Below are 69,060 nucleotides of genomic sequence, written 5' to 3'. Positions count from 1 at the left end.
TTTCAAGCCCAGAAGGGCCGTTTACCCCCTCTCCCCACCGGGCTCACCCCCAGCCTGGCACCAGGGTATCGCCAGCACAGCAAAGGACAGCTTCAGAACCCCGACGTGGCTCATTTGCAGAGAACACTGTGGCTCTGCTGCCATCTCCCCCACCCTGGGAGCAATCCTGCAAGCAGAGGCTGTTGCCAGACCAGCCTGTAATTAAGACCAGCAGAGAAGATTAGCTGAGCCAGCCCTGGGGGGCTTCATCCCCCACACACCGACAGCACATGGCAACATCATGCTCCTGTCCCCAGCTCCCTTCCATTTACCTCGGCTGCAATATCGACTGCTCAAGCACTAATTACTCCCTGCAAGGAGATGCTGCCAGAGAAACGAGCCAAGCGGGACACCTCAGAACAGCAGAACACCCGGCAGGCACAGACAGTGACAGGTCACCTTGCTCCAGCTGAAAGGCAGGTGGGTGCAGCCATCACTACCCAAAGTCCCATTAAAAGCCTCTGCCCACAGACTGGGGATATAGCACAGCAGGAGAAGGTTTCCACATCAGCTTTTCCTCCCACTTTGGGACTCCTGGGCTGTCGCTCCTCACTCTCCCAACAAGAGAAAAGGTGCAGAGTAAGGCAGAGCTTGCAAAAGCCCTAAGCCAGGCTCTGGTGGGACCTTGAAGCACCAAGGGTGCCTTTGTGTCATCAGGGACCAAGACCACTCCAAGTGTGCAGGAGTCCACAAGAGACAGACTCTTCCTCACCTCAATATCAGATGCTGCCTTAGGTAGCACCCCCAGGGACATATTTGTTACCTGCCAGGGGGGGTCTTCAGTGCAAACCTAGGAGGGCACTGAGGGTTTGTGATGGCAGTGAAGCTGCAAAGTCCCTGTCACAGCATCGCTCAGGCAAAGAACAGGGACAAGCCACCAGGTAAGCCTCCCTCACACTGATGGTGCTGCCAGAAGAGATCCAGCTCTGGGCTGTGCCTGCTCAGGTCAAGCATTTCAGGTCACTTCAATGCATCTGGGAGTGCAGGGTTTCAACTCTGGGAGCACTCCAAAACACAACTGTGAATTTCCAAACTGAATAATCACCTTTTATTTGCCATCTGAGACAGCTGAGTGTTGAAGCACTGCAATTTTCTGATGGGGAAAACTGTTTTGTCAGCTGAAGGAAGACTAAATTGGTGCAGTCTGAATTTTCATCCACCTCCCCTAAACATGTGCTTCTCCCCAGCTCCTCCTGTGCCCACCATGAGGCAGTCTGCAAGCTTCCAGCACCTCAGGTGCTAAGCACAATAATTTCTGCCCTGATCCATAAACAGCTATGTCAAAAATATTCCCAACTTCTCAGTTACAAAGAGGGTTCATGCACAGCACCATTAAAAGAAGATCATGTCATAGCAGGCATCGCCTGCATCTTCAAGAAAGGTCCAAGTAACAACAGAACAGTTTCATTACAGCGACAAGAGCAGATTTAATCACAAAAGGAGGATTTTACAAGTCCCTGGGAGAACCCACAAGACACACCAATGCTTCTGCATTGGGAGTGCCTCCCCAAGCTGCAGGTGGCTTACAGGAAGAATTCCAAGAATCCCAGCTCCATGGGAGACAGGGAGGAGCAGACCAGGACATCAGGCCAATGGCTGACTGCAGAGCTCCCAGCCATGGTAAGAATGAAAAGAGCAGCAACAGGGTGAGAGGTAGGAGCTCTGCTGTCTCCATTGCAACAAACATCAACAAAAACAGCCCTGAATTCATACCCAAGGACAATGAAATTAGAACAGTGGACAGATCTTCTATGTTTTTTGTTTTAGGTACAGATGCAATTAAGCTGCGGGATTCATCACCACACAGCTAATTGAGAGCAAGGACTCGAGGGAGCTGCAAACAGAACAAGCTACACAGCAAAGAGCATCCATGCTGTCTGGGAGTGGGATAAATTGTCCCTGAGGGTGGTTTTCATGGGGGTGTCTGAGAGAGCTGCTGCCCAGGGACTCAGGCATCCCTGCCAAGGGCTTGGGCTGGGTGCTGTAATATCAGAACAGAGGGAAACCGGGAAGATGTTACTTATGGTTGGGGCCCTCCCAGCCAGGGAAGGTTATGCTGACATTTGAGACCAGAAAAGACCAAGCCTTTTCTTCACACCTGTTCTGATTTTGAGGCCATTTCCACCACTCTGCAGTGTAAGCAGACCTTATCCTACCTGCAAGCAGGAGCCTACATCCCAAAAGAGCCAGTGTCTCTCTCAGAGGAGCAGCTGCACTCTGGGCACTGGGTTTCCAGTCCAACACCAATGTTCCCAGTGGATGCACATGCAATTAGGTGCTGGAGACCCTGCCTAGCCCAGGGGTGCTCCCCTGGAAGGGGAAGGCCACCCTGGCAAATCCTTGCCTGGGATCTCTAAATATCAATGTATCAAGAAAAGCAACATTAGAAGAAAAGTACCTAAAATTGCCCTCATGGAGCAATCTGGTTTCTGCTCCAGCAGGGAGGTGTATTGCACAGGTGCCCTTCCCTCAGACTTCCCTTTGGGGGTCAGTGGATCCATTCAGCCCTTCTCAGCCCTCTCCTTTCTTTGCCCAGGGGTCATCAGGCAAATCCCAAACCTGCCACCTCTCAGCATTCCTGAGGAGCTCCACAAGCAAGACAGTCCCAGTCTCCTCAGCCCTATGTGGGCCATTGCCTCGCAGCTCTCAGAGCCTGCAAGCATGATGGCAGAGCACAAAGACAAGCTCATTTTTATTTATTACACCCCCCATAGTCTTCTCTTTCCGGACTTTTTCACCACCTGAGCTCAGAATTAGCTGGATTTTTTTTAAGCATCCACAGCACCCCACAGCAAGGATCACCACTGCTCCCCACAGCTCCATGTATATAGCCCCTGCTCCTTCCAGCTGAAGCCCCTTAGATCTCACATCAGAATCCAAAATCAATTCCCACCCCTCTCTCTGGGTCACTGGTATTATATAGCAAAGTAGCCTCAGTAACCCCCCCAGACCTCCCTCTCCTCAGAAAGTACCCAGCATGTAAGATGATGAAAGGAGGAACCTTCAGCAGCACGGTCCAGAGGGGAGAAGAGACATGTCCTCAACCTCCTCCACCTGCCAAAGAGAGTTAGGATGGGCTATACAGCCCTGCTGATCCCTCTCCAAGAGGATTTTCCAGGAGCAATTTCCAGGCAGTGCAGCAGCTAATAATGCTGATGACCATCTCCCAGCTGCCTGGCGGGCTAAATGTCCCAGGCCATTCCTCAAGGTGCCAAGTTCCTTGGAACAGAGCTCTCCCCAGGGATCTGCAGAGCAGAGAGAAGCCAGCAGTGACAGCGGCTGGAAGAGGCTGTTTTACAGCTTGAGCAAAGCAAGGAGAAAAATCATTCCTCTCAACCACCTCATTCTACACCCAGGAGATTTTTATTTTTATTACTTTGATCAATAAATTACACTCTGCCATCTCCAAAGATGTTGCTGAAAAATTAAAGTGAACACTGCATCTGGATGCTCACAGAGGTACAGCTCTCCAAGGTGGGAAAGTGCCAGGGTCTGGAAGGGGAGAGGCACAGGGAGACTGCGGAGCACCCGAGCTCCAGGATTGCAAAGAGACAGGTCTGAGAGCACAATGCCAGGAGGTGGCTTTGGGGACATTTATAGAAAGGAAAAAAAAAAGCAGGTGGGACATCCCATATGTCTGTGGGGTGCTCAGGCACAGCAGGAACAGGGGGGACACCATTACAGGGCATGAACATATATCCTGACCTAAACTTTGCACTGGTCCATCACAAATGCCTGGCTGCAGAGCACTTCTGTTTAGAAAAGGTCAAGGAGAAGATGACAAAAAGACAGCAAACCCATCCTCTGGTGTCAGCAGAGCAAAACCTTTACTCCAAAGCTCACCCTTCCCTGAGCTCAGCCCCAGCCCAGCAGAAAGGGCCAACAACACCCACCAACAACTGACAACTCACTGCATAAACCCTACATGGTGCAACTCCACCATAAGGACCCCTCCAAAGGGAAAGGGTTCCCCAGATCACACCGTGCTCCAGACCCTCCACACTGCATGGCCAGGAGCAGCTCAGAAGTGAGTTTGGGGCAGGTAATGTTGAGCAGAAGTCAAGGATTTCTTCACCCCAAGTGACCATGCATGTGATGAGGCTCAGCACAGCAAGGAAAGCCTCCAGGAAGTGTTGAGTTCAGCTGTTGTGAGATAACGATGAGGGGGAAAAAAAAAAAAAAAGCCTGTGCAATGGACCAAAAACCCTTTAGGAGGGACTGGGGCCAGCAAGTGTCCCTGGGTCACCGCCAGCACTGCCTGCCCAGGGATGCCCAGCTCTCCAGCCTCCTCTGGAGCAGCTCGCTGTGGGCAGGAGCCCCATCTGCTGGCTTGGCTACAGAGGATGATTTTCCAGCTCTGCAGGGTGAGAGGACATCACCAAGGCAAACGGCAGCCAGGGGCCATCGCTGCTGCGGGACTCCCCTAGCTCTGAGCAAAATGCCTGCAGTGGGTACAGGGGAAACAAAGGCACGTCCAGCCCTGCTCCCCCTCCACATCACACCAGAAACCAGCCTCACCTGGCCACTAAAGACTTACCCAACAACCCACCTGCAAACACTACCTGCTCTCAATCAGTCACAGCAAGGCTGCTGATTGCTTTGCTCCTCACACACACCAGCACAGAAACACATCCATTCTTCACCCAGCTACACAAGTAATATTGTACCCATCACCTCCAACAGGGTGTAAGTCAGCCCCCAGAGCCCAAGGAACAAGCCCCTGCTGACACCAGCAGAGAAGGTGGACTGGGAAAGCCAAGAGGCTGATATCAGGAGCATAAACTCTAAATATTTACACAGTCTGCCATCAGCCCTCAGGCAAGGAGGTGGCAACTCTACAATTTAAACGCAGCCAGAATAACAATTTTTGTGCAGCTAGAAGTACAAGGAAAATTACTTAAACATACCCAACGTGGGAAATTAAACTTGGTCAGGACAAAGGGAACTGAGTGCTTAAGCAGTGAACAGAAAAAGCCTGGCTCCTGAGGGTTCAGTGGAGTTTAGTGGTCATGAGGTGTTGATGCCCCCAAAACACAAGGGCACCCCTCACCTACTGCCATAACAGGGCCAGGATCAGAATGGGAGAGGATGGGAGAGTACCCAGCTCTGTCAGCAGCACCAAATGGGTTCCCTGGTGGAAAATACCTCCTTCCCTGGGTGCTGCAGGAGAGCAAGGAGGGGAGATGCTGAGGCAGAGGGAAGCATTTGATGGCAGCAGGATGCAATCACTCAGGCTGGAATTAAACCAGGACTCAGGGGCTCAGAAAAGAGCCATATGCACAAGGTGACCACTAAATGGTGCCTCAAAATAAAAGGTAAATAATGCCTTAAATCTACTTTCTTGCTGTCCCAGGCACTTAAACACTACATCTGACCAGGCAAAAGACACAGCTCCAGCAGCACAGCACAGAGAGAAACCCCCAGAGCTCAGCACAAAACCCACCAGCCCCATAACCTGTGCTTTCCAAGATCAAACCTTACCTTAGCTCCTCAGCAGATGCTGCTGCAGTCTGATCCATGCTCCCTGCTTCAACACACCAGGCAGCTCCTCCAAGGGACAACCTCAGGCGAGCAGGAAAGGACAGCCCAGTCCCCCCCCAAGAGCCAAACTAGGCACTGAGCTGAGCTTAAATATAGCCCTTGGCGTAGGGTGTGGGTGGAATGCCCAGCTGAGACTAGTTGGGACCCAGCTTTGCAGGTGAAGCAATAGCTCCTCTCTGCAGGACTAAAGAACCAAACAGGCTGCATTGCATTAGGGGAAAAGGTTTCCCTGAAGCAGGTGACTCGAGTTTGTGAGGGACCAGAGATGCTGAGTGATAGGACACTGCTCACACCTGCTGGGGGCAACCCAGCTGCCAACTGTTAACTTTGATGCTCCCGGGTGAGCCAAGCTACACTGCAGTAAATAACGTGTCACCTTGGACAGTGATGGCTCAAGGGACAGGACAGGAACCCTGCCAGGGCATGCAGAGTAACACAAAGCCACCCATCACCCCATCCATGCAGGAACCTTGCGCCTCTAGAAGGAATTGCACTGACTTCTGTAGGAAGGCAGGGAAGTTGCTGCAAAGCAGGGACTCATCCTGCTGTCTTCCCCTCTGCCACCCAGCACGTCTGCCCTATCAAGGCTGGGGTTTGCTGGTGTTTATGCAGTACCTTGGCTTGGCCTCTTTTATGTCAGGCCACCCCATGACAGGCTGACACCATCCACTGTTGGCCCCAAGGAATTATCCATGCCAAGGCTGCAATGATGTGCACAGGGTCTGGAGCAGGTCCAGGCAGCACCAGCCCTGGAGCAGGCACCTGCTGTCCCACCCCAGCATCACAGATCCCAGTGACAGATGCTACAGCCTGGGGGTGTGTTGTGGTGTCCTTACAAGTGGTGGCCCATAAGGAAAGCCAAAGTTGCAACCATTCCTTCTCATTTCGTTTTGAGGGATGGTGCCAAGCACCTCCTAACAGAGCCAGGAGAGCAGGTTCAGCAGCTCGCTGGGAAAACTGGGAATCCCCACAGGATAAAACACAGCCACACAGCACTGATGACCATATAGGGACTTCAGGGGTGCGATGGTACGTTTGGGTCTGTCCCACATCCTCTCAGGATGGGGCCATGGGACCCCAGGTGATCATGTCCCAGGGAGCGGACTGTGTCTCCCTGGGAAGCAGCAGCACATTGCAGCAGCCAGCATTTCCCTGGCAAGGTACTGCCGACTTCCACAAGAGGGCTTTGCTGTACAAGGAAACAAAACGAACAGAGCTCCATTTACAACCTGCTTCCAGTTAGGTCCTGACTTTTCCCCACATCTCACCCAGGGCTTAGCAGGACACAGTCACCAAGGATTACACTCAAAGGTGACATTCATATGCTAGTGACAGCACTGAAAAGTCACCTGTTGTGTTACTGAAGTCTCTCTTTCCCAGATGAGCTGTATCCAGGGTGGCCACAGCTGAGCCCAACTTTCCCAGGGGACTCTGGCACTAAACCTGGCCCCAACACACAGACACAGCCTTCAGCACCCACTTGCACAACAAGCTGGCCACTGGGTTTTGGGAGGCTCCAGGCTGTCACCCACAATTCCTCCCACCAGAGCCGAGCGCTTTGAAGCACGTCTGATGATGGATGGGCAGTGCCCTTGTTCCCACGCACAGGTCCCTGGAGATAAGTGCTGCTGGGCTGCCACCGTGGGAACTGCAGGGCAGAGGAGGAGCAGGAGAGAGGTGAGAGAAAGATGAGTCTTCTGCCCCTGGCATGGCCAGAGGAACTCACCTTGGTTTCCATGCGCACTCACGCTGGTCTTTAGCAGGAGACATGAATCACGGTGCAGGTACGTGTAGGGACAAGTCGCAGGCCACTGGCTCCAGGAAATGACAGCAGCATGTTGCACCTGGCCTGGCCAGCCCTGAGCATGTCCTTACAGACACAAACCCTTTATCTGAACAGATGCATCGATGCATCGTTTTGGGTAGCAGCGCCTTAGCTGAAGACCTCCCGGATCGCTGAACGTCAAACACGTCCCCAAAACAGTGGGGTTTGGGGGAGGGCAGCCCCTTAATCCCCTGGGGGTTGAATCCCGTGAGGGCGAAGCCTGGCTCATCCCTCGCCAGGCGATCTCTGGGCTGCCTTGGGGGCCAGAGCCACACACCATCTCTCAAGGTCACTTCCAGCCTCCTACACTCCTGATGTAACGAAAAGCGACGCGTGGCCGGGCAGGCCGGGAGCCGCGGGGGGACGCGGAGGATGCTTGTGCCAATGCTTGTGCCAACCGGCTGCTTCCCCCCAAGGCTGTGCTCCGAAAAGAGCAGGGAGTGAGCCACAGCTGAGCACACAGCCACACTCCCCACTGCCTCCCGGCACTTGAGAGCTTCCCCACCCAGGGAAGACACAGCCAGCTCTGCATGGCTGTGCCAGCGGGACTTCTGCAGCTCCAGAGGCTGCCACAGGCACAAAACTGGGAGTGCCAGGCCTCCACTCCGCTGTGAGCAGAGAGGGAAGGAGCAGTCTGTGACCGGGAGTGTGAGGCAGTGCAGTGATCTGGGATGGGACTGACCTTGCCACCATGGCAGGCTTGGGATCAGAGCCCCTCTCCACGCTCAGCTCACTGGGTGGCACACGCTGCCTTACAGCCATTCTCCCTTCCCCGGGACGGCTGTGGGGACATGAGAGATGGCTCCTTCCTCCTGCCACTTGTCACCCTGTTTATTTTTAACAGCCCTCCCTCCTGCCTGGATATGACCCCCTTGAGGAGTGTCTGCTGGTGCTCTCCCAGCACCAGCCAGCCCCGTGCCACCACTGTGAGCCCAGAGTGGCTGGTCCCTCCCCACCTGGCCACTGACCAGGGACATCACGTCACACTCTCCTGAGCTGAAGGCAAACGCTCACTCCTTTGCTGTTTCCAGGAAGGGAATTTCAGTGCAGGGAGCACTGCCAGGGCCAAAGGGAGACAAGGTCACGCGGGAGGCATGCGTCACCCCAGCCACCTCCTTGCAGATTGGCCCAACACAAAATTCCCCCTGGAAAACCTCAACAAGGATAAGGGTGGGAGAAATGCACCCTTCAGTGGGCTCACTAGTGCTGTCCTTTAGAGACAGCCACACTCCGAGAAGGGATGGGAGAACAGTGCCATGAATATCCAATAGAGCTCCCTCTGGCCAGTGTTTACATCCCTCTGACTTTAATTCCATTAATAGAAAAGCCACAGGGCAAGGCCCAGCGTAGAAGGAAGTGGCACAGGCTGTCTGGCAATGGGTGCTGTCACCAGACCTTGGCAAGTGCCAGAGCTGGGAAGGGCAGTGCGGCCCCAACAGCCACTCAGAGGGTAAATCCCAGCTTGAAAACACCAGTGAGTGTTTTGCAACACTCTCTGGCCAGCCATGCCACACCACAGAGGAGGGAATCACAGAATCATAGAACAGTTTGGGTTGGAAGGGACCTTGACCCCCCTTGACACCTTCCACGAGACCAGGTTGCAAGTCCCATCTGATGTGGCCTTGAACACTTCCAGGGATGGGGCAGCCACAGCTTCTCTAGGCAACTTTTTCCAAAGAACAGGAAGGAAAGTCCAGGTTCCCTCCCCTGTCTGTCCTTCCGTCCCCCCTTGCCTTCCCACGGGAGTTGTGCCTTCCTCCGGATGTGACTCCTCCCAGCCTCTCTGCCATGTCAGGGACTCAAGGGGTCAAATATTCCCACTGGAGCACATGAGACTGCAAAGGGGCAGTGGCCAGCTCTACCCTCCTGGGGTTTGTCAATGTGCTCAGCCCTGGGTTTGGGGCAATATTGGGGTCCAGGGGTTTTGCTCTCACCCCAGAGAGGAGAGGATATCCCATTGCCCCTTGTATGTTCCCCATCACCACAGGACTGCGAGTGCTTGTTGATGTTGCACTCTGACTCCTGTAATACACTGCCCTGGGCCAATTCTGGGTGAAAAACCACATGAATTCCTCCTGTCTTGAAAAACAGCAGCCCCATTGCCATGGAGACATAACACTGCTCTGCTCCCATAGCCCCCTTCACCCAGTCGAGGAAAGGCAGGGATGCCTGGTAGCCCCAGCACTGCACCACAGGGCAAACCTGCCTCCTGCCCTGGCTCCTGGCTTGGCACTTCCATCACCACACACTCCCACCACTGGATGGAGGAAACTGGGATGGAGCACCATGTGTGCTGGCAAAGCCCACCTGCCTGCACTGCTCCGTGCCCAGGTTTGTGGGAGTAAATATGAGGAACTGAGTGGGACACGGCTGGAACAGCCACTTCCTCCCTTTTTTTCCTAGTGATGCTCCAGCCACACTCCAGCTGGGACCCCAGCTCCACAAGGGTTAGCCCAGGGGAAACCTCTGCTGCTGTGCCACACTGCCAGCATATCCTCCTATTTGTTCCAGAAAGGGAGCAGGGCACCATGTCATGCCAGACCCCCCAGCCCAGGGCTGAAGGGAGCAGGCATCCACATGACTCCCATAGACCAAGTCTGGGGCAGTACTGGGACTCTCCCCTCTGCATCCCACTCTGGATGAGGCTCCCACTCTGCATCCCACATGCTCCCTGCTTCCTGCCCTCGTTCCCCTTTCCTGCCTCTCCCAGCCCACCCTCCAGATTTCCGAGCCAGCCGTGTCCTTCCTGCCCTTAGCAGGGCAGGGTCGGCGTGTCCCATCCGCCCAGCCGGCCGTCTGCTTCTCCATTTCCCTCCCTGTTCTCCATTCCCCGCGCCTCCCTCTGGCTTCCCCCCGCTCCGCCTGACCCAGGACCGCAGGACTCCACTGGCAGGGTGAAGCCTCGGGCTTGCCAAAGCAAACAGCGCAGGAGGAGGAGGACGAGGGCGGCTGAGGCCGGAGCAGGCAAAGGGCAGAGTCCACCAGCAAACCCTGTGGCTGCTCCGGCGTGGGGAGGTTCCTTCCCCTCGCTTTCTAAACGCTCTGGGTTGGCTCTGTGCACCCTGGAGCTCGGCAGGCAGCGGGTGCCGGAGGCAATGTCTTGCCTGAGCAGAGCCCGGGGATGCTGAGTGGCACCTTGGGCAGCTGAGCACCCTTTGTGCCGTCCCTCGGTGGGTCTGGGGTGGGGGCTGAGTTTCACGGGCTGCTGGAAGCTTAAAGGCAAAGCAGCCCCAGGGCTGGAGTCTCCTGCAAGCAATTTATAGTGAGGTCTTTTCCTCCCGCTCTGCTCGCTGCCAGGAAAAGCAGCAGGAAAATATTTCCCTGGGAATTGTTTTTGTTCCTTCCTCTGTGTCTGTGCGCATGAAGCTCTCCTCCGCCTTGGACATGCCTCAACCTGTCCCGAGGCTCAGATTAATCCCCTGCACCACCAGGGACGACAGCTGAGGTCAGACACTGTCAGCAGAGGCAAAGAGGAGGAGGAGGAGGAGGAGGAGGAGACCTTCCCCCTAGGAAACCACATACACTCCCAGCTAGAGCAGCGAGCAGGAACAACAGGCAGCCCTGCCTGTTTCTCCCGAGCAGGAGGTCACCCTGCAACACAGCAGCACACTGGAGCATCCCACAGGAGAAGGAGAGCTTGCTGCTGGCAGTGCCAGAGCAGCACATCAGAGCCTAAAGCCTGGCCTAAGTGTAAGGCTGTTCTGAGCTAGGGTAGCTGCAGGCAGCAAATGTAGCTGTAGCCAGGCAGGTCACAGCATGTCAGTGCCTTTTTGGGCATGCAGGTGCCCAAAAACAGGTCAGTGCCAACCAGTACCTCCATTTCTCCACGGGCCTGGGAACGGTCTGGATAGCATCCTTGGGAAAGAGAAAATGGATGAGCTGTCTCCTTTGGCTGCACCAGAGGACCGAGTGCTGCAAGCTGGGCTGGGCCAGAAGAGCCAGTCCAGCTGCCTTGCAGGCAGGTCTCAGCACCCCACTGCCCATAGGAAGGTGGGGAAATTGGGATGGAGGGAGAGGGCATCCACCACAAAGCCAGTCATTTGGTGTGCAAAGCACTCAACACTACCTCAGAGCAACTGGGAGCTCAGGAGAGCTCAGCTCCAGTAAATGATGCTCCTCAGCCCCTGCCCGGGCAGTTTACCTCCCTTTCCTCCTCTTTTTCCCTTTGCCTCGCCTGAGTGCTTGGGAAATACAGGATGACTATTTGCCTGCAGCTCTAAGCCCTTCCCTCCCCCTCTCCCCAGGCTCCATCACCAATAAATCACCCCGCTGAGAGAGAGGGCCAGAGGAAACCAGAGGCACAAAACCTCAAACAGAGCCCTTTTTTCCCCCCTGCTCTCCCAAGCAGCTCTGCATTTCATTAGGCAGCCAGGCCAGCCCTCGCCCAGCTGGGGAGAAGGAGGGGAGGGGAGGGGGGCCCCGCAGGGTTTGCATGTCGGGAGCAGAAATCACAACCAGAAGACCAGGAGAAGGGAGTTGTTTGTGTTTGTCGCCGCATCCCAGCGCCTGCCTGGCCCCTGACCCTGCCTCCGGGAAAAGTGCTGGCTTGGAATAGCTCTCCCCCATTGAGGTCCCTCCGTGCCAAGGCAGCTCTGGGCACCTTCCAGCCAGCTTCTCCACACTCCAGTCACCCTCTCACGGTGCCGACCCCACTCTCTGCCCCACTCCAGCCTCACAAAGGCTTGGATACTCTTTGGAAGAAGCCCTGGGATTTTCTGCAAGCCTCAGCCCTGCCAGGAAGCTTCACCGCCTTCCCTCGCTCCCTGGGCTGGAGCACCCTGCCCAGGAAAACACAGAGCCTCTTCCTGCCCAGGGAGAGCAGCAAGGACAAGCCCCTGCTCTGCTGCAAGAAGCCCCCAGCCCTCTGGGGACTGGGGTCCCTCCACCCACCCTAAATATATTATGGCAGTGTGTCACCAGCGAGCACAGTACATTGGAGACAGATGCGAGTCCCACGGCGGCACGAAGGTTTGGGGGATCCAGGCATGCCTCCCCTCAGCCTTTGGAGCTATCATTTAAGCACACAGTACTGTGCCATAGTACTCCTGCACCCCTCCTTGCCCAAAAAAAACCCCTGTCCTGAGAATTAGCCTTTGGCAAAGCATCCCTCCGGGGCTTCCCTGGCAGGGAGAAGTTCCAGCAGGCACACAGCCCCCAGGGATGCTCCAGTACCCCCGGGCTGCCCATGGCTCCCCAGGCAGGGAGAGGCCCCAGCAGGCACTCAGCCCCGCTGCTGGCCTGCCTCCCACCTCCCTCCCAGCAGCCTGCCAGATTCCTGAGCACTGACACAGGATGCTGCAGCAATGAGTGTGCACGGCCTTCCTCCCCTTCCCCTGCCCCAGGAGAGGAGGGATGGGCGGGTGATGCCGGGTTGCATCAGGCCAGGAGGGAGCAAAAGCAGAGGGAGTGAAACACGGAGCCTCCTGCAAGCCCCTCGCTGCTGTCACCTCCCAGCCCCGCGGGCTTCCCCCAGCCTCTGCCGGCACCTGGCCCGGGCCAGACACCTTTACAGGTCGGGATGATTCACACCCTTAGCACTTCCTTATTGGCGAGAGCAGGTTTTAAATGATTCCCGCTCCCCAGAAGATATCCCTGGTGAGAGCCACAGCTCACCCGCCCAGAGCTGCAACCAGGGATCACTCCTGGATGATTACAGCAGGAGAAAAGTGAAAGCCTGCTGTTTGCCCTCCTTCCCAAGCATCACCCTGGCAGCACAGCTGCCACGGTCCCGTCTCTCTCTGCCCCTCCCACGGCTTCTATCCCACCCTCCGGCTGTGCTAAGGGATTTTCCCAGCACCTCTGCTCTCCCACGGGATCTGACCTGAACTGGGGGAAGGGCAGCAGCCCGGGAGAGCGCTTCCAACAGCTCGTCTATTCTGGGAAGGTGAGGATCCTGCCATCTTCCCATTAAGTCATATCCTCCTCGACCCCGTGAGGCAGTTTCCATAGGAGTCACTCTCTCTTCCAAGTGATGGAAGTTTTTATTTTTATCTGGCTTATTTATGCACTTCTCTTCCCTCCTTCAGCACTGGCCTGGGCAGTGAGTTTGGGTCATTAGCCTCCCCTGGAGCTCATTCCCCAGTCCTTGCTCAGCTGTCCCATCTGTCACCCTCACCTCTGCAGCGTGAGCAGAAGGAACAGTCTAGGGATTGAGGCAGCATGATGGAACAGATGAAATAAGGAGAACAGACCCCATTTAGGTGCAAGTGATTATGGGAATTTAAAAAAAAAAAAGACACTGGGTGAGGAAAAAGAACAAAACAGAGCAGAATAATTGATTTCAGAAGTAACACAGTGCTGTTATTATAGGTCTTTTTTGATTTGAGGCTCATTTGCTGCAGACCCCTCTGTAACGAGCCAATGGCAGCATTCTGTGTCCATTATTTTTTTCCAGCCCCCTCGGCCACAGCAGCCTGAAGCTCCCCAGGGACATGCACGTCCCAGGGAGCAAACCCCACATGTCATAAAAACACAGCCACGGGAGCAAGCGAGGCGTGTGTCGGCACAGCAGATGGAGCTGGGCCAGGTCTTTCGGGGACATCAGCCCAGGAGTGAGAACTCACTCACCTCAGGTAGCTCCACAGGAGGTCACACCAGCCTGAGGGAAATGCGTGGGCATCTCTGGGCAGTCTCTGCCCTGCTTTCAGAGGCCAGCAGCAATTAAGCTGTTGCACAACTCTTCTCTGGAAGATCGAATAGATAGGAGCGCTGATGGTGTTCTGTGCCAGAGGGAGGTTGGGTCTTGTCTGCGCAGGGACACCACGGACACACAAACCAACAGGATCAGATGATCTTCCAGGGGTTGGATGCCCAGAAAACCTTTAGAAATGCCAAGATCAGGAGTCTCCCCATCCCATTTCAGGACTTGGGAGCTGGGCAAAACCATCCACTTCCATGGAGATGCTGTTGGTGGACAAGGAGCAGGACTGAAACCTGCTCCCCCTGGCCTCGGAAGGAAACTGTGCTGGTACAGAACCAGGAAGTCCTTTCCATCCTCCAGCCCAGCTTCTGACTCTCAAAGCAGGGTGTTTCATGAGGGAGCAGGAGAGCTGGGGGTATAATTCTCTGTAGCCACACTCCTTCTCCTCATGCTCTCCTTTTACTGGAGAGATCCTGAGGTGACCTCCTTTCCCTTGGTGGGGGTCTTTGACTGTGAGGTTCTCCTAGAGAGCACCTGCACAAGTGAAGCAGGGACAGTCCCTTCCCATCACCTCCAAAAGGTCACCAAGTGAAAACAAATGTCTCATCACACACCATTTCCTTGTGTTGTCTACCAAACTAAAATTGTGTGTCACCATTAAGTGCAATTATCAAGAAAATTAAGATAGTACGACTTTTGCTTTTACCTAAGAATTGAGAGCTACTAAATTGTACACAAAGTAATAGAGCTCTCTCTCAAAGCCACCCCACACCAGGCAGCTTCTCCACTATCACAGATTCTCCCCCCACTACCCAAGCACCAAGCCCTATGTCTCCAGTTTTCACAGAAACAAGGTCTAAAACCCCCACCCTACAAGCCCAGTGCCCCCCATTTGGGACAGCACTGCTCCCCACATGCCTATTCCAGCATAGAGAGAGCTGGGACCAGAGACCTTCATGCTGGTCATCCCTCATTTCCCATCCAAGGCAGGCTCCCAAGGTTCAGTCAAATGTCCCAGGCTGCATTTCACAGCACACAAACATCTTTGACTTGCTAGAGATGCAATCCTCAGTTGAAGAGTTCATTAATTAGGAGCAGAGAAGCCTCTAGTGAATCTCTCAGCAAGAAGCAGGGGAAAAAAAAAAATCCCCCACAATTCAGTCTAATTACAACACCTTGAGGCGCTCCAGTCACTGTGAAGCTGAGGCCAAACTTTTCTCCCCACCCCTAAGAGTAGGAACTTTAACCCAGTTATAGTTTTACTGATAATGAAAGAGGAAAAAAAACCAACCCTCCTGGTATTTATCATTTGAACTATTCTGCAAGTAACAGCAGGGAGGAGGCACTGAAAAATGTTTCTGGCAAAGCAGCAGCTGTGTCCAACCGGGACAAATCCACTCAAACAACCCCAATCCAGACCTTTGAGCAGGCAACACTGGAGGCCAGTCCTCAGCCCAGCAGTGCCACAGGCCTGGTCAGACTGCACCCAGCTGCTCCTCGGGGATTTAGCAACCGCTTTCCACCCACAGACAGTGACTTCACACATTAGGTACTTTCAGAGCAAGACCTCAAATGCCATGGCAGCTCCAGCCCCGGGAAGAGACTGTAGCTGGAAGTAGTGGGGGCACCTCAAAGACCCTGGGAAGGACTCCAGGCGCCCTGACAGAAGTTCCCTTTCTTTCCCAGCTCCCAGAGGATCTGGACTCCAACCCACCCCAAGCCTCTGGCGAGGCAGGGTGGATCCAGCCACAGACATGCAAAACCACACCCCGGCTGCTGCCTGCCCTCCTCCCCCCCCGAGCCAGCGGGACACAAACAGGAACTAGGCTTATACAGTTGAAAATATTTAATACGTGTTGTACACGTAGAATTACATTTTATACAAAACATGATACATCACTGAAGGAGAACACTGTACAAAAATCCCTACGGGAGCCCCAAGCCTTTATACAACAAAGACCGGGAGTTACCAAGCCTAACAAACAGGCTCAAGGACTTTCCGTCAGAGCGTCTGTAAACTTCGTTTCTCTCAATAAAACACTTTTAAAAAGCACCATGTAATAGTTCTGACCTAAAACCTTTCCAAAATAGAGACTTTTATTTAATAAACTTAACACTTTCCAAGCTTAAAATACCACCCGGCGGGGGCGCCCCCGGGGTCGGCGGCAGCCAAGGAGCCTCCCCCGGGCGCCGCGGAGGGCGGCGGCCCGGCCGGGAAGGGGAATTCCGGGAGGGCAGGGCCGGGGGCGCTCCCAGGGCGGGTGCCGGCAGCCAAGACCCGGCGGGGAACGGGGAAGTGCTGCCGCCGCTGCCCCGCGGTCCTTCCCGTGCGGCGGGGCAGGGCGCCGGAGCTCCCGGGCGCTGGGTGGATTTCACCTCCGGGCCCCCCGTCCCGCGGCGGAGGGCCAAGTCTCTGCGGCCGGAACATCAGAAGGCCACGATGGCCGTGCTCCAGGGGTTGAGGGTCCGCAGCACCGGCTCATCGCAGCAGATCTGTCCCGTCTCGGCCGCCGCCTCGGCGGGCGCCGTGCCCGCCGCCGCCTCGCCGCCGTCCAGGGGCGGCCGCCGTCGGCCCTTGGGCTCCTTGCTGAGCAGTCCGGAGAAGCTGGAGCCGAAGATGCTGATGAGGCTGGCCACGTTGCCCGTCTCCATGTCCTCCTGCTCGCCCGGCGGCGAGGGCGGCGGCGGTGGCGGCTCCTCTTCCTCGCGGCGGGGCTTCTTCACCGGGGATCCCGCCTGGCCGCGCTCGCCGGCGCTCCGCTTGCGGGGGCAGTGCGGCGGCGGGGGGGCCCCGGCGCAGCCCCCGCGGTTCTCCTCGCCGCAGCAACAGCGCCGCGGCCGCGGGCCCTGGCAGTCCCTGCCCGCCTCGTCCTGCGGGGGCGGCGGCGGCGGCTCGGCCGCCCAGGCAGCGGTGCGGGGCGCCGGCTCCTCCTCGGGGGGCCCCGCGGCGGCGGGGGGCGGCTCGGGCGGGCAGCCCGGCTCGCTCAGGTAGACCTGCCGGGCGCTGCGCAGCACCAGCGACACCAGGAGGTTCTTGTGCAGCTTGAGGCCGCCGCGCTGGCCCCGCGCGCTGTAGATCTTGCCCAGCGAGATGCTGACGATGCGGTGCGCCTCCAGCTTGAACTCCATGGGGGAAACCGGGTGGGCGATGGGGAGGGTGGGTGGTTTCCGCGCCGGGCCGAGGTGGTCGGGGGTTGGTCCGCAGCACACCCGAGCTCCGCTCGCCGCCCCTTCGCGCCGCAGACTGAGCGAGCCCACGCGCCCGCGTGCCTTTTATACCGCCCCCGCCTCGGCCAATCAGGGCGCGCCGCCGGCCGCTCCAACCGCCGGCTGGCCCCCGCGCGCGCGCGCCGGCCAATGGCAGCGCGGGGCAGCGCGTTCGAAAGCTCGCCCCGCGGAGAGGGCGCTTAAAGCGGCAACGCCGGCGGGCGGTGGGGCCCACACCCGCGGCGGCACCCCCAGCTTTCGCTGAACCCCGCACGGGCTCGGCCAGGGCGACCGGCGGCCGTGGGGGTTTCGGCCGCAACGACTGAGACGCTCCTGCGGAAAAAAAAAAAGAAAAAAGAAAAACAAACCAAGAGCAACCCCTGTTTTGTCGGGTTAGAAAGGTTTCCCGCAATTTCAGCCCGTCTCTGACATCTTGTTGTGTTAGGGAATGAACTGGTGTTGGTGTTGGCTGGAGGGGGAAATGTGTCTTTTAGTATTTCAAGGAAAATCTGCCCTGACATGGAGCAGAAAGCCATCCCTGCCCAGCTGCCAGGCAGAATTCTGCTCCAGGGGTCTGGCAGCGAAGCTTGCAGAAAGCCCAGGGTAGAAGAGATTGATTCACAAAGTGGCTACAAGGGAGGATGGGGGAGGATAACAGGCCATCAGCATCTCCAGGGGTGATGGGGATCATGACAGACTGGAGCACTTTATTTGGGAACTGAAACCTCACTTGGTTGTAGCTGTGAGGGCTGGTGGCAGGACCAGCCTGGTGGCTGGGGAACACAGGGAACAACACAGTTACCCCCAGACACAGCTCCAAGCACCAGAGAATCCTCTAAAAAAGCCTGGAGGGTATTTCAGGGCTTGGAGTGGGGACCCCCCTTCATCCACTGGGAGTAACCACCACTTGCAAGAAGAGAAGTGAAAAGGCCTGAAATTAAGGAAGTTCAATGTGCTGCCCCTGAGAATCAGTTTCTGTTCCCAGTGACACATGACAACTCACTTTGATCCCTTTTTTCCCAGGGGATTAAACCACAGACTCCCCCAAAGGAAAGCCACTGCCTGTCATGGTGTTTTACCAGCAGGATCAGCCACCATGTCCTGGTTTGCTGGAAGGACAAGAGGCTGGCTGTCACAGTGGTAACAAAAAACAGGTGAAGATTCAGGCACACCAAAACAGAGTTGACATAACAAGAGCCTTCTCCCCAGAAAAAAATCCCACACTCAGACCAAATGCATGTTTTCCTCCTGCTCAAGCATAGCTTGAGGAAAACCTCAAATGACACTCTCTGGGTGTTGGACACAACAGCAGGTCAACCTGGGGTTTGACATCTCAAAATGCCCACCTCCTCCACCAAACCTGCCACGCTGTCTGAAACGACTAGACCAGAGCATGCCCAACCACACAGCCAAAACACTGTCCAAAACAGCTGGTCCCAGCTTTCCCCCTGCCCACACCAGGGCGAGCCTCTCCCGACCGCAGGGAGCAGGGCTGTCCCCTCCACACCCGGCGTGGGAGGCCCGAGGGATGCGAGTCCCAGTGGTGGGAACCAAGGGATCCCAGACCCGCCAAACCTGCTCCCCGCACCTCGGAGGGCCGGCAACACCCTGGCCTAAGCCCTCGGGTCAGTCTAACCAGCCAGGGCAGGTCTGGGCTCAGATGTTTGGGACTGCAGTCACGGCTCCTGGCCTGCAGCCGGCACGTCTGCTTGCCACCCATGTCCCCTCAGTGACACAATGTTCTGCTGTGCTGCTGGAAAGAGGCTTGTACATCAGCAAGTGTGTTGCCCTGGGACTGCTGTTTGCAGGATCTGGGCACCTGCATCCTCAAGCAGAGGTGATCTGGGTCAGAAGGATAAAGTCAGGTTTGATCCGTCTCAGCCACGTATATCCCAGCTCAGATGCCGGATGAAGAGCAGCAGTGCAAAGTCATCACACCGGCTGGAAAAAGCCGCGTGCAGGTGGAGGAGACGTAGCGTGGGAGCTCTGCTGGGTGAAGGTGCCTGGATCCGAGTGGATTGACCTGTTCTGCTGCTCACCACCTCACCCCGATGGCATGAGGCACCATTTCTCTCCAGTCACTGCACTTTGGCTACCTACTCTGCCTAGGAACAGGCGGGCTGGCATCCTCTCCCTGCTCTGGCCCTGGGTTAGCAGGATGGGGATGGGTCCTGAGCGGTCCCTCATTCCCCTCAGTGCTCATACAGAGAGCCAGCAGGGAGGAGCAGAGGTGCAGGATGTCAGACAACAGAGCTTGTACCCAGTACCACCAGTTTCACCCACCAGCACCGTGCCTGTCTGTCAGGCACAACCCCCAGCAAATAATTCCTAGGGCACCAAAGCCTTGACATCTGCCCTGACCCTGCCTGCTCTTCCTGCCCTTTGCAAAGAGATGGAGTGGTGATTTTCTTTCCCTGGAGGAGAACCAAGGAAGGGAAAGGGGGGAAAGGACAAGCAGCAGCGCAGGCAGAGGCAGCCCTGGCAGTGAGCAGGCAGCCGGTTGAAGCCTGGCGGTATTTTGGTGGCAGCCCTGCCGCTCCCTCCCAGGCTGATGTCATGCTTTAGTAAGTTTAAGGGAGTCACATGGCTGCTTCTGAGGTCAGTGCCTGGGGTGGCTTTGTCTGCCTGCCTGCCCTGAGCTCCTGCCTGCCCTGGGCTCATGCCTGCCCTGGGCTCCTGCCTGCACCCGGAGTGGCCTCGCTGGCAGGTGATCCCGCTGGGGTTGCCCTCCGAACAGGGCACCTCTGTGATACCCACGGCTTGGCATCCCCGTGATTCCCACAGCTGGGCACGGCGTGGGAGCCGTTGCCTCGGTGGGACCAGCATCCCGGGAGGTTGGATGCACCTCGTGTCCATCCATCTGCCCGCAGGAGGGGCACTGCCCCCCATCCTGCCGGGTCAGGGGGGGATACGGGAGAAGGAGGCGGAGGGAAGGGTGTGACGGGCGCTCTAATCTCCTCATGTGATCCAAGCGGGCTGGAAAGGGGTTTGACGAACAATTAACAATCCTCCGGCTCAGCTGCTGTTTCCCGAAATAGCTCTGGCAGGAGGAGGAGGAGGAGGAGGGCGGACGGGCTGGCTGGCAGACAAAGGTGGCCTCTCCGCCAGCAAGCTGCGGCCGGCAGAGCCTGCAGAGGAGGCAGCCCCGGAGGCCGAGCAGCGGGGAGCCCACGGCCCCACCTGGAAAGGAAAACAAAGCGAGATAAAAGCAGCTCGAGGGAGGAAGCAGCTTGTGGTACAAATAATAATTGCAGAGGGCTGCGCGCACACCACCGGGTGTTTTTGGAGGCGTTTAAAGTCGCCTTCGACGGCGAGCAGAGGAGGTCGGCGCCGGGAAGCTCGCTGGGGGTTCGTGCGGTTGCATCTTGGCCGGGAGCAGCGTGGGATGCCGGGGCTGCATCCCCAGCCGGCTGCCTGCATCCCCGGCTCTGGCGGCACCGTGGTTCTCCCCCCCACACCCCCCAGCCCCATCCCACGCGGCTGGAGACCGTCCTGGCACGGCCATCTGGTGCACAGCACGGCCACCCCGACCTGCAGCCGTGGGATGCGGATGTGGTTAGCAAGATCCTGTTCCGACAGCGGTGCCTGTCCCCCTCCCCACACACCCCCCGCCAGCCCCTCCCTGTCACCAAATGTGTGGCCCAGGCCCCAGGGGGAAGCCATATGCAGTAAAGAGGTGGAAAACCCTCCTGGTAGGATGGATGGTTAAATTGAGGTCTCCTCAAAGCACAGGTTGAACTCATCCATCACTTGCCTTGGCTGTCCCAGCACCACTGCAGTGCATCGGCCCCTCTCTCAATTCAGACCAGGATTTTGTGCGTTAGACCCTTTCTGGGAAGAGGTTGGGAACAAATCAACCAGATATCCCTCACTAAAAGTAGGGTTGGGGCAACAGCCTTTGCACCAGCAGCTGCCTGCAGCAAAAACAGAGCTTCAGGACAGCCAAAGCCCCAGGGAGATCCAGGCACATCCCCAGCGATTGCTGACGTAAACGAAACAGGACAGGGAGGAACATTTCCAAATGGGAATCCATCCACAGCTTGAGTTCATTTCTGGATGGGAATAAACATCTGAATTGTGAGGGACCCATGCAGCGCTCAGGAGGTGGAGGAGGAGGGTTGTTGTGGTTGGGTTTTTTTCCAGAAATATCGATGGTTCGCATGGATGCGGTCTGGACCTGCCGCAATTGGATATCGGTAACTAAACCCCCAGGGCTCCCAACTGCTCTGGTTTATCCGTGCTTGGAGATAAGGTCAGAAGAGCTGGGAAACATCCCAAAACACAGCCAAGAGTACCGACCACTATCGCTGTTGAATGAAAACCAAACACAAGCGAAACAAACACAAACAAATCAATACAGACCTAAACCCAAAGGAGAGGAAGCAGCTCTGTCACCTACCCCGAAACCACTGTGAAGTGTGAGCCTGCAGCACAGCCATGTACTAGAAAGCAAAGGGTTTTTCCAGAGTTAAAAACCCCTTCCCATTGACAGAGATTATAGTGTTGATACCCCAGGCAGGCAGGCAGGACTCTCTGTGGTTTTTTTCCCGGTGACCTGGGATTCCCCCTTTTCCCCCTACATTAATGATTTAAAATTTCCCCTGCCTCACTCTGAGACACAGGCTTGGGATTTCCCTCCCGTCCTCTGGAGACTTGTGACCCAGAGCCCTTGCCCATCAGATATCCTGCTACTCCTCCTGCAACCTCTACAAACACAAAGGGGGAAAAAAAAACCCACTCCCAGCTATCAGCTTCTTCAGGCAGCCGTTTCCCTTGGAAAAATATGGCCCCATATCTTTCAGCGGCTTATGGAACTGGTTTGGGTTTCCTGGGGAAAAAAATGCATTTATTTGTCCGGGGTTTCCTATCAGACAACCCTTCTATTGTAGTCCACCTTCCTGTATGTTTTTTTCCCTCTCTGATACGCCTGCAATGGGTCCTGTCCCGTTTCCAAAGGCTGCCTTGTGTCCAGGGGGAAAAGAAGCAGGACAGCTCTGGGATGCAGCCCAGCAGACGATCCTCTGGCTTCCCAGCCCAGCCGGTGTTTTTCACTGGAGTGATTTGCTCCCAAGCAAACTCTGTGCTGGAGAAGGCAGCAGCCTCGGCTGCTGGGGTTAAACATCCCCAATTAATCACGAGAACTCCGCGCAGAGCCAGCTGCAGTCACAGTTCAGCAATCCACAGGGTACATCCTCTGCCCAGAGGAGTCTCAGCCTAATTATTTTTTTTCCCTCTCCCTGTATCTCAATGTCACCTTCCTTGTAGCCATCGGGCAAATGACAGCCACAGCCCTCTGCACGCCCCAGAGTGCAGATGTGTCCTCTGTGCGACTGCTTCCCGCTTGGGCCTGATGGGGAGGTTGCACAATGATGCTCTGGAGCCATGGAGCTGTTTGTTATCCTAGGAGAGGCTGCCTGCTCCGCTTCCTGCTTCCTTCAAGGACCCCCAGGGGGATCAGGGTCTTTGGGACTTGCCAGAAAATCACACCACAGAACAGCAACCACCACGGAGAGCAGCAAGGGCAGAGTAGATCCTCTCCAAGGGCAGAGCAGATCCTCTCTGTCGAATCCCTCCTCCCACCATCAAGGAGAACTGCAAAATAAAACATCTGTGTCTGCCAGCAGGCACTGACTGCCTCTGTTCCTGCTGATCTGTGCCCCTTCCCTCTTGTAAGGACCTTCCTCCAGCCGCCTCGTCCTTCACCTGGTTTGTGGGGAGCCTGGAGTCCTGGAGAGGTCATCCATGGACGCAGGGATTACAAGAAAGATTATAGGGAAAGGCTGCTGGAGAAAAGTTCCTTCCAATTTCACTCACCTGAATAAGTAACAAGCACTCCAGCAGTCCAGCACCTCACTAGTCCTGCAATTTAACAACCCTTTTTTGGATCCAGGTACGGTCTCAGCATCCCTGGCATCCCATGGCAGGCAAGGATTCACCCTGTAGAAAGCAATGCCACCTTTCCCCAATTTCATTTCCCGTTTTCACCTTCATTAAATAACTGATTGCTCATGCACTGCAAAGAGGAAAATTAATTTTTCTCCAAAACAACCCTTATTCTGAACAGTCTCCCTGCATCCTAACATGAATTATCACATTGCATTTGCTCATTTATGCCATATTTGATGGCATTTTTACCATTTTTGTCCAGATGCCCTGTCACTCTGTGCTGCACACAGGCCTGGCACTGTTAGGAACCCAGCTGAGAGTATGGCTGTGGCATGGAACCAGCTCTGCTAGACAGCAAGAGCCCACGAGAGACAGCCACAGCCCCCAGGAGAAGCTTTGGTCAGGCTTCTCTCCTTCCTAGATAACTGCAAGGCTAAGGAGACCTGCTCTATCAGCTCCACCTGGAGCATCCAGCATCCAAGCCTTCTTGGCAAGGAGCAGTCACCTCTCATCATCTTGTTTTTTCTTTTAACACCTTGGAGCTGCCCCCGTAGGTCACTGTGTCACAGGCTGAGCCTCGTGTCATCTGCTCCCTTTATGCCTCTCAGTGAAACATCCAAGGATTTGCGAAAAATTAGGTTCAGGACAAACACAGAGAGGCCATGGGTGGGTAGGATTTGATGAAAACCCTCAGGATTTGATGTAAACCCTCACTGTCTACCACACCCCTGAATATTTAGCTACAGACCAGTGTTTTGTATCATTATCACTGTCTTAATCCTCTTAAAATCACCACTGAAAATTTTCAATTTTCACTGAAAATGCAAGCAAGGAGGAAAAACACCAAAGTGTCTGAAACTCTTTATCACTTCTTCTTTTAGCTGTAAAACTTTTTCAGGGGGGAGGGGGGAAGTCCCCTCTACTTTCATAAATCCAAATTCAAACCAATGCAGCTTTTCCCCAAGAGGAAAAGCCATCAAACACATATTCTTCGCACCAGGCTGGTATGGGATCACACACACACACACCCCTGTGCATGTACACACACGCCACAAAGATTTTCCTGATAAAAGTTCCAGGGAGCCCAGTTCTTTCCTGCAGACAGCTGGGATTTTGATGAGTTGGCACTTTTTGGTGCAGAAGTGTTTCATCAGATCTTTCCTGACCAGTTCTGCAGCTGTGTGCCGTGCACCCAGCGCTCCTCTCCCAGGAGGAATAGGTTAGCTGAGCATTCCAAAATGCTCCTGAAACTCTCCTCGCTGCTTCCAAGCCCAAAATCAGAGCTTCCCACAAGGAACATGCCCTCCTTCTAAAAAATACATAGCTGCACAGTTGAAGTGGCTTTCAGGTGAAAATCTAAATAATTTACTACATCACATAAATTAATTTCCAGCATCAAGGACCAGGTTGTCTTTTTTTATTCCTGGAAAGTTTGCAACTTCCCTAAATTTCAGTAAATAAACCACCTTACCTTCAGCCCTCAACAGCTCTGTGAAGCTTTACACTTTTTCACAAATGGACTCGATGATCTTAGAGGTCTTTTCCAACCTAAATGACTCTGTAAGAAAAGAAATCATTTTCAATTAAGTGAATGAAGTGCTCCCATAATTTATTAAAGGATTTCTGAAATTCCTAGCTACTAACTCTAAGAGGCTATGGGAGCTTTTCCCTTTTTCATTTCCAATGCAATGAATGTTTCAGGTGATGCACATGCAGAAGTCATGGGAGGATCATGAGGCTTTGGGGAGTGTAAGGCCTTTGGGGGACAGGGACAGACAAACTGGCCCAGTGACTCCTTGGCACTCTGTTCCTGGAGGGAACCTCCCATGCTCAGCACACGTTTGGCAGGGACATCCCAAAACCTGCCAGCGTGGGAAAACCATCCAAGATGAGGCAAGGAAGGGCCAGCAAACACCAGCCCTAAAGCTGCCACCTATTGCACCACACCTGGTGTGGGGCTGGCCGGAGCAGGAGGAGTATTTCTCACCCCCTAAAACTGCAGAAACCGGTTCAACATGTGCCACAGCCTTCCCACCCCACACTGGTGAGGAAAGCTGCTGGGATTGCAAAAGCCAGGTATCCAGTTCCCATGCTGAGGAGGCACCTCTGCCAGTGGGGTTTGTGCCCATTCCCTCAGTGAACTGGCACTGCCTTTGCTCACCATGCTGGACCACTGCCATGTTTGGGAAGCGCAGGCAGGGGTGTGCACTTTGGTCAAAATTCGGGGCAATCCTCCTGGCCAAGCCTCTGCAAAATCAATCGTTGTGCCAGACTGTCCCATGGGAGCGAGGCAGGGACATCCCTTTGCAGAGGGATCTCTGCTGTGTGGATGTGGATGGGCACACCCCTCAGCACTCCACAGGCTCCATTCCCCTCCTGCCAGCTGCTCCAAGCCCAGGCCTACCTGTGCTCGCAGCTGTCAGAGCCCAGAGATTTAGGAGAGGTGGGAATGAGGGAGGGAGGGATCCTCACCCTGAGATGGACAAAAGCCAAGTGGTACAGGGCTGTACTCACCCTGAACAAGGCAGGAGGAAGGAAGCAGTGCCTGTGCCTTCCCAGGGAAGGAAGGGCAGTAGGAGCCAAGCAGACTGCCTGTAGCTCCCTCCTTTTTCCTCCCACACTGGCTGGGAACACAGCCTGGATGAGCTGCTCCTCCTGGGAACCTTGGTGGGGACCCCAGCCCGGGGCAGGATGGGACCCCACAGTGCCAAGACTCTGGCACGTAGGGTGAGAGGGATGTGGGGCCTCAGAGTGCTGCAGGGAGAGCTGATGGAGCTTCCCTGTGGCTGGAAGTTTCCCCTCCTTCTTGGCAAGTGCATAGTACCCATTTTATCAAGTAGGATCACAAATAAGCAAGGAGTGAGAAAGGTACCTCCAGTACCTTTTCTATTCTGTAGGGTGCAGAATAGAAATGAGCAGTAGGTGGAGAAAACCCTTTCAGCAGGAGATCCCTGTGCCTATGCAGAGCAGGCAAACGGTTGGGAACCCTTCTTTTTCTGGATTATCTCCACGCTTTGGCAGAGGTTTTTGTGTCGTGACCAATGAACCTGGGTGAAGAGGCTGGCTGGCTGGCTTGTATGAGGTTTGTAAGACTGCAGATCCTGTGAGGGAGAAAAAAGTTACTGTCCTGGCTTTGGCATAAAGCACAAAATGTCCTCCACACAAAATAGTCTGGCATGGACAATACTGCTGCCAACTCCAGGTGTGTGAGGAGATGGTGGTTGAACTCCTTACCTCACTTCCTCTCTTCACTAAGAAGGCTGCTTTTTGTTTTTTTTTTTTTAATTAACATTATAAATCCACATAACACAAGGAATAGGACATACACCACCTTCTGCACTGTCTTGCTGGTGGCACAGTGATGCCAGTGATTCAGTCTGGGCACTGTTGTGGGAAGGCATTAGGTAGGAATATGGAACCACCTCTGTCATGATAGGGCTGCTGAGACTCGGGCATCGAGGGAAGTGATCCCACCCCTCTACTCAGCCCTGGCAAGGCCACATTTGGAGTACTGTGAGCAGTTCTGGACTCCACAGTGTAAGAGAGACATGGAGCTCCTGGAGCAGGTCCAGTGGAGAGCTACTGAGTTGGTCAAGGGTCTGGAAAATTTCACTTAGGAGGAAAGGCTGAGGGAGCTGGGCCTGTTCAGCCCCGAGAAGAGGTGATCGAGAGAGGACCTCATCAATGACTGTATCTGAAGGGAGGGGTCAGAGGATGGACCGGGCTCTGCTCAGTGGTGCTGATCCGTAGGGCAAGAGGCCACGGGCAGACACTGATCCACAAGAAATTCCACCTCGACACGAGGAAGAACTTCTTTACTGTGCACTGGAACAGAGACTACGGAGGGTGTGGAGTCTCCCCCACCGAAGATATGCCAGAACCGCCTGGACACAATCCTGTGCCATGTGCTCTTGGATGACCCTGCTTGAGCAGGGAGGTGGGACCAGATGACCCGGAGTGGTCCCTTCCCGCCTGACCGATTGTGTATGTGATCATGCGGGTGTGAGGGACTCCGGGACGAACTGCGGGAGCTTCCCTGGCAGAGCCGGGACCGCTCCACGATCCCGCCGGGACCGACCTCCGCACGCCATGGCGGGGTGACGTCACCAGACCACGCCCCCATAGGCGGTGCTACGGGAGGCGGGGCCTGACGGGGGCGTGGCGGGGGCGGGGCCTGTGGGCGGCCGTGGCGTGAGGCGGCGGCAGCGCCATGTCGATGGAGGACCCCTTCTTCGTGGTGAAGGGGTGAGTGCCGCCCGCGGGGGGCTCCGGGGTACGGCCGGAGCGACGGGGAAGGGGCCGCGGGCGCTCCCGGGCGCGGAGCGGGCAGGCGCGGCCGCCCCGCAGCGCGGGAGGCCCGCGGAAAGGGGAGCGATCGGCGGGCGGGGGTCTCTGTGTGTGGGGGGGAAAATGGCGGCCGGGGTTCCCCCCCGCGCTGCCGAGGGGCTGAGTGTGGGCACCGCGGGGTCCGGCGGTGGCGGCCGGGCACGGGAGGCGCCGGGGGCAGGCGGGCAGGGGTCGGGCCGCGGCTGGGCCTCCCCGCGCTCCGCAGGGGCGCCCCGGCCCTGGCTGCAGGTGCGGCCCCGCGGGCAGTGGGCACCGCGGGCTGGCGGCTCGGGGCTGGGAGCCCTGGGGGGCCGCGGTGTCCCTGGGGGAAGGGGGAGAGGAGCGGGGACCGGGCTGTGGGACGGACAATGGCCGTGAGAGGAAGCGATGGGAGAGGAGACGGAACACAGGCAAACACAAAGGTGGTCAAGGGAAAATTATTCTTAATAGGGTGAAAGTAGCTCCGCTGGAGCTGCTGGAGAGAGTCCAGCAGAGGCCACAAAGATGATTTGGGGTCTGGGGCATCCCTCTAATGAGGAGAGACTGCAGGAGCTGGGCCTGTTTAGTCTGGAGAAGAGAAGACTGGGAGGGGATCTCATCGATTCACATAAATATCTCAAAGGTGGGTGCCAAGAGGCTGGTGCCAGACTGTTCAGTGGTGCCCAGCAGCAGGATGAGGAGCAATGGCCATGAACTCAAACACAGTAAGTTCCACCTCAGTATAAGGAAGAACTTCTTTATGTTGAGGGTGGCAGAGCCCTGGAATAGGCTGCCCAGGGAGGTCGTGGAGTCTCCTTCTCTGGAGACATTGCAAACCCACCTGGACACATCCTGTGTCACCTGCTTCGGGTGATCTCCAGAGGTCCCAACTCCAGCTATTCTGTGATTCTGGGAAAGCACTGCAGTCTCAAAACACAGCCCGGGGCCACCTTCAGCTTTGGCTGGGGGATGGTCTTTCGCTCCATGTCACACTGTAACAGCGCTGAGGAGCAGCAGAGAGGCTCATAGGGGGGTGATGGGGGAAGCCACGGGAGTGCAGGAGATGTGGGAAGGGATGCTGGTGCAGCCAGGGAAAGTCAGTCCCTCTGCCAGCTTGAAACTGTGCTAAGGGGAAAAAATAGGAGTTGCCATGGGTGGGGAGCAAATGTCCTGTCAGACTTTCCAGAGAGATTCCTGCATTTGGGGAAGGGCAGGGAGGGGAGAGGGGATGTGCTGCCGCTCCCAGAGTTAATTATTACCTGGCAGATCTGAGGGGCTGGTGGTTGTGGAGCCAGCTAGAGTTGCATTTAGCTTGCTTTCCTGGTGTCTGTAACTCTTCCCGTCAGAGGGCATCCAGCTCTGCTTTACATTCCTGCTTCTGGGTACTTCCACAAGTGTGTTCAGATGAAAAAAAAAAAAAAACAAACCCAACACAAAACCAAAAGCACTGCTGGCAAGTAGAGTAGGGAATGAAGTTTTCCAGCTCCTCAGTGTGGGTTGCTGACTTTAGGGCACTAGATGTGGCAGACTCGGAGCCGTGGGCGTGTGGGAAGAGGAGGGGCACGCGCTGGGGCGCTGAGAGCTGCAGCTCAGATAGGAGTTTGAGGACTTCAGGCCCTGGTGTAACAGTGAGAGCTGCAGTCCTGGCACCCCTGCAGGGTGTGGGCTCATCTCATCTGTCCTGAGCTTCTCCTGGTGTTAGCCTGCTTTCCTTCACTGGGGTGAAACACCTGCATCTGACATGGATGCTGTGTGCAAGCTCATGGTGGCCACCGTTCACACCAGCACAGTCTGGTCTCGACTTCATCCCAACTCCCTGTGAACCTGGGGGAGCAGTTCACAGCGCAGGATCCCAGAGTTTGTAAATACAGATAACCACACTGAGGGCCCACCACCCAAATTTACAAACCTGCTTGCCCCAGAGCAGTGCTGTCAGCAAAGTCTTCCCCTGCTGTGAATGTCTCCAAAAGAGCTTAGAGCAGCAGAAAAAACTTGTGTTCCCTAAGCCAGCGTAGTAGGGCTGTGTATTTTTTTAAATGCTGAATTAAAATAAACAGTGCTGCACTCAACAGTCTGCTGCCTGGCTGTGTTGTGGGGACAGTTCCTGTAACTCTGTGTGCCCTTGGGGTATCTTACATGGGTAGTCAAGAGCCTTCAGAGGAAAACTGTTGAGAGGAATGCAAAACATGGATTGCCAAAGAGCTGCCTCTTTCAGACCCTCTGCCCGGGCTTGCCTGTGTGACACGTCCCCTGAAGAAATAGGTCCCTTCATTAATAGCTGTAAGTTGTTGCTGCTCAGCACCTTGTGCTGCAGCAAGAGACAGGATTGTCCAGGAGGTAGGGCAAATCCTTATTTTACAAACCAAACTAGTTGTTTGAAGGAAAGATGTTTGGGAGGAAGCCGTAGCTTCCCTGCTCAGCTGGACACGGGGCTGTCCCAGTGTCGCTGCTGCGGGGCAGCTGGTGATAATTCCTTGGCTTCTCTTCACTCACCCCGGCTGCAGGGAGGTGCAGAAAGCCGTGAACACTGCCCAGGGGCTCTTCCAGAGGTGGACAGAGCTCTTGCAGGATCCCTCCATCGCCACGAGAGAAGAAATCGACTGGACCACAAATGAGCTCAGGAACAACCTGCGGAGCATCGAGTGGGACCTGGAAGACCTGGATGAAACCATTAATATCCTTTCTGTGGTCCTTTGGAGGGAGGGGCTTGTGGTTCCCAAGTTGTACTAAATCCCCAAGTACCAGTGCTTGCCATTTTTTGCAGAAATCAAGACTGTTTGGGATTGAATTTAACATTTACATTGGCTCTTCTCAAACTGCAGATTAGAAATTAAGGGAAGGATTTTCCCTTTGCCTTTTTGTTTACAAGGTATATTCTAAGATGCTTTGTTCTAGAAAGCCCATTGTGTTGTATGAATCTGGATTTCTGCGGAGTCAGTCATACTCTAGGCTGGCTTCCAGAAATACTCCTTTTCCCTTGTGTTCATCCGAGCGCTCCTGAAAGCGCTGCACAGCATCACAGAACCAAAAAAAAACATGGAAAGGAGGAACCTACCGCTGCTGCACGGTACATTCCTGCCATGCCTGTTCTTCCGTCCAGTGTTCTGTACTTCGCTAATCAAATTTTGGGAACAGGCACAGAACAATGGCCACTTGGCTTGGGGCACTGTGTGTCCGTGTGTGCACCCAACACCACTTTCCGGGGACTCCTTGACTCGCTGCCCACGCATTGTTGAGGCAAACCCGCGGAAATTCAACCTCGATGCGACGGAGCTGGGCATCAGGAAAGCCTTCATCACCAGCACACGGCAGGTGGTCAGGGTAAGGAATGTGGGCTTGGGGTCAGAGCCTGGGGAAGGCAGGGGGGGGTTAAAAAAAGGCAAGCTTGGGAGCAGAGAATAAGCCTGCTACCTGCTCTGTCCCAGACTTCCTCCTCTTCCCCGTGCGCTCCCGCCTGGGGCTGCCCAGGTGGGTTTGGGAGTGCGGGTGTCTCATGGCATTCCCTCCTTTTCTGCTGCTGTCCCTGGAAGTCTTCACACCTCTCTTACAACAGTGAGCCTGGGAACATGTAGTAACTGGGGGCAAGAGTAAAGACCCCGCTGTGACGCAGGGGAGGCTGGAGCCTCCCTTCAGAGTTTAGGGAAATCACAGCTCTCCTGACCACTTGTAGCACTGGTTTTCAAAAATAGGGAGACCACTTTAAACACTGGCAGATGGTTAAAGCCTGGTGTTATTGACATGGTGACTTCGACTTCCTACCCCTGAAAAATAGTCCAAGCAACCACTAGATTTATTTTTAACTCAAGGAGGATTTTTTTTTTTTTAGTTTAAGATCACACTTCAGAAGCAAAAAGGGGATTTTAACAACTTGGTAGCAATAAAAAGAGAAGAAATGTCTTCCCCAAAGCCTCACTGCCTGGTAACAAGGTGCTAGTTAGGAAGTTTTCTCTCTATTAATAGCTGCACTGAGTTTCTGCTGCCCCTCATGACTCTGATGTTCCTACTCCACAGAAGGCACTGCTGTGGCTGGCAGCAGGCTTGTAACCCCACCTGCAGTCCTGCAGTCTGGGTGCAGTTCCTAAGGCTTACCTGGGAACTGATCCCAAAACCTCGCTGGCCCCAGGTGGCAGGCATGTGCTCGCTGCCTTGCCCCTGCTGTGGTCCACTCCCAAACAGGCAGGATCAGGCAAGTCTGCTCTCTGGTCCTCTTTACCTGGCTGAAAACTGCTGGCTAATGGCTTTTGGAGCAATGTCTCCTACTGGTAAATGAAACTGGTTAGTGGCAATGTGCAGCTGACTTCCAGTTTTCGGGGAGGAATTCATGGTGTGGAGCAGCACATGCATTATTAGCCAGTGAGAAGTAACCAATGGGATCTGGTGCCTCTTGAGTGATGAGTTGCACATCTCTGAACAGTAAAACACACCTGAATGCTCTGATGACATCAGAATTGTGCTGGTGGATCATCCTCTGCCAGATCATGTTGGCTACTTGCTAATCTATAAAAACTAGACCATGTTATGTTTAGATGGGGAGCCTTCTGTGGTTAGTGACCTTCTGCAGGAATTCCACAGCAAAAATTAATTGGTAAGGAGAAAACCTAGGCACAGACAGAGAGGATGGCCACACGACAGGAAACCTACCTCACCTATGCAATATAAAACCTGGGAAAAAAGCAGAGGGGTTTACAGGCTTTCAAGGCCTTAACAAACATTACTCTTCCTTATGCTCTGTTAATGGGAATATTAGTTTATTATACAAATCAAAGTGTTTCTGGTTGTAGTAGAGCAAAATGAGTCGTAAATAAGGAATATTATCAAAATATCCCATTGCCATTGGTTTTAGCATTAGTAGAACAATATGAACTGCAATGAAACTTTCTACGATATCTTTCCAGACTCTTCAAAACTGTACATTCTCAAAGAAAACCTCCCTTCCCTTGCTGGGTATAGACAGCCCTGTAACACGCTGGAACTGCCTGTCACCTCAAATCCAGTGCTCACATGCTGCTTCTTTTGTTGAACAAACAGGATATGAAGGATCAGATGTCGAACTCCTCCATGCAAGCGCTGGCTGAAAGAAAAAACAGGCAGGTGAGAGCCAGAAACAGGCAATATATATCTGTTACAATGTATATCCTGTCTGTAGTTGATTCCCTTGCAAACCTTTGTTCTGGGAAGTGGTTTGCACGTGGGGGCCGGGCTGTGTGTTTGAGCCGTGTCTGTTTGGCTGACCTGGGAGAGCTGGTTCTCGCAGGCACGTTGCTGCCACCCTTTTCCAAGCCTGTCTCTCAAAGCAGTAAGTCAGCACTCGCCATCTGTCTGTGTCTTCAGATCTGCTTGTGTACAACTGTCACCGTTGCATCATCCCTTGGAAAGGGAAATCTCCCTCCTCCTCCTCGGGGGGAACCGCCTCAGAATCCATGTCAGTGAAAATGTAATCCTGCTCTCTGCTGGATTTAGGAGCCGAGATGGTGCAATATCCTTTTGCACAGCTGCCTCCCATAATAGCCATGTGAGAAGATGGAAGAAGCTCAAGGAATCTCGAGTTGTCTGTGCTTGTAATCTAAGGCATAGAAGTAGATGCAGCTTGTGCTCCTTCCTGGCTGACAGGGAGGCTGTAAGGAGATCCTGGAGCTGACTTCCAGAGCCATCTCAGTAAAGCTGGTGTGCACAGTTCACTTGTCTGTTCTGCATCAGCCTTACCACCTGTGGCAAAAACAACAAACTGCAACAAGCCACTGAGAAGCAGAGAGCTGGTTCCTGAGCTTGTCACGGGGCTAATTGATGTGCTTGGCAAACACTCGAGGCAGCAAAGTCCCTGACACCCTTGCTCAAACAAGCCTGTAGCTTTCCCTGGGATTTGTTGCTTCCCTTTGCACAAGGTTCCTGCTGGCTGTGGGAGACCATATGGCCCAGCTCACATGGCGACATCTGGTCAGGAAAACTGACTTCCCCTTGCTGCCTTCCTCTCCCTTCCCAGCCCCTCGCCTTCCCTCCAGCCCACAAGGCTCATGCTGGGCTGCAGAGGCTGCTGGACTCCATGTCTGAGAACATAGAGACCATCTAGTTTTCAACCTGACAGAGCAACCTGGTTGTTGTCTTGCTTTTCTTCACAAATACTCAGTCATCCCCTCCTGCCCACGAGCAGGGGCTGCGGGATGGTCTTGTTACAAGTCAGCCTTGCCTCCACACAGGTGGGCACAGCTCCCTAACTCATCCCTACTGCTGCAGGGTGCAGCTCCTTGCCTGCAGGTCATGTGCATTGTCCAGCATCCGTTGCTCGTGTTACTCCACTTCCAGGGACCAGACATACTCAGCTGGCTCTGCACAGGTCGTAGGGCAGGGAGCAAGTGTAACCTTGTAAGCTGGCAGCTGAAGCGCCTGCTGGAGGGGCAGGCAGCCTGGATCATAGAACATAAGCATACAGCACTGTTTTGGTTATATTGCACTATCTTACTGTCAGCTCAACTGGTTAAGTACTTTATCCAGACCCTCTTAAGCCCCTGTCATTAGCAGCACAGCGCTCAGTTCAAGCTGTACATCTGTTAACACAATATATCTGGATACTTCCCAGCTCACATGTCCCAGCACACAGTGCTGTGCCTTTTGAGCAGGCCTTTGCTCATCCTTTGTGCTGTGCAGACCTCCTGCCATACTCCAGCTCTCCTGCTGCTGGAGAGGCATATCTGCAATACGAGGCTGCAGAGACTTCCCAGGCTGGCATTTTGGCATTGTATTGGTTTAGTCCATGACAGCAGTTTGGCTGAGTAGCAACAGAGCAGGAAGAAAGGGATGCTCTGTGTGTGTGTGTGTGTGTGTGTACAGGAGTGTTGCCTTGTCTGCCTTCCCACTACACCCTGCAGATGGGCTGTGAGCAGACACAAGGGTGTTGCTAAGGGCTCTCTGCATCTGTTTAGGCACTCCTGGGAGACAGTGGGAGTCAGAGTTGGAGCTCTGGACCTGACAAATACAGCCGTCTGGACCGGGAGCTGCAATTAGCAAATTCACACTTCATCGAGGAGCAGCAAGCACAACAACAGGTAAGGCAGCTGGCACCATGTGGAATAAATAGCTTTGCTGCCAAATGGGTGCCGGGGGATGAGGTACAGGCAGTGAGAGCCAAAAAAAAATCCAGTCCTTGGCTGGTCTGGATCCAGGAGCCTGACAGTCGTCTTCTTTGCCTGTGGCATGTATCTTTGCCTGTATTTCCTGTACAGCACAGCTTTGGATGCATCTTGGCACTGAGCTTTTAACCTTCGAGGCATGAGGCTTCTGCTCTGTTTAGAAGGCAATCAGCATGATCTGGAATATGTAGCATGCTGAGCTGTAATAGTACAAGGATTGCTGAAATCCTTGGAAGAGTAGAAATGTTGCAAACAGAAAAGAACCCGTTTCTCTTATGCAACTTCCCCTGGTTAAAAAGTGTTTGCTGTTGTTGTTGTTGTGCATCTCCCTCGGAACAGGCTGGGAGCAGGAGCACGCGCCTGCTTCCTTTTCCTGCCTTTGTCACCGTGAGATTAGTGAGAAAGCCTGAGCTTTGGGAGAACCCCTGGCGAGGCACTTCCCAGCTGACACTTCCCAGCTGACAGGGGAGTTTGCCTGGAGAAGTGCCCGGGCCGGGCACAGACCGTGTGCAGCAGCCCAGCCAACTACAGGCCTTTACTCAGGCAGCCTCTCAGAGGTGGCAAACTCTGCTAAATCTCCTGACCTGTGACGCCTCCCCAGCTTCCAGAAGTGTTTTACCTACTGACTCTAGGAAGATAAATAGATTCAGAAATAGGTAACTAGGGTAAATCTAATCCTTAGCATGACTCTGTCCTGAAAATGACTTAAAACATCAGCAGACTTATTCCTTTGGCACATGGAGCCGGGCTGGCTATTTTTAGCTGTAGAAGCTGCAACAGCCTCTTACTTGCATTAACCCCTTGTTAGCTGCAGCATGTTCCAGGTTGCATTTCCCAGGCACAGCATCAGCATGGCTCCCAGATGTCCCCTGCCGTACTTGCTTACCTTGCCAAGGTTTTGATGACCAGTTCCTGTGGCTTCCCACAGTCGCTTTAGCTGTGGGTGCGTTGTGGCTGAGCTGAGGCTGGATTTGCTGGGATGTCTGGAGGCTGCAGCCTGCTGTGCCATGGGGGTGCCATGCCACGGAGGCTTTCCTGTGGCTGTCACCTCTCCGGCATTTCTTAGGAACGCGCTCCTCATTCCTGGTGGCTTAAGTCTGAGCCCAGGCCTCACAGCTGATGTTGGCTGAGCAGCAAGTGCCTGTCCTCTGGATCAGCTGGTTCCAGCCCAGCTGCAGGAGGCAGACCTGTAACTGCCCGTTTCCCTTCTCTCTGGCCCCAGCTGATTGTGGAGCAGCAAGATGAGCAGTTGGAGCTGGTCTCTGGCAGCATCGGGGTGCTGAAGAACATGTCCCAGCGCATTGGCGGGGAGCTGGAGGAGCAAGCAGTGTAAGTGTGGGATGTGGCAACAAAAACCTGGTAAGGGGTTGTCTGCAACACAGCTGGAGGTCCTCAAGCGCCTCTCTCTGCCCCTGTTAGGGCCTTGAATTTACTGGTCCCTCAGGCAGCCTTTGGAAAGCATTTTGTACTGTAATCTGCAAGGATCCAGCTGCAGCCTCCTTCATTTGAAAGCCTGCACCTAGGGCAGGCTTAGCTGCCAGCTTACCTTTCCTCCTCTTTTCTTTCCACATGCTCCCCCTCAGGCAGCCAGCAGACAAATAAGAGAGGGAAGTGCTGTGTAAGGGGGGATACTGAGCACTTCCCACTTCACAGGGTTTTGTGCTGATAACTGCTGGAGCTGGGAGCTCTCAGCTCTGCCTTGCTGCCCTGAAACACTCAACACAGAGGTGCTCTTCATCATTAAAGCTAAAAATAGCCCTCACCCACGCAAAGGGTTAAAGGGCAGCTCACAAAGTCATTTGCATCCACCCATTTACATATAAATTAGATTTCTCTCCCAGTTCTTGTCCTTTGCAAACAAGTTCCCAGTTGTGCAGGCTAACAGCAGTGCTTCCAGAGAGGCTTGAAGGGTTCATACCTAAAAACCCTCCTTGTTTGGCTGGTAGGAGTCTGGAGGGCCATGTCACTTGTGACATGGTGTCGTCTTTGATGGAGAGGGGGGACTTTAAACCCACCCCCTGTGTGAAGTCCTGCAGTGTGAGAGTCCTCTGCTCTCACAGAAGAGGTCAGTGTGGTATGTCTGTTTTCAGATAATCACACAAGCCATCGGTGCTTCCTAGACTAGCACACAACTACCACAGTGAGGTTTTTACAGCTCTTCCTTTCTCCCCACTGAATGAAGGTTTAACAAGTGTCCTAGAGCTCCAGATGAAGGAAGCTGGCCTTTTAAACACATTAAGCTTTAAAGTCCCACTGGCTGGAGACAATTGGATTTGTACCTTGATTCTGGATGTGCAGTGGCATTGATAAAGCATAGATTCAGGAAGGCTTTCAGATTCATTGCAGTTGCTGGGTGGAAGAAGTAGAGAGGTAACTTCCACACAGAGCTTAAAAAGCACCTTCAAAGCAATTGCAGATCTCATTCCCGCTTGATACATGACTGAAACAAGATTTTAGCTTCCAATGCAAGCCTTGAACAAGAAAAGAGATTTAAAGTCCAAGCTGCCACCTAGATCTAACTAGTCCCTGCTAATCACAGATTATAAATGAGACTTTCCTCTTGTAAGGAGGAAAGCCCCCCCCCCCCTCACCTTGCAGATGCGTGAGAGCTCAGCCGCAAACACTCAGCAGGGATCGGTCTGACAGGAGTCCCAAATTACTTCCTGCTTCCCACCAAAGCAGAGCTGCTGCTTCAGCAGGTTTTTTCTCCCCTTGGGTGCTTCCAGGAGATTGAGGCATGCTCATTTTCTCTGCCAAAGTGTGATACTCTGATCCCATCAGTGTTTTGATCAGTGTGTGTGAGCGCACTGCGAAATCCCAAAGGGCTGTGCCACCTGCTGACCAGTGTCCTGCTTCTGTGTCCCCAGGATGTTGGATGACTTCTCCCACGAGTTAGACAGCACTCAGTCGCGGCTTGATAACGTCATGAAGAAGCTCGCCAAAGTGTCTCACATGACGAGTGGTAGGTCCTGGGAAGTGGGATCCAGTCCTGGAAAGGCAGGGATAAGCCCTCAGATCTTCAGGCTGGGACACTGTGTGCTCCCACCCACCCAGCAGAGGGGAGGGAGCAGCTCTCAGTGCTTGAACAAGGGGGAAGACTTCCAAGCCCGGCAGCTGCCTTTGTTTTATTTACAGATGCCTTTCTATTTATGCCGCTACTGCTGGGAAAATCCCCCTCTGGCTGGTAGGAGGGGAAGCTCTGCAGCCTCCTGCTCTGCTGCAGTTTCCCGTGCTGCCAGTGGAACAAAAGCTGTGGAGGTGCCATTAACCCTGGTCACTGTGTGTAGCTTCCCCCACACCGGAATGCCTGCGGCAAGCCCCTTCCCAAATCCCACCTGCCCTCGGGCTGCTGGCGCCTGCAGGCCTGTGGTTGATCAGATCAGCTGGTGGAGGAAAGGGCTGAATTCTGTGCTGAACCCAGAGAAAAGTCCTTATAAGGCTGTGCCTGAAGCCGGTGGGCTGGCGGGGCGCCATGGGCAGAGCAAACAGGAAGCCCGGCGTGCCTGCCGGGAAGTCCCCCGCCGCCAGCTCGCCTCTCCCAGCACTGGCAGAGTGCCCGGCGTCACCTCCTCCAGTACCCCTCTCCTGTGGGTGCTCAGGTACCTTGTGGAGGCAGCAGCCAACCAGGAGGAAAAGCATTCCTGCTGTGCAGGGGGATTTATGAGGTGGTGGGAATACAGCCCTAGAGAGACCACTTGGAGTGCTGACAGTGCACTTTGGGTCACCAGTAGCCCAGCAGCAGCACAACTGCTGGCAAACCTTTATGTATCTGCCCTTTCCTCTGGGAAAACCCATGAATCATCGCAGAATGTTTCCGAGTGTTGTGAAAAGAGCATTTCTGCTGGCATCTCATACCAGGGCTGACTAGGAGGGCTCTTCCCAGGGTAGCTGCTGAGCCCAGGAGTTGGGGGGTGCCAGCACCCTGTTCCCACTGCTGCACCATTGTCTCACAGGGGCAGACAGCAGCTCTCAGAGGCCATGCAGTGTTGAGCCAATGAAGTGTAAAGATGTCCAGGGAAACCTTATTATTCCTGGCCTTCTCCTAAGGGGAGCTGCCACAAGCTCTTCCTGGCAGAGCTCTTCAGGGCAGCTTTCACCAGATCCCTTCTTGTTCCTCTAGCAAACAGATTACTCCATGAATGAACAGTGAACATGGCAGCTCTCTGCTTGTTCTTTCCAATTGTTTTTGAACCAGCTTATCAAATCTGTTTGAACTTAGCTGGGGAGAAACCTCAGAATTCCCACAGCTGTTCCTGAAACCCGATGTATCCTGGAGGAGAAAGGCTGTGGCGTTTGTATCTTGCAGTAAGGCATGCTCCCACAGGAACTGCTGTTTTGGCTTGTTATGGCTTTAAGCTTCTTATGGCTTTGAGCTCCTAGCAGTACAACAAAGGAAAGTGCTCCCCCAATTTTCCTTCCCCACTATAGCAGGAAGACCGATGCTTCCTTTTCCTTCCAGATCGACGGCAGTGGTGTGCAATTATCGTCCTCTTCATCATCTTGCTGGTGGTGCTCATCCTGTTCCTTGTCCTGTGATGGACTGAACTTCCTCGGACGCCCCCTCCCCGCCCCCTCGCCCCGGCAGCACGGGGGAATGAAACTCTCACTGTTTCCGTCCGCCCACAGAGATCCCCGGCAAGAAAACCCGCACCCAGCTCTCACCATCCTCCTCCGAGGACTGCGGCTCGGCTTTGCCGGCGTCTCACCTGGCCCCGGGGAGAGGGGCTGGAGGACTGGAGCTGCCTACTCCCCTGGTGCAGTGTGATCTGGACCTGAGCTCCAGGTCTGGACCCGGGGAGCTGGAGGGGGACTCGAGCCGCGCGTTTCCACCCGGTGCAGGTAGGAGCTGGTCGCGGCGGTCCCGAGCCGCCTGCGGTGGAATGCGGACACAGAGCAGCGAGCCCTGGGGAGGACGGGACAGGGAGGAGGAATTAATGAATTCACTGAGCATTACAAACCGCGCTGCCGCCGCCAGCCACAAGCATTACCGGGCAGCGGGAGGCCCGGCCACACTCCCCCTGCCCCACGCCTCCTCCCCCCTGCCGCGGGCCGGCTCTGTGCCGCCGACTCACTGCTCAGAGAGAGCACGTTGAGTCCGCAGCAGAGCCTTCCCACCCTCCACACCTGGGCAGAAGGCAGAGCCGGAGGGTCTCGTGTCCTGCCATCGGCCACCCGGTCACCGTTAGACACTCCAGAGCTTTAAACTTGGGTTGCTGCACGCCAAGCACTGGCAATCAGCGGTGAGCTGGAGAGGGAGTGTCTTAAAGCTTTTAAAATTGCCTCCCTCATTATGCAGCCTCTGAAGCTCGTTGACTGATGCTTTCCTTGCCTTGTATAACTGAGTCACTGCTTCTGTTTAACAGCTGCTTCCCTTTGGCAAGTGATTTGTCAGGTCTAAAATAACTTATTTTTTTTAATGAAAAAAAAAACTCTGAAGATTTTTTTGATGACCGAGCCACGTTCTCTCTGCGGGTGCACGACATGCATGATCAGAGAAACAGTGCTCAATGATGTATTTTAAGTGCATATGAACTTGTAAATATGATGTTTTAATTTTTCCCAACCATTATTTTTTGGACACCTCCATTGTAAGCAACCAAAAGGCTGGAGATTCAAAGCTATATCATGTTCCCATATTCCTTCCCAGTCCTTTTGTTACCTCCAAGTTGTTTGTCACTTGAGTTGTCTCAGCAGTGCCAGGCAGCCCAGTTGTCTCCCTCGTACAGAGAATGTGGAGTAGCCAGGTGAGCAATACCAAAATGTGGCAAAGAAAGCTCACCTGGGCAGTGTCACTGGGGAGGAACAGGCAGGCACAGGGGTCATGCTGCAAGCACTGATTATGGGATGTGGGGTGACCCTTCAGGAAAGCAAAAACGGTTTCTTACTCCGGTCTGCTCCCATATTTAAGCTGCAAACATGAAAAGACTCAGGACAGGCTGGCTTATGGCTCCCAGATGGGCTGGGGGAGGAAGTTAATTGGCACTGACGCAAAGACTTCTGCTGAAATTGCAAATCGCCCCCAAAATTGTCCTCCCAGCCTTGGAAGCTCACCACCGGACGGCTTTACCTCCAGGACTGAACACTCCTCCCCACCGGGTTTGTGGCTCCCTCCAAGGTCTGTGTGCCCCCTGTCCCCGCCGCTGGATGCACAGCTGGCGGCACCGTGCCTTCCGCAGCCGGGTGGGGGCCCAGCCGAGCTGCCCTGCGCCCACCCGGGTGCTCTCGCCGTTAACGCACACGTGGTGCCCTCGGTGCCCACCCGCACTCCTCATTTCACAGTGGCTCCTTATCCTTGCAGAGCATCCCGTTTCCTTTGGTTACGCTGCAAGGAATAGGCGGTGTCTGCTTTCCAGGGCTGGCTATCGCAGTGTCTGCACCGCTCTCCTCGGGCTTATACCTCTCCAAGAGCAGGTTCCCGGGAGCGTGAGTCTGGCCATGGAGCTGGGCTCGCTGCCGGACGGTGTTTGCACACCTCCGATGCCTGCATTGTTGTCGGTGTGGTTGTGCATCCTCTGGGAATGACTCCTGTGCAGGACTGCTCCTTCAGTAGTCCAGGGGGTGGCCCAGCTTCTGGAATCACTGCACGCCACCCAACTGTCTCTGGTCCCTTTTCCTGTGTACATTTGCTTTTCTGTCGCTGGTGGTGCCCCTCCCGTTAACACTAAATAAAGGTGCAGCAAGTGCAGATCTCCAGTCCTCACCTGACTCTTGCTCCAGGACAAGCAGTGGGTCCTGTGGCACTAGGGAGTGGGGAAAACTCCCACCAGCATCTGCTGGGCATCACCCTCCTGGCTTTTGAGGCACTGCAGGTTTTGGGGTCCCCTCTGCGCTGTGGGCAGCTGTGCTCAGATGTTGGGGATGCTGCAGGCAGATGTGCCCAGATGTGGGACACCACCATGCAGAGGGCAGCCGTTGCTGCCATGCCACCTGTGTCTGCTGGAGAGACATTTTGGCACGAGTTTCCCCTTCCACGGCTGGAAAAAAGAACTCAAACTCTCCAAGACTGAGGTCCTCCCCACCCCCGGCCCATGCCAGCAAGCAGAACCCCAGCCCCTCCATGCCAGCCGCAAACCAAAGGCAGTATTTCGTTATTCCAGAGATATATTTTCGGGTTTCAGTTTAAAATAATTTAAAAGAACCCCACCAGCCTGTGGGTGCAGGTTGGCAGCACTGGCAAGGAGCCCCCTGTCTCCTGGGGTCACAGAGATGGGGCGTCCCCACACTGGTCACCCCAGTGCCCAGAAGGACAGACCTGCCTGGCTCTGTCAGGGCTGGGCTGTTCCCTGTCCCCACACTTGGGGCAGCTTCTGGAGACACTGGATACTGTGTGGGGGTCCTTGATCCCGGTCTGTCTCCAGGGGGGGCTGGGAAAGCCACCTGCCCCCACTGCAGTAGTGAGCCAAGTACTGCACCAGAGCAGGGCAGGTCCTGGTGCCACGAGGCAGCTTGGTCCACGCTGTGCCATCCTGCAGCATCCTGGGACATCGTTGGGATTTCATTCTCCTCATGCTGAGCTTTGCAGGAGCCGTGCCAGGGCTACCGTGGTGGCGGGCGGTGCCGGAGCACGCGGAGGGACAGGGTGTCCGCCTGGAGCAGCAGCTCCCGGATGCGGGGCAGCCCCAGCCCCGACACGGCCGCGCCGTTGACCTGCAGGATCTCGTCCCCCACGCCCAGGAGCCCCGCGTACAGCTTGGCCGTGCCGGCATCCGCCATCTCCTGCACGTACACGCCTGTGGAGAGGGACGGGGCGGGTGAGACCCCACCCTGCCCCCCACAGCCTGGGTGCCCAGGGGCTGCACAGTGACTGACTCACGATAAACGGCCTTTGGGACACGCTGCGTGTCCCAAGCCATGGACTGATGGACACGGGATTGTGCGTGGCTGAAGCCACACGTGGCAGCGTCCCCCCATCCACTGCCACTCCTCTGGGGTTCAGCGGGGATGAAGCAGTCCCCTCCACTCATCCCCAAGCTCCATGGAGGGAGAGCCACCATGGAGGGACTGTGTGTGCAGTGCCAAAGCTTTGGGATGATCCCTCTGTACCTGTGTCAGGCCGGCCGTGCCCGGAGGTGACGGAGAACCCAAAGGCGCCGTTGGGGGGTCGCTGCAGCTCCAGCTGGCTGGTGCCATCAGGGAACACCTCCACCACGCGTCCCACCGCCCGCAGCCGGCCGGGTGCCCCGATGTCCTCCACACTCAGCGAGCGCCGCGGCCCCGAGCCCCCCTTCCTGTGGGGAGAGGGGAGATGGGGTGAGTGGGGACGCAGGAAGCTTCTGGGGACCAGGGGATGGGGCCCCCAGTTGCACTGAGCCACCATATGTGGCTCAGCACCCAGGAACAGCCTTCCTGGGCACAGTGGGGATGTGCTGGGCCCCATCCTACCTGTCAGCCGTGGTCTGGGGCAGGAGGTAGGCACTGGCACGGGGTGCCTTGCCCAGGAGGGGATGCAGGCTCTGGATAGAGGAGGCTTTTTGGGGCTGGCAGAAGGGTGACACCTGGGGAAAAGCACCTGGCTGAGGACAGTCACACTCACTGTGCAGCACTGCAGCGCTTCACCCACCGATGTGCTGAAGGAGCAGGGGGCATTGGGGCATCCCACCCCCTTGGAGCACTCCCTAACCCACCGCTGAGGAGGGAGGAGCCAGTGTCCCCAGCCTGGGCCAGGATACCCACCTAAGGAGCAGCATTTCCCAGGAAGGCACCTTCCTGCTCACCTGGCTGGGACACATGACCCACAACCTCAAAACAAATTACTCCCGACTCCCCACCCCAAAACAGTCCCCCGCAATTCCTCCTTCCCCCTTCCACTCCCCCATTGGCTCCCAGCTTTTCAAACCCAGCAGGTTTGGGGTGGCACATGCCCCCACGCCCCACCAGGACCACCATGCCCAGGAATGCTCCACCCCTGCCTAGCACCCCTTCTCTTGCGGGATGCCCGTCTCCCCACGGACACACCCTGCGTGGGGTGATGTCCAAGCTCACCAGCTGCAGGGACTGCAGGGAGGGCGACTTCTTCATGCCAGGGCCCCCCGAGGGGGAGCTGCCAGGGGCCGGGAGCTGCTCCATGCTGTAGCAGCGGAAGCGGCCCAGGCGCTCCTTGGTGCTCTGGCTCAGGCTGCACAGGAGCTTCTTCAGCCCCGATGCTGAAGCGCTGCTGCCCTTGCGGCTCGCTGGCCGCCCCGGCTCCCTGGGTGGAGAGGGATGATGGTCACCCACCGTGTGTCTGTCTGGGGGGCAGCAGGACTGGCAGCTGCCTTAGGGCTGGGGGCACATCCTGCACCAGTCTCTGCAGCCTTGAGAGCCAAAATTGAGGTGCACTATGAGATCAGGGTGCAGCCGTCTCCCCACAGCAGTGACCCAGCATGCACAAGTTTGTCACCATCCGAAGCAATCCCTCCCTGTTTTCCCCATAATTTCAGGGGTTTAACATCTCTCAGACCTCCCCTGCTCTCTGGCCCAAGGGATCACATCCTGCCAAGGGGCTCAAAGGACCCAGCACTGCCTCCAAACCCTCCTGTCAGGCTGAGACACACAGTGCCAGGCACAGGGCAGTGGGATCATCCTTGGGGAGCCCCAAGGCAGCTGATCTTCCCCAAAGGGGAAAACGTGACGCTGAACAAAACACTTCCATCACATTTGCTGTAACACCCTTGGCAGAACCAGATGTGGAGCAAAAATGCAGCTCCCCCAAACCCACACTAACACACTCCCAAACCCACACCCATACATGGGCACACTGTCACCCCCATTTTGTGGTTTCTGAGAGGTTTTGGGGACTGAAGGGTCGAGTCCCACCGGGAAGCCTCAGGGGGCTCAACCTGGTGGCATCCTGCAATGCCCAGGAGGGGTGCTTGGGGCTGCACGGTGCAGAACGCCATGGCCCCTCACACTCACCCATGTGCTGCACTCCCAGCCGGCTGCTGCTGCTGCTGCTGCTGTGCTCCAGGTGTCCCAGCACCTTCCCCAGGGGGACGAGCAGCCTCCTGGGGCACGGGCGTGGCAGGGCCTGCGGTGGGGTGTGACGCTGCCCCTGTAACCACAGCGAGACAGTCACGTGCCGGCTTTGTTGGGGACCCCCCAGCACCCCCTGCACGGGTCTCTTACCTCTGCCCGCCCCCGGGGCATCCTGCCCGTGGGTGTTGTTGCAGTTGTTGGTGGACAAGGCACGGAGGGGGCTCCCCGGGAGCCATCTGGGGCTGCAGGGACTTCTCCGCCCCTCTGTGCCCCCAGGCTGGGGGGTGGCAGCGCTGCCAGAATTTGGCTCTGGGCCTTGGGATCCTTGGCTCAATGCATGGCAGCTGCCACTGGAGAAGAGGGCTTTCCTGCAAGGCACCTGGGAGCAGGCCTTCTTGGTGGGGGGGGGAGCAGGGAGGTGGGTGCCTGGAATGGGGGTGCTGGTCCTCAGCTGAGAGGAAGGGTCCAGGGGCTCACTGGGCTGCTGTGGGGGTTGAGTGGTGCTCCCCACCCCCTTGCTGCCCCCCGGATACCGATGTGGTTCCCCATCCTCCCGGCTGCTGGCTCTCCTCGGCGGCGGGGGGCAAACAGCCCCTGTTTGGTTTTTGGCACCACCTGAGGTCCCCCCGTCCTCTGCATGGGGGCCACCACTGGCCACACAGGTCCCCTTCCTGGCCCTCATCTCTGGCAGTGGGGTGGCACGGGGGGCTCTGTGCCCGCGAGTCCGGGGGTCCCGGTGCCCCCGCAGGTGGGGGCTGCGGGGTCCTGCCTCCTCACTGTCCGTCCGGCAGCCGTCAGAGGTGTCGGTGCTCTCCAGGGCCGAGTCCACCTCGTCGATGTAGGTGACATCCCCAATGTACGTCTCCTTGATCTTCTCGGTGTGGATGCGCTGCCGGGAGGGGAGGATCCACAGTGGGGACCCTCCGGGGCCCAGGGGCCTGATTTTGGGCTCTGTCTGGGCAGCGCTCGGCCCCCTGCTGTCGCCCAGGATGCTTCTTTGAGCCGCGGGGCTGCTTTGGGCCGCATCGGCGGCAGCTTGTGCGTCCGTGCCCCGGCCGGCGGCAGCACCGAGGAAGGAGCCGCAGGCGCTGCACTTGCCCCCGGCCACGAGGTCGCTGCTCCGGGCTCTGGGCTGGCCAGCCCCGTCCCCCGGCTGCCTGCTGCCGGCTGGCTCCGGCGAGGAGAGCGCCGAGCCCAGCGCCCGCCGGTGCCGCAGCTGCAGCCGCTCCAGGTACCGCACCTCGGCGTCGCGGGCCGACTCGTCCTCGAAGCGGACGCGGGATGGGGACGGTCCCCGCGGCCGCCGCGGCCGCCCGCAGCTCGACTCCCCGCTGGACGAGTCGCTCAGGCTCCCGCCGTCCCGTGGGGCCACGTTCGGCCTCCCGCTGGGCTCCCTGACGTGGGGACAGACAGACGGACACGGGTAAGCTGCAAGGGCTGCCCGGCTCCCTTAGGAAAGCAGGGCGGGAGGGGGAAAACCCAGCGCAGACGATGGGGCAAGGAGGAAAGTTCACCCGCTGCTCCCTGGCTGTGTACAGCCCTGCTCCTGCTCCAGCCTAAGGCTGGAATCTGGAGAGGCTGCAGCACTATTCCGCTGCCACAGCCCAACCTCCATCACCCTTCCCCTGCCCCGAGGTGTGTGGTTAATCATTCCGGGAACACCACATTGCACATGACCCAGCACACGCGGTGAGATGCTGCTTTGGTTCAGCCTCCAGCAGCGAGTCTGCCCCGGGAAAACACGTCCCATCAGCTGCAAGACGCCATCCTCCTGCCGTTAATGCCTCAGTGTGACCATAAAACACCATTTAATTAAACACCCCCCAAATATTGTGCTACGAAGAGGTCAGGCAGGGGATGCTCCTGCATCCAGGGTAAGAGGCTGCACCGAGCACCCAGTGGGGTCAGACCCCGGCTCCACACGCGTGCCTGCACATATATGAGTGCACTCCACACAGGCAACTGCACCTCTGTGTGTGTCCCAAACCCAGCTGCAGCCCTGGGAACACCGTGGAGGAGGCAGGGGAGGGGCGGGCAGGGTGGTGGCACTGACCTGGGGTGCGGGAGGGCGGCGGGGAGGAGGAGGATGTCGTGGCTGGCGCGCAGGGGGTTCGTCCGAGCCTTCATGCGGGCGCGCTGCAGCAGCTGCTTGGCCTGCTCGTGCCGCGGGCTCAGCTCGAGCTCCTGCCCAGGGACAAAGGCCCTGCGGCCCCGCAGCGGGGAGGGGGATTAGGAAAAAATAACAGGGATTAGACGTGCTTTAACAGTGACGACGAGGCTGCTCTGCCCAGGGAAAACGGGGCTCGGCCGCCATTCGTGGGCGGGCTGGCAGCCGCGCCGGGGGACGCCCTGGCGGGTGCCCTTTTCCCCCCCCAGTGACAGGTGATGCCTTGGGGGGAGGCTCAGCACCCACAGCTCGGGCACGGGCAGCACTTTATGCCATGGGCATCCCAGAGATGGACAGGGAAACTGAGGCAGGCACTGCTTCCCATCCCCACCACTGTAAATCCCACGGCGATGGGGAGGCAGGTAGGTTTGGGATGACCCCCTGACCCAGCTGCCTTTCCTTCCTTGCAGGGGGTCTTCCCTTGCACTCTCAGTCCTGCCAGCTGCAGGGTGGGGGAACTATCAGCTTTCCCTGCTCCAGCACTGCCTTCCTGGTTGGCCATGGCCCTAATCCTCCTGATTAAAATAATCAGCTCAGGCAGTTGCTTTGGGAAGGCTGGCCTTAACCTCTTCAGGGCAGGAGGGTGGGCTGGCATGCTGGCCTGTCTGTGCAGCACCATGGGGGGTCCAGGCTGCCCCCCAGGGTTTGGCTGCCCGTACTCACAGGAGGTGCAGCATCCCTGGCTCTGCCTTGCACCCCCCCATTACTGATCCAGCCACCTGAGAAGAATAGAACCACCATCCTGGGGGCCTCTCCCCACTCACTGTCTTCCCCCGTGCAGCCCCCAGCCCCTCACGCTGCTGCCCAGCTCACCTGCCCATCCCACCTCCTTATTTTTAGTCCATACCTCAAAGGTTTATCATTAGTCCAACAAGATTACACATGCCTGTCTGCCTCAATCTTCTTAAGCACCTGGAGCAAATTTCTGTCCCATCATCTTCCCCAGCTCCCTTCCCACCCAGGGGTCCTGAGTGGGGTCCCCTGTGCTCAGACACCTCATGGATCCCCAGCTCCTGCCCCAGATTGCACCGAAGCATCGCTGGAGCCCGGCCACGCTCCTCCACCAGCTGCCACACTGGGGGGCTGCCCCACAGCCCTTCCCCAGAGCTGCTTCATGGGATGTGTTTAAAACACAAGAGGGAAAGAGGGAAACCTCCATCTCTGCCATGCTGGGACTGACCTACCTGCAGCCCTCAGCGTCCTGCAGTGAGACCCCTGAGTCCCAGTCGCCGTCACTCGCCGGCATCTCTGAAATGCAAGAGAGAGAAAGGCATCAGCCTGGCTGGATGGCAGCCCCCACCCTGGCCCCCCTTGACAGCACCCCTCGCTTCCCCCAGCTCAACACCCTCTGCAGGGCTCTCCCAGATGCTTGGCTCTGGGAGACCCCAGAAGAGCAGGATATGGGGTAACAGCACATGGCATTGGGTGGGACTGTTGGGGGGGACCATGGGGTCATTGGGGCAGATGCTGTCAAAGGAGAAATTAATTCCCTTTTCTGGTGGCAGCTTCCAAAGGGACAGTGATGCCCACAGAGGGCTCCAAAAGGTGGGTTTCTTACTCTTAGCAGTGAAATTCTTCACCAGAAAGGGACTGGCAGCACCCAGAACATCTTATTGGTATCTCCTACATCCCCAAGAAAGGGGATGGGGCAGCCCCAGGATGTGAAGGAACAAAGAGTTGCACCCACACCATGGGAGGCTGGAGGATGCCAATGAGGACCCCACTTTGCCCCAAAGCCTTTGCCTCCCACACCCCGCAGCTCTCCTGAAACAGCTGCCACCTTCCCAAAATACACACCAGGAGCAGCAAGGCCCAGCACCTCCTGCAGCAGCCGCCGGTTCCTCTCCACCCGCTCGGACAACGAGAGCCTCTCCCAGCCCTCTGCTGCGGGGGGGGACACAGAGGGACCCCCCCGGTCCCACGGCGGGGTTCGTGCCTCTTCATCCCGGGAGTGTCTCTCATGGAGGGAGGCAGAGCGCCGGGACCTGCTGCCCTTGTCCTGCAGGAGCTCGGTGCCTCCCAGCACATCTGCCCTGTGTGCTGGCACCCGCCAGAGCCCCGGGGTGCCAGGGCGGGGTGCCGGGGGCCTGCCATCCACAGGCTCCCCACCATCCAGCAGCCCATCTGTCAGGTAGGTTCGGAGCTGAGCCCGCGGCTCCACCGCTGCCACATCCACCCCTGGCTTCCCCCGCCGGGGCCGGGGTTTCTTGGGTGAGGAGCGCTCGGGGGGGGGCTGCGGGGGTCCCTGGCCGGCCTCCCCCCCGCTTCTCCTTCAGCGCCTTCACCTTGCTTTCCAGGACGGTGTGGGGACCATGGGCAGCCTCGGGGTGCTCCAGCGGGGTCCGGCTGCCACTCTGGCTGTGCTGCCTGGGGGGCCGTGGCACATGCCGTGCCTCAGCGGGAGAGTTCCCCTCCATGAGTCCTGCAGGGAGAAAAGCCAGGGGAGGGTGGGTGGGTGACCCCCACACCGCCCTCGCCCTCCCCAGCACCTCACCTGTGCCTCCACAAAGGGCATCACCCACCCAGGCTCTGCAGAGATGGGGATACCCGTGCTGGGGGGAAAATGCGTGCAGTGGCACCACAGTGTGCTCGGGGAGGAGGGGATAGGGAGGTGGCACAGCACGAGGCTGCCCAGCCACCCACCCAGAACACTGACACCGTGCCGGCATCGCTGGGGAGCGAGGGGAACGGGGGAGCAGTGGGGGAGCAATGGGGAGCGGTGGTTCCCCGGAGCAGGTGGCCAAAGGCTGAGCTGCAGTACGGGTGCCCGCCCACGCTGCTTCAGGCGCCCTGGGGCACCCAGCAAGATGCCCCGGAGGGAACCGGTACTTTCTGAGACAAACAGGGGCCCCAAAACTCCCCAGAACAGAAATCCCTCCCGGCTACAGCTCGCCGAAGGTGCCGCCAGACAGACACCACCCTCTGCTCCGCCCCGGCCCCCGGGGTCACACGTGGCACTGGTCCTGCGCCGGCCTCGTGGTCCCGGTGGCACCCAGGTGCCAATGGCCTCCTGCGCCCCGCTGGGAGCATCCTGTCCTCACTGGAACCCCTGGAGGAGCCTCCCCCGCGGCCAGGACTAAAGGAGCATCCCCATGACACCCCCCGGCTCCCCGCAGCCCCGTGCTGAGTGGGACGGGGTCGCGGGCGGGAGGCGAGGGCTGTTCCTTACCCCCGGAGCAGCATCGGGAGTGGGCTGGGAAGAGGGAGAAGAAAGCGGAAGAAGGGAAGGAAGCAGGGGAGGGGAAAAAAAAAGAAATTAAAAAAAAAACAAGGACAAACCAGCAAATCCCGGCCCCTCCAGCCGAGCCCGAGCTCAGCCGCTTGGCTGGGCTGTGGGGCCGTGGCTGGCCCTGCCTCCCGCCCCGGCCGCCTCCTCCTCCTCCTCCTCCTCCTCTGCGGGACATGGGGGGAGAGGAGCCGGGGCACTCGGCCAAACCCGGCCCGTCCCCGCTCCGGCGGCCGGGTGGCCCCGAAGGGCGATGCCACCGCGGCCACGCGACACGTCGGGGACAGAAGGGGCGACCCAACACCCCGCGTTGCCACCGAGGGGACCCCACAGGAGAGGAATCCAACACCCCGGGACGGAGGGATCCCAGCTGCCTTGGCCCGCTCTCAGGAATGTCCTTTGTCTGGGCTGCGGGTTGGGGAGGCGGCGGGAGCAAACCCAGCCCACCTCCCCGGGCGCTGGGTGCCAAGGGGTCTGTCTGTCCCGCACTGGTGGCTGGGGCTTCCCGAGGCTCTAAAAAGATGGGGAGGGTGGTCCCGCGGGGGGGGATGAAGGGGGGGGTGTGTTTTCTTCAACAACCCTCTCCAACAGCAAAGCCTGCCGGCTGCCGGCACCCTCCTGTGAGCATCACACGTTTGCAGCTGTGCTAAACATTCCTGCTTTCCTGGAGGCCAAATCCTCCCTGGCCCCAGGGCGAGGCAGGGCCAGCCGAGCCTCTCCAGGCGGGAGCATGGTGGGAGCCGAGCTCGGTGCATCCACATATCATCACCCCTGGATCCAGCATGTGACACACGCCCGCTCCCCACACCCCAAACCCCCCCATACCCCCTCCGAGACCCCGCCAGGCGGGACGAGGGTCCCGGGTGGGCAGTGCTTACCTGGAGGTGCCAGACCTGCCGTCCCTGGGGGGCAGGAGGGGCGCTGTGGGGGCCATGGGCATCCCGGCCCCGCTCCGGCTGCTGCTTTAAGCTGTGGCTTCTGATATTCGTGATTGGTTTCATAATCCCGATCAAAAGGAAATCACCAGGATTATGAAATTGTTTTAATCCTCCTGGCTCTGGCCGCGCCGGCCCCTGCCAGCACGAGCAGCAAGAAATCACTCTTATCTTCTTAAAACGTCCCCAGCCACCCCGGTGGCCCTGGGGCCCTCCATCGTGGCCAAACGTGAGAGCAAGGGCTTCCTTTCCCTGTGGGGGTGACAGCCGGGATGACTCCTTGCTCCACGGGGGACAGACCGAGTGTCTTTCCTCGGCTGCTCCCAGGCAGGAGGGGCCGTCTGACAGTTTTGTGTGGAAGAGCCCAAGGGACAGAGACTGTCCTCACCCTGCACCCCAGTGCTGGGGTCCAACCTCCCCTGTGATGCCAGGACCCATCCTTACCTCCACACCATTCCAGAAAGGGATCTCAGCTCTTCTGCCCGGGTTGAGGAGGTGAAACACATCTGGGAGTTGTCCCCATCCAGCTGGGGACAAACCAACCTCCCGCTGAGGTGCCAAAGCAAGAGCAGGCAAACTCCTGTCACCAGCCAGGCTCTTGCCACCAGCCAGGCAGTGCCAGGAGAGAGCTGCAGCTGGGATTAAATCTCTGGGAAGCGGCTGGCGAGAGCAGCAACAGGCTTAGAGTGATTTCAAGGCACTGGGCTCTCTTCTGGAGGAAGATTGATTGCAAGAGACGATGAAGAGATTTAAGGAGCAAAACGAAGAGCAGAGACCCCAGACAACCCAGGGCTGAGCTGCTCAGCCTCTGGTCACCCACCGTGCTGGCAGGAAAACATCTTGGGTTGGAGACAAGCTGGAGAGAGGCAAGCAAAGGCTTCCAGAAGGACCAGGAGCCTTTGTCTGGCGCAGCAAAGTCTGGGCAGGAGGTTTCCTCCAGCATCAGCCCCTGACGCGTTGCAATTGAGCCCTGGGCACCTTCCTGTGAGCCCCTCCTGCCCACCTCCAACCCCTCCTCAGACATCTCTTTCCTCCAAACACCTCCACCTCTTCCCAGGACATGGATGTTCCCCACTTCCAGCCACCAGTAACATCCCACAGCTCCCAAAGGCACAAGAGCAGCGTTGCCACGGAGCAGTGGGAGTCAACACTCCATGGGTGGATGCAGCACAGGGGTGGGAAGACACACACACAGACCAGGGACAAAAGAGCCATCAGATCATTGGAAAACAAAGAGCTTGTAATAATGAAAAAAGGACAGATTTCGTAACCAATCACTTTTTCCTTTGAAAAAACACAATCACAGTAACTTTGCTTTATACAACCACCTAGAAACTATGAAACAGTATCACATTGTGCAGTATTTTTTTTTTTAAACCTACTTATCAAGAAGGGAATTCCACACTTCAAAAATTATATCCATTTGGGGGAGGAAGGAGGAGACAGCTAATAGCGCAGTCACAGATACATCATGAGTCCAAGCAAGCGGCAATTCTTTGTCCTCACCTTTTCCACTGAGCCAAAAAAGAAGAGTGGAGAAGGGGATAGCAAAAGAGAAAGGAGGAGGGAAGAAAGAAAGCACCCACAGAGGACTAATCACACTCCATAATTACTTTTGACATCTACAGGGCTTCATAGAAAGATCATTTAGACCAACACAGCGGGGAGGGGGAGGGGAAGGCGGCAGTGGGACCCAGGGGGAACTGTGGCATTCCACCCTGGGCCCCTTCCAAATGCCGATCCTTCGCCAGGAGGACCTACGGGATGGAGAGGTCATCACAAGTTCTACCAGGATGCCGAATTTCTCCTCTGGAGTGAAGAGTTTGCAATTTGGTTTCTAGAGCTTGAGGGAGCGTCAGGCAGGGTCCGTGCCTCTTGCCCACCGTGGCACAGCTGTGCCAGGGCCACAGTGGGCTCCGACTCCCACCAGGAACAGGACTGGGGCATCAGCATCTGGGTACACTCCATGTTGCTGTCCCTTTCCTCTCCTTTCCCTGCAGCCTGGATGCTGCAGCAGGGACCAAAGAACCCCAGGGATGCTGACACACCTGTTTAACCCTGTGGTGGCAGGTGACAGCTCGCCCCAAGGCGCGGAATTTGGGATGGTGTCATGTAAAGGAGGCAAGGGTTGACGAGGTGACAGCCACTGAGCCCAGCCGTGACTGCTGCAGAGGTACCGTAGGGATTTTCCACTCTTCCCCCAGGAGCCCCAGCCCCTCTTTTCCAAGGAGACAAAACAATCCGATCGCCTTCTGGAATAAAAATATAAATTAAAAAAAAAAAAATGCTTAAGGCAGAAGATCATCTTCCCCCTGCGAGTGCAAAGCAGAAGGGTGGAGGAGAGGAGGGAGGGCATGGAGCCAGGATGTGGTGTGTGAGCAAAGTGGCTTTTGTGTTCCCAACTGGAGCCAAGCCGTGTCCCAGTCCCAGGACACATCATCACAACAGTGTGATGGCCCAACCGTGGGGACACAATCCCCAAAGCCTGGAGCACACACCACGTCCCAGTGAGAGGTGCACGGCAGCATCCCTGCAGGACAAGGCCAAATCCACACGGTGGTGCAAAACACAGGCCAAGTTCAAAGGCTTCACACCGTCTCCTTTGTCAATGGAAGGTAAAATACCCAGGGATTGTTACCTCCTGAACCAGGAACAAGCTTTCCCTCCCTGTCTGCCACACTGCAGCAGTGGCTGAGTGCTGGCATGGAGGCAGAACAAGCAGCATGAGAAGTTTTTAGGGAAGTAGGAGCAGCAGCATCCAACTCTGCTGAGATTTCCACAAGAGATCTCCCCCAGTCCAAGATGTCCGTGATAAAGGCTGCAGCCCTTCATCCCCTTTCACTGGCATTGGACAAACAGCAAAGACACCAACAGAATGATGAGGGCTTGGAAAGGCATCAGATGAGCACCAGCTGACTTTGGGAAGGTGCCTGGATGCGAGAGGTAGGAGCTTATCTGGTACACAGAGGCTGCAGCCATGAGCACTGCAAATGCATTTCTTTTAAAATGGGGTGGGACAGCATCGGTTCCTGCTGATGGAACAGCTCCTGCTCCTGCTTGCTGAGTCCGCAGATCCCAAACCTGCCCCACTGTCCCCTCAGGAGCACACCCATGGCACATGGCATCACCCTGTCCAAGCCCAGGGACACCATCCCAAAGCCATGCAGGGAACCCCAGCCAGGAAATAAACTGGATGCTGCAACACCTAACCCCCTGCAATTCAAGAATCCCTGGAGAAGCAGCAGGATGGAAAGCGACAGGGAATCAGCATGGAGAAGCAAGTTCAAAGGGCATCTCCTCCCCTCAGACTGGACCATCCTAAAGGTTTCACCAGACCAAAGCAGCTCCACACCACCACAACCTCTGAAAGCCACTGAATTGTGAGGTGAAGCAGAGCCCAACACAAAAAAGCCACAGCACAGACTTGCCTCAGCTTCCACTTCCCATCCAGCTGTATCCCAACAATTAAAGTGCTGGATAAAACTCCCCCAGATCCTTTTAACTCTGCTCTCCATCCTTCTGGACTGCCACCCTGCTGCTCTCCCTCCAGGAGTGTTTCCAAGCACCCATTACCACAGCCTGGCTCAGGAAACGAAGCCACCCTGGGAATGGCCTCTCTCCCCTCATTCCTGCTGCTCTCCCAAGGAGCAACGGGGCTATTTTCTCTCACCATCTGCTTTGCTTCATTAGGTCTCCCTTTATTGGCCAGATGTTCTCGTAGACTCGGAGCCATCCCAGCTTTAGTGCTCGCTCTCAGGAGGAATCTGCACGCCTGACTTCTCGGAAATCTCTGGGAGGGAGGGAACAGGCAGACAGAGGGCTGGGAGCTAGGAGCCTTTAAAAGCCACACTTCTGGGAATTCAGGCTGCTTTCCCCCGAGACAGCATCTTCACTGCCAAAAGGGATGATGTTTTATTTTAGGAGATAATGTTTTCTAGCTGCAGCACACCACCTCCCTTTTTTGTTTTTCCTTACTTCTCATGCCAGCAAAGACAGAGAAAAAGGAAAGGGAAAGAGCAGAGCAGGGAGCACAGCAGACGGACAGGCTGAATTCCTCTTTCCTGTAAGGATTTGGGTAAACTACAGAGTAAGAATTTAATCACTTGCACCCTGACCCTCCCCACCAGGTTGGGAAGCGGAGGGTCGGAGAGAGCAGCAGCAGGACGGACAGATGGACACAGGCCACCCTGCCATGCCCTGCTCTCCCCAGCCCAGCTGAGGAAGGCAGAGTGCTCCCAGGGGACTGGCATCACTTCCAAATCACAGAACCATGAAATGGTTTGGGTTGGAAGGGCCCTTAAAGACCACATAGCTCCAACCCCTTGCCTTGGCCAGGGACACCTTCCACTAGACCAAATTGTTCACAGTGTCTCTCTGTATTTTTAACTCCCCTCTGAAAGGACAAATCACTAGTAAAGCTCCATTTCTTTGTACAAAAACCCACTTGCTTAAGTAACACCAGTGGCGTTACTTGATTTTAATTAATCCAAATAATTTTGGATTGCCCCCCTCCTGGTGCAGCTGCCCTCCCCTAATGCCCCCATACCCATGGCAGGTATGGCTGCACTCCTCCCCCAACACTGGAAACACCTACATGAGGTTTGGACACAGCACCAACTGCTGCAATGTAAATTAGGAACCCCAAATAATTTAAGGGGCTTTATATCTCAAGACTCCACTTCAATACAAACAGGAATGCTCTGTTTCAGTACAATCAACAGACCTAGAAAACAGGCTCCTGGGCACTGAGAGCAGGGGGGACAGCATGACCCCTGCTTGTCCAGCTGTCCTCCTACCAGAGCAACCTGACACAGTGGGAGATGAGAGCACCACAACTGAGTTTTAATCTATTTCCAATTAAATGGAGAGAACCAAGTTTCCTTCTTCAGTTCCTCTGGGCAAGAGGCACAGCAGGCAAACGGAGGAAACGCAACGTGCCGGCCGTGGGAGAAGCCACGCTAACAGCTAATTAAAAAAACCAACCACCAAACAGCAACTGAGCAGAGACTCCTGCAATTCCATCACCCAAACCAGAGGCAGGTCACCAGACAGGCATCAACACAAGGATCCTACTCCAGGAGTTTCACTCCTCCCTTGCAGACCCACAGAGATCATGGTATGCCAGGGGAAGGACAGCAGGACTCTGTGGGCCTCCGTGTTTCCCATCCTACAGAGGGAGAGACCAATGAGACCATCAAATTCCCATCACTCTTCCAACATAATTTGCTCAGCAATACAGCTGTCTTTCACCCAAGTCTGCTCAACAGTATCCCCCTTTCCAGCTGGAATAACAAGATGAGGCAAGGAGTAGGAGCAACAGCCGAGCCACAGGGCAGCTCACTTGGGATAGCAAACAGCAGCTTTTTGCCAAACCAGAAGCCAGAGGAAGAGCCTTTTTCAATCTCACCTTCCCCATCAGGTGGGCAACACCACAGTCCTTTCCATGCTCCCTGAAACACTCCACCACTCCCAAACCCCAGTCTGCTGAACCTCCTCCTCCCTGTCCCACACCTCCTCACCTTGTCCCCTTTGCTGTGCTGAGCTGCTGCAGAACACCCAAAAAGCTCTCTGCTCAGACTGGGATGCCCTCATGCCATCTAAGGATCACTAAGGCTTTGAAAAGTGCTTTTTGATCTGGAAGATGAAATTTTGAAGCCTTTTTTTGCCCAGTATTTTGCACTGTTGGTGGGAACCAACTCTCCTTTCCTTAGGACCATCTTAAGATCATCTGCACTACTGTCACACAGCTGCATGGAAAAGCTGGCCTTGAACTGGCACAAGAGACATGCCCAGATGCAGTAGCAGCAACTAAAAAAAAAAATATCAGAAGGAGAAACTTTGGTTTAAAATAAAATTGAAAAGAAAGAAAGAGAGAGAAGGTACACACAGGTGCAAGTTGTCTCACGAGAGGGGTATTTGGAGGGCATCACCCCACAACCCTGGAGATCTACATTCCCCACTTTGTTTTACCGTTACAACCTTCATTGCACAGGACTCAAAGTCACTCTCATATGGTTGTTAAGTTTCATAAATAATGTGAAAACTATACGCAACAGATACATCGTATTTCCAAAAAAATTATAAGAAACGTTACATCAAATTAAAAAGTAGCTTCATGAATGAAGATACTGCTCTAAGTGCACTTTCCCTGCAAGTGCAGCCAGTGCCTCAGCGCTGGATATGAAGGAAAAAAATCCCAAAAAAATAAAAAGAAAAAAACCAACAAAAAAATCAGATTTAAAAACTTAAGTCCGGTTTCAACCAGTCAAAACCGGGCCAAGCAGAAACCAAGTGTGCTCTCAGCACTGTCCCATGAGGGAGTCCCTATGATGCTTCGTTATCCAGATAAGGTTTGTATGTCCTTGTTGAGACTGTAAACAATCCTTCTTTCCTGAACTGTCCTCTTTATTGGCAAAACAAAGTAAAATATTTTATTTTTGTTTGTTTGTTTGTTTAAAATAGAACATTAAAATTAACCCAGAAGAAAAGAAACGAAACACAGTGAGCTTGTTGGAGTCCATAGGATCTGGTCTGGAAGAGCTCGGAAAACGTGTTCAGTGTTTTCTCCTGTTTTCAGCCGGAACTGTACCAGAGATTCGGGTTACTTGGGGAAGAGGGGAACAGAACGAGAAAACAAAGGATGCGGAATAAGAGAACGTGGCCATCTCATGTGTTGACTTCGTTTGCTAGGTCCTCTATCAATACCTTCGTGTCAGAAGCCTTGGACCTGGAAAAAAACAAATGGAAAACTCTCACTGGGGAGAAGAAATCCCCCGTTATGACACACACACAGTAAACTCGCAGTGCACTTGGGGGAAAAATGGGGGGAAAAAAAGTCTTTCTTATGCAGAGAGGGAATAAACAAGCTACTGGAACTGTTTCACACCCTCCCAACTCCCACTGGGAATAGCAGAGCCTTATAAAAATGCCCCAGCTGTCCCTCAGCATTGTCCTCCTGTGGCACTGCCCACGCCTCACCACGCCGGCCACCCTGTGCCCACAGCCAGTGTCACCTGCCAGGCTGTGACATCCAATGGCCAGGGACACCATGGCACTGCTGGGTGTGGAACATCCATCCAGCCCTCCCCACAAAACCCCACCAAACCCCTGCAGCAGAGATCCTGCTTGATCTGCCACTGGGCTGCACAAAGGAGCAGCAAGTTCTTTTGGGATACGTCACTCACATCTCCATTTGCTGTGTGTCAGAGGGGTAAACGGGAATGGTTGTAGGGAATCTGACCAGGCTTTGGCCCACATCCCTTCTGCATAAAGCTTTTCAGTCTCTAGCAGGCCGTTGGTGTTGGTTCCATCTGTGTACTTTAAGCCAACACAGATATGAGCCAAGCACAGCCTGAGGGTTGTGGCTCAGGCCAGAGCACACCCTTCTCCTGACAGCCACAGCCTCCTCCTCCTCCTCTTCCTCCTCCTCCTCCCAACCCCTCCCATGCAGAGCTGCAGGGATTGCACAACACTCCTGACCCGCTGTGTTTCAGCATTCCCCAGGAGTCCCAGCTTGTTCCCTGGCCAAAGGGCGGGGTTCTGCAGCTGTGCAGCTGGGGCAGGAGGGACACCAGGACTCTGGAGCACCCTCTGATGCTCAGAGCACAGACACTGCAGGGAAGACAAGCAGCCAACACGTTCAGGGGCTGGGGTGGGGAAGCATTTGGGGTGTAGGAATGACGGGTGGGAAGAAAAAAATGTAGAGGTTTAAGGTTTGAGAGAGGAAGAAGCCTGAAATCTCACATGTGAATGTTAACTGAAGGATAACTGGAATCTTATAGGATTGGAGAACGGTTTGGGTGGAAACAGACCTTCAAGATCATCTCCCTCCAACCCCCCTGCCACGGGCAGAGATGTCACTCACTAGATCCAGTTGCTCAGGCCCCATCCAACCTGGACACTTCCAGGGATGGGGCAGCCACAGCTTCTCTGGGCAACCTGTGGCAGGACCTCACCACCCTCACAAGGAAGAATTTCTTCTTAATATCTAATCTAAATCTGCTCTCAGTCTGTTTAAAACCATTGCCCCTTGTCCTGTCACTATCTGCCTGTATAAAAATTCCCTCTCCCTTCTTTTTATAACCCCTAAAATGGTCAGCCAAGAAGAAGAGAGAACCTCTCTTCCAGCTTTGCATTTGTAATCTCTGGCAACTCCTACAGGCTATTTTTGCCGGAGGAGAATCTTGTAAAAAGGGAACTCCCTTTTCCAGTGCTTTACCAGAACCCCAAGATACGTAAAGGATGGATCAATTCCCTGGCAGAGACACATCTGTTTACTCATTGGACCTTTTCTGTTTTGGCTGAGATCTCTGCACGATTCCCAGTCCATAAGTGGCCCCCAGGCACAAAGAGCAACGCCAAGAGGTGATTTTGCAGCACTAGAGAGGCAGAACGTACTGTGAAGCCAGACGAGGCCTGCGCAAGGACACGCTCAGGCTGCGCTTCCACTGCTTGTTCTTGCGGCGGTTCCGAACTCCGTCCTCCTGGTCCATCATCTGATCCAAGAGCGTCAGGTCGTCGGCGTTGAGCGGCGCCACGGAGATGTCCCTCACGGCACGGAACTCACCACAGTTGTTCAGGTGCTCGTTTTCCAGACGGAAGAAGTTCCACACGAACCGCCTGGATGGAGAAGAAGAGAAAATTGTCGACCGAGTTCCACTTTTACAGGCAATTCCTGTGTTTGGCAAAGCACCTGGATACCACTGACTCTTCTCAGGGATCAAAGTGCCTCTGGGAAAAGGCTGGGAGCAGGGAGAAACAACCAGTGACTAACAGCAGCACCTGCTACAACATCTTCCCATCATTCCTTGTCCTAACAATTACAGCCCTAATCTGGACAGCATGGAAAGCTAAAGACAACCTCCAGCATCTACCTGAGTGAGGGCCAGCTTCAAGTTCTTCTCAGGAAGATGTGGGGTTGGGTTTCCAGCTAGAGTACAAGTGTGTAAAGAGCCCTGAGAACCCTGCAGGATCCAAATCAATGACACAGAACCCAAACTAGCGTTTGGAAAAACAGCAGAGATGGAAAAATAGGAAACTTGGGAATCGAGTGAAATTCCAACTGGAAAATTCAACTGGAAATTTTGAGGAGAAATTTGGTAAAAACTAACCCTTCAAGATTATGTCAAGGTTCAGAACAAACTGCAAGCACAGCGTGAAGGACACAGCCCCACACTGTGGCAGAGCCCTCTACACCTTTCTTCACTCAGCACTCTGCGTGGATTAAATATTCCTGTTAGACCCAGTTTTCCATTTCAAGGACTGTGTAGTCCACGCCCAAGGATCAAGGCACTTTTTCCCCTCACGCTCAGGTTACACAGTAAAAATGCAAAGGAGAAATGAAGAGTTGAGTCCAGCAGCCTTACCGGAACACCTCGAGTGGGGCAAATACAGTAGAAATGATGTCCCCAGCGTAGGGAAAGATTTGCATGGAAGTGAGGGAGATCTGGATGGTCCACGCAAAACGCAGGATGACATCTTCTACAATGGCACAATAGTAGTATGCCTGAGGAAAAGACAGGAACAGGACAGCTCATCAGACACGTTCTGCACAGAAGAGACCACTTCGGGAATCTACGGAATTTGCTGCTCGACCTTTAGCAAAGTGAACAGAAATGACTTGTTTGAAACAAATCAACTCTATTGCTGGAAAATCCCAGCCTGTAGCATGCAGTGGCCAACTGCAGCATTCTCTAAACTCAGCAAGTTTGGCTAAAATATTAAAAGCCTTTCCTAGTGTCAGAGCAGGCTGCATACGCACTTTCTGTGGGTAGACAATCCCTTCTCGGAGAAAGGTGTTTTCACCAGCATTTTTGTCAAAGAGACCCCAGTCCATCTTCAGGTCCCAAATGAGTGTATAGCACGAGCTGATGAAACAGAAGATAATCCACAGGTAGAAGAACACTTGGGTGTCACTGTGGTTTTTAGCTGGAAAAGAGAAGAACAAAACACACTTCTGTAGAACTGAAAGCAGATTGCTTCTTAAACCAGCTACTAACTGAGTAGTGGAAATCACACCCCTTTTATCCAAACTCTGGGAAAACCCAACCAGCTAATCTGAACCAAACTAAAAGCCTTACTAGGACCTGCTTTATATTGTTATTTAAACTCCACTTTCATCTTGTTCAACATTTTGCACTTGGGATTGAAATTTACAGTAATATTTGGAACAGGCTCCCCAGGGCAGTGGTCACGGCCCCAAGGTTCCCAGAGCTCAGGGAGCATTTGGACAACGCTCTCAGGCACATGGTGGGATTTTTGGGGTGTCCTGTGCAGGGTCAGGAGTTGGACGCGATGATCCTTGTGGGTCTCTTCCACCTCAGGATATTCCATGATTTTGGACTTGTGGCAGAGCTGCCATTCTGGCTCTGAACAGCAGGTGGAAGCTGAGGGCCACATTTCGCAAAGGACATGGGCTTGTACAAGGGATACAGCAATGAGGCAGTGCTCAGTCAGGAGGGTTTGGTAAGAAAATATTTGAGTTTGTATAAACATAAACAACTGTGAATTAGTGCATTAGATGCCTAGAAGAGCATGGTCAGTACAGGAATTACCATTAGCCATTTCGGAGGTTGTGGTGGCAAGGGAAAATAAGCAAGGAGGCAGAAACACATTAACAAATATGTATAAATCCTGAGGCGGCTCTGACTTTTAAATACCCATATAGGGCTCCTCTTTGGAAACAAGGGGACCATGAGCCCACCATCTGCTCATCTCGGATATGTTTTTCCAACCAAGTTGTTTCCCATTCCCCCCTGAAAAGGTTACACTTGCTCTCAATTCAGCTGCATTTCCCTACATCACTTGGCTGGGGAAAAACAAAACAGATCTGATAATTCTGTTTGCTTTTGAAAAGATGGCTCATAAAATTCATACAAATAAAACACATTATGATGCTTTGGAAGGCTGAGGCACTTTGCATCTCACTGCTAGCAGGAATCTCCTCCTTTGGCAATTGCCCATTCACTTATTCCCTCTAACAAAGCAAATAACACTTACAGCACATAAAAGGCATAATGTTTTCAGTCCAAACCCGATGCCACACCAAGTGACAGCACTGTTTTCCATACGTGTGTCTTTAAAACAACACAATCCCCGACGCTGATCACCGAGGGAGCAACAGGGCAATTTGCCCTCCCCTTCCCTTTGTGTTTCTAACAATTACAATCCAAATGTAATACGATAAAATTAATGGAGGTGAAAATGAGAGGCATCGTGTAAGAGCACGTTCCTCCCATTACGCCTTTCAGGCTTCCTGGACATGATGTGCAGGATATAGGTCAAATACACACACTCCTTCTCCACTCAAAACACACTCCCTAAAGCAAACCTATTAACGGCGCTTATGCAGCAAAGCCTGTTCTGCACCGAAGCTTCTCATCGGCGGTGGGAAAGGACACGGGATCGCTGCAGGTCTCAGGTTTGACCAGCTCCCCTGCTCCTGGGCAAGGCTGGGAGCCTTTGGGCAGTGCCCCCCATCCTCGGTTGTGCCCAGGGACAGGTCCAGCGCCGCATCTCTCCCGCTGCAGAGCCATGACGTCACCGGGAGCAGCGCACAAGTCCTGCGGAACACGGGCTCGGATGCCCAGGTACGTTAACGCTGCTGCCTGGAAACCATCTCCCCCAGCTATTTTTAAAGGGCAGCTGCCCACAGAAGGGGACACAGGTGAGGTTTCTGGAGCTTAGCAATGAGGGCTCTGCTGCAAGGTTTCGTTCTCCCTCATCAGCTCCTCCAAAGCCTCCACTACATTATTTCAGGAAGAAAAGGCAGATGCTGACATTCGGTGACTCAGAGACACTAAGCCTGTTCTTTCCAGCATTATTTTTAGCTCATTAGATCTCCATGTTTAGTTCCCACTACCGGATCCTAAAGGATCATTCAGAGGCAGTTAATGGGTTCTGTGTGCTTTCTTAACACCTAAAATTCCCCAAAGCATCCTGAGAGGCTGCAATGCTTCCTATTATCTGAGTCTTGAAGGTTAGTTACATGATGCTGTTTTGTATTTGGTTTGTTGGTTTTTTTTTCCTTAATTCAAATAAACTGAGTCTTACTCCACACCCATGGAGAAGGCAGTGCAGCCAGTCCCATCCATCACCACGCCTTCAGCCACATCCCTGGCACGAGCCATGCCCTGCAGGTGCAGGGAGGAGAGCAGGGAAGTGGCACTGCTGGGTGCTCCTTTGGAGTTCTGCAGTCTGGCCCCTGACTATCATCTCAAACTACGTAAGGGGCTAACAAAACCGTGTCCTAAGTTGGCAATTACATAGGAAGAGGGGATTTCAAAGGATCTTGCTGCTTAAACCTAAATCATGGAATGGGTCAGGTTGGAAGGGACCACACTGGGTCACCTGGTCCAAACTCCCTCCTCAAGCAGGTTCATCCCAGGGCACGTGGCACAGGTTCTTGCATGCAATTACAGAAAGGTGAACTGGGAAGAAAAAGGCCCAGTTGAGAAATTTTATGGCATTAGCCTTGCCAATCTCAAAAGGATGTGCATGCTTTCAGTTAGGTTATCCCGGTCTCAGCTCCCTCTCCCTGCTTCTATCTCTGCACCAGCCTTTTCAGTGGTACCTGCTGTCACGCTGCTGGCCCCTTGCTCTCTCACCAACCCACTCTGCAATGCATTCAGCTCCTGAAAAGAATTCATTAAAACCTCAAATCACTCCCTGGTAAAATGCTCTAATCAGAACCAGCCTATTGTCCTCAGCCCTGGCCTCCAAGTCCCTTACCTTAATCACTTATTCTTTTCCTCCTGCCTGCAGTTCTGTTTGATACCTTCCTTCCTTCTGTTCTCATTGGTATTCAGCTGGTGTACAGAAATATGTTACTGCTCCAGGCAAGCAATTATAGCTCGGTCTCTGCTGGCTGGTCCTAGCAGCCCTCTTCACTGCTGCTCAGGGGAGAGAAAATCAAGGCATTCATATTCTGCCCAGAGGCTCCATCAACTCCTGGCCTGCCAGTTTTCCAGAAGCAATACAGAGCTCTGCATATGTATGATGATGTCAGGGTCTGTTTAAGCAGGAACTGTTTCATCCTGTGTTTTTTCTTTGTTTAATGATGTGCTAGAAAACACCAAAAACCACGAGAGAGGGAAACTCTCAGGATGAGAGAAGCACTCTGGACACCTGGCAGATCTCTACCTTTCTAAGAAGGAAAAAAGAGCAAGTTTTCAACATCCTATGGACTGCAGCAACCTTTTGGCAGCACCACTGGCAGTCCACCCAAGAGGGGCACAAAGGACCTTCCTACTTGATGCTCCAAAGGGTCTCGCCACGGAGCAACTTCCTGAGCTACAGTTATTCAAAGCAGCACGTGCAGGACAAAACACCACCAGCACAAAACCTCAGTGCATGAAGCTGCAGGTGCAGCTCTAACCCTGAGGATGGGCTGATCTCAGTGTTCACACTACCATGCTTGCAACTGGTGTTCAGTTATGCCAGAGGCTGTTTGAGTCCACAGTGCCCTGCTGTCTCCACTTGCCACAAAGCCAATGGGAAGCAGAGAACCACAGGAGCTGTTTGCAGCCTTCACCACAAAATTTCCATTAGCATCCTCAGTTTACCCTATAAAAGGCTATTCCAGCAGACGCTCTGCACAGATACACCTGCAAATTGCTCCAGAAGGTCAACTAGATAAATAATGGATGGCTTCCACCTTTGAACTGAAGCTGTGAATGGCCACAGTCCCAGAAAACAGCCAAAGGCACTTGCAGCAGCAGAATTTACTGCCTGCAAAAACTGCTGATAGACAATATCTTGGATCCCCAAACCAGCCCCAGGGGCCACAGTATCTGACTGGCATTCTGAGGTAATACTGCTCTGTAGGAGTTATGGCCCCTTCAAAACACAGGCAAGAGAAAAGGTTGCTTTCTATCAAAGGGAGACTGCAAATGTTATCCCCAACGCTCTTAATATTGACTTTACTTCCAAAGAATACTATCTGTTTACCCTGCTGAATTATTCCCGAGAATGTAAACACTATATAGTATTCAACACAGCAAAAATCAATGCCATGTATTATTGAAGGGCTGGATAAGAGCACAATGGCCCTCGATAAGCATTCCTGGTGTGTCAGCCATCACGGCTGGCTGTGGTCTGTGCTGATGGGGAAGGCTGTGATAAAAGCTGTGGGAAGCAGGAGGTTATCAGGGAACACAGCCAGGTAAGCCCTGATACATATCAGGCAACACCGACCCAGCCACAGCAGCTCGGCCAGCTGAAAACCTCTTGGTCCAGGTAAGCCCAATTCACCCTCAACTGCAGATTTAAGCAGAAGCAAAGCACAAACAGATACACTTACAGTGTGCAAGGCAAGACACCGGAGCGCTGAGCAGGCCTGGGGACGATGTGTGCCCATTAACTCCATCCCAGCACACCACAGGAGCGAGGTGACAGCCCGAAGTGACTTATCTACATAAGACCTGCCATCAGAGTGACACCCCAAAGCATTTGTCTAACACCTCACTGCTCCCAGCACAGCATTACAGCTCCCTCAGTAATTAGATGTCTTAATGAGGGGTGAGCAGCAGTGCTGCCTTCCTGCCCAGCCAGCGTGTCCCACCATTTAACACTGATCAATGGCAGAGCCAGGACATGACAGTGGACTTAATGCAGTAAAAAGGCAAATTATCCACGGGACCACATAGAGGACTTGCCACCTTGTGCTGACGGGCTTTGCCAAGTCCTGTTTCGCAGGAAGAACTTCCTGTTGGATCGTGCAAACCTCTGCGATTGCCTCCAGGCACAATTTAGAGCAAAGCAGCAAAACACAGCACAGTGAAGAACTGTCAGGAGGCAACATCTCATTTCTTCTTGATTTGTAGAGCAGGGAAATCCCCAAATCGTGTTTGGACAAAAATCCTCTGCAGGTTTGCACTGGGTTTGTAGGACAATACAACCGTGTCTAATTTCAAGGCGTGGCAGCAAACTCATGGCTTTTACCTCACAAACAGACAAGTGTGACTTAATTGCAAACAGGAGGAAGCATTATCAGTCATGGCTGAGATTTGAGCTGATTCTTCTTCTGGAGGCTTGTCTAGCATTTGAGAGGTGTTCGTAGGGGATGTTTTATCAGTACCTTGAGAAGGACGTGGTTTCCAATATAAGTATTTGCCAGAAGTCTCACTAATAAGATGTTTGGATTCACAGCCAGAAATAAATAGCTTTGTAATCAGGACCTTCAATGGACAATTTAGGGATTGGGACACAATGTCATCTGCAACCTCTATAGTGCTTTGAGGTCCAGCAGCAGATTCTTTCAAAATATAATAGCAACCGAAAAACCATTAAAACAAAATAAATTGTCGAAGGATTGCATATCCTGCATTTCTGCAACACCACAGAACTCCAAATCCTGTCCAGATCTGACAGGAAGATCGCTTGTAATGCAGTCAGTTGCTTTTCTTAAAATGTTCCATGAAAAAAAAAAGGTCAGGCTTCCCCTCTTAAGTGTCTGTGAAATGAAGTATCAGTAGGTCACTCTTTTTACTTACACCTCATTCATTAGCGTTCCCATTTCCCCAGCCACCTTTAACACCAAAGTGTAATAAGTGATACAGTGATAAGCTTAGTGCACTTTCCAAATCCCAGCTATTAAACCCCATCTCAGCTGCAATCCTAAGAAGCAAACCCATGGATCACACAGCCATGGGGTGCCCAGGTCACCTTTCCCCCATGGAGTGTCCCCCAGTGTCCTGCTTGACATCTGCAGACCTACAAAGCACAGCAAGATTTCCCAGCGGGATTTTATGCCTCATTTGTGCAGGGTGTGGTGGCAGTTCCCGAAATCACTCTAAACCCCCCTTCCCAGGCTGCCCATGGAGCAGAGGTTGCTGTCTCCTCTCTCCTTCCCCGCTCACTTACTGCAGGCTCACAGCACCTCCGCCCCAGCCAGGGTGGTCCTGCTGCAGACTTCCTGGGGTGCTCCTCACTCTTCCCAGCTCCAACCCAAAGTAACATCATTGGGATGGGTGTTTAAGCAACCAGAGGAGCTAACAAGCTGGCCTAGAGAAACCAGGGTGCCACAGAGCCCCACGTCAAATCCGGGAGGAGGTCAGAGGCCAGGATGGAAATGTTTGCCCACGGCAATGCCTCCCAATTCCTCACTAATGACACCGCTGCTGCTCTGATGGAAAGGATCAGAAAGACTGGCTAATGAACACAACTCATTACCGAAGGCCTCCTGGGCACAGGATGACAGGGTTTCAGACAAAAATTCATCCTAGCTCACAGCAATGTGACAGACGTTGCATGTTTTGGCTCCAAATAATCATCCTGACGGAGTTGCCAGAGTGCTGTGCTAAGGGAAGCCGTGCGAAAGCGGGGGAGCATTAAGAAAGAAGCCAGTTAATCCCATTACAAAGTTTGTTTTACTTGAAGAGGTCAATCCAAGCACTCTATAAGGCTCTCGTGACACCTAAATCAAACTCTGACAGCTCTTTCAGCGCTGAGAAGGAGGGGGAGAGATGGGAGGTCTTGTACTGACACAGAACTGAGGGAACAGGATCTCACAAATGCTACTTGCTTCAATCCTTTGTGATTTTTTTTTTTTAGAATTTTTGTACTTCTTTAAAAAGAAAAATTCTTCTTGTCCACTTATTTTGCCTTGCCCCACTCCCTAGAAATGAAATTATCTCAGTTGAGGCACTTTACACTGTTGCACCAATGTCTGATTCCTATAAAAGCAATTTTTGTCCCAGTTCTCACATCACCTCGTTCCCTCCTGCTGTAACCATGTAGGATCACAGTGAATTATTGTCCCACCTACCAGCAAACTCACTCCACGGGGTTGCAACCTGCAGGTTCTAACAGGGTATTGACAAGGGCTGAGTGACACAGCCACCACCCAGAGCTCCAGCAGCAGAGCCGAGGTGCAGCCAGGTACCTCCTGCAGCTCCCAGTGCCACAGCTGGATGTCACCCCAGCCTGTCCCTGTTCCTGCTGTGCACCACCAGCCTTCCCCTGAAGTCACAGCCTTCCCCAGGGTTCTGCATGGGGACAGACCGTGGGAGAACCAGCAATGCATCCCAGTGTGACATCGGCTACGCCAGCCGGTGTCACCGCTGGTAACGGCTGAAGCCACCGTGATTAATGAGGAGTGGGAGCAGTTACCAGACCTAGACATCTTCCACTGCATTTTCCAAAAAAGCAGCACATTTCCCATTCTTCCTCTGGTCAGACCTGGTCAAGCTTCTCTGTTAGTAAGGGACGGTCCAACACCTTCCTGCAAAAGCCCATTAATCACAGGGTGGCTCTTGCCTTGACACTTCATGTCTCTGTTCCTTGGTAAGGCAAGGAATTCCACCATTTTCTCTTAGGTTGGCTTTAAAAAACACAAATTAGACATTACTCCAGAGAAGCCTGTTTCTGAAGTGATGGTGAGAGCACAGACAGAAGCACTAACTCTTCAGAGACAGCCCTATTTAGTTAACTTCAGTATTTTTAATTACTGCCAATTTCCTGGGCTGTTTAATGAGAAAGTGCGTGGCAGTTCCATTATCTTAGACCGACCTAAGGCTCTCCAGGGCACCCCCAAGCCAATGACAGTTAGTGTTCAGCAGGCTCATTTGGAGTGCCTGGAAAAGGCGTGGGAGCAGGATGGAAGAGGAGACACTTACTCAAGTTTCCAGGCCACATAGATTAACTTTGGAATAATTTGAAGGTTAATAAATAGCAGGATACTGCTCAGATCACAAGGATTTCATTGAATAAGCTGTGTAAATCCAACTGACAATGTCCATAAACCATTCTACCTTCCAGCCAATTTTAACCCAATACCATGGTAAAGAACAAATGGTCAGGTTGAACCAGCAAATCCCACAAAACAAGAAGATGATGGAAGAGAACAAAGCACTCAAGAAGCCCAGTTCTTCAAGTATAGAAGTCAAATCTATATTTTATGTGAGCCAGGTATTTCCAATGACATCACGGGAGCAAAAGCCATCAAGGTAAGAGAAAGAAAAAACATGATGTGTCTCATTTTACAAAGAGTAAAGCTGGAGCATAAAAACATGCCTACAGTTTAAGAAATGACCAGCACTCCTAGAAGTAGTACAACACAACTCTAGTTGCACTGTTTCTCAGAAGAGCTGCCACCTAAACAAAACAATCCTGTCTTACACAGCCTGAGCCAGGTCCCAGTGAGCAGTGAAAATAAGGCTTGTTATTCCAGGTGTGTCAGTGTGCCTTATTTAATGCAAGTACACTTTATACA

At 54.5% G+C, this 69,060-nt stretch overlaps 4 protein-coding genes across 4 annotated transcripts in view; 1 reads left to right on the top strand and 3 right to left on the bottom strand.

Annotated features, from left to right (window-relative positions):
• Nucleotides 1-15,876: 15,876 nt before the first annotated feature.
• IER5 (immediate early response 5) lies at nt 15,877-17,298 on the bottom strand. Its single transcript, XM_027658505.1, has one exon. It carries the CDS (start codon nt 17,172-17,174, stop codon nt 16,473-16,475), a length of 702 nt encoding a protein of 233 aa, XP_027514306.1. The 5' UTR covers nt 17,175-17,298; the 3' UTR covers nt 15,877-16,472.
• A 10,002-nt stretch (nt 17,299-27,300) lies between these two features.
• On the top strand, nt 27,301-41,252 carry STX6 (syntaxin 6). The gene is made up of 8 exons (XM_027658540.1): nt 27,301-27,383; nt 29,948-30,117; nt 30,670-30,764; nt 32,472-32,534; nt 34,361-34,483; nt 35,790-35,896; nt 37,435-37,529; nt 39,027-41,252. The coding sequence occupies exons 1-8, from the start codon at nt 27,349-27,351 to the stop codon at nt 39,101-39,103; spliced, it is 765 nt and encodes a 254-aa protein (XP_027514341.1). The 5' UTR covers nt 27,301-27,348; the 3' UTR covers nt 39,104-41,252.
• Nucleotides 41,253-41,616: 364 nt separating this feature from the next.
• On the bottom strand, nt 41,617-50,854 carry KIAA1614 (KIAA1614 ortholog). Its single transcript, XM_027658353.1, has 12 exons — nt 50,793-50,854; nt 49,450-49,520; nt 48,974-49,110; nt 48,486-48,921; nt 47,873-47,936; nt 46,575-46,724; nt 44,672-45,915; nt 44,462-44,597; nt 43,550-43,754; nt 42,950-43,062; nt 42,611-42,795; nt 41,617-42,297 (listed from the first exon to the last, which is right to left on the bottom strand). The coding sequence occupies exons 1-12, from the start codon at nt 50,852-50,854 to the stop codon at nt 42,104-42,106; spliced, it is 2,997 nt and encodes a 998-aa protein (XP_027514154.1). The 3' UTR covers nt 41,617-42,103.
• Nucleotides 50,855-57,233: 6,379 nt separating this feature from the next.
• Nucleotides 57,234-69,060, bottom strand: part of XPR1 (xenotropic and polytropic retrovirus receptor 1) — a 107,309-nt gene continuing 95,482 nt past the window's right edge. Inside the window, exons 12-15 of the mRNA XM_027658433.1 lie at nt 60,610-60,776; nt 60,215-60,354; nt 59,247-59,468; nt 57,234-57,576 (exon numbers count right to left, since the gene is read on the bottom strand). Coding sequence (XP_027514234.1) covers nt 57,516-57,576; nt 59,247-59,468; nt 60,215-60,354; nt 60,610-60,776 — 590 coding nt within the window. The 3' untranslated portion in view covers nt 57,234-57,515. The remainder of the gene's footprint in view (nt 57,577-59,246; nt 59,469-60,214; nt 60,355-60,609; nt 60,777-69,060) is intronic.

The sequence above is a fragment of the Corapipo altera genome, unplaced genomic scaffold (assembly GCF_003945725.1).
Source record: "Corapipo altera isolate COAL_440 unplaced genomic scaffold, ASM394572v1 79, whole genome shotgun sequence".
Classification (NCBI taxonomy): Eukaryota; Metazoa; Chordata; class Aves; order Passeriformes; family Pipridae; genus Corapipo; species Corapipo altera.
This window is presented reverse-complemented; position numbering and strand designations above follow the sequence as displayed.

Bases quoted from the DNA above. Each gene is read 5' to 3' on its own strand.
- KIAA1614 (XM_027658353.1), bottom strand. From the start codon at position 50,854: ATGCCCATGGCCCCCACAGCGCCCCTCCTGCCCCCCAGGGACGGCAGG. The intron at 49,521-50,792 runs GTAAGCACTGCC...TGTTTGTCTCAG, and splicing joins GGCAGGTCTGGCACCTCCAG to AAAGTACCGGTTCCCTCCGG. The intron at 43,755-44,461 runs GTGAGTGTGAGG...CTCTCCACCCAG, and splicing joins GCTGGGAGTGCAGCACATGG to GGAGCCGGGGCGGCCAGCGA.
- STX6 (XM_027658540.1), top strand. From the start codon at position 27,349: ATGTCGATGGAGGACCCCTTCTTCGTGGTGAAGGG. The intron at 27,384-29,947 runs GTGAGTGCCGCC...CCCCGGCTGCAG, and splicing joins CCCTTCTTCGTGGTGAAGGG to GGAGGTGCAGAAAGCCGTGA. The intron at 35,897-37,434 runs GTAAGTGTGGGA...CTGTGTCCCCAG, and splicing joins GAGCTGGAGGAGCAAGCAGT to GATGTTGGATGACTTCTCCC.
- IER5 (XM_027658505.1), bottom strand. From the start codon at position 17,174: ATGGAGTTCAAGCTGGAGGCGCACCGCATCGTCAGCATCTCGCTGGGC.